The following is a 72,089-nucleotide window of genomic DNA, read 5'->3' on the forward strand; positions in this document are numbered from 1 at the left end:
AGTCTTGAAATATACAACTTTGAGATGAGATTTTAACTTGAATTGCCTTTGAATACCTTAATACCTATAACACCTAACACTCATCTCATCCAGTAAACAAAGAAGATAAAGGGCAAAAATATTAATATTGTATGTATTAACATTTCCCTACACTGATTAATGGAGTCTTCTTTGAATAACAACACAGTGCCCTTATAACCATTTGCTATTATATTTTATTCCATGCCCACATTTTTTGGAAATTGTTTCAAATTTTTAGGGAGGTTACTGAATCATTTCAGTGTAGCTGTTACTTTATTGCTTGTCATAAAGTGTTTCAGTCTCTCCCTACCATTCTTGTCCTTGCCCATGTGGCAATAATTTTATCTTTTGTTTTAAATAATGAAAAAACTAGTGCTCTGTCCTTGTTCATGGGCCAGCATCGCTGATTATTTCAGCTGCAGTATGAACAGCTTAGGGAATAGTGTTTGATAGTTACCTACTGCTGAAGAACCTGGAAATTAAAAAGAATACTTGCTCTTGAACAAATCCTACCATTATAGAGAACCTGACTTTATTCTTTTTTTTCACCCTAAACAGAAAAATTACAGTTCATTAATGAAAGAGATACAGAAAATCCCTAAAATAGTCTCTGACAAGTTGTAACCAATATAATGAATGCTAATTTCAGGTCCTAAATTCTGTCGCTTTCTACTTGTAAACCTTTTGGCACATTGTCCTGGGTTTGAGTGAGTGGTGGAGTTGTTTGGTAGCAGGGGAGGGGGATATAGGGGTGGCCCCCTCTGAGAAGCTTCTAAAAGATCCCTCAGCTTCAAGTCAGCTCCACCTCTGCACCAAAACTGAACCAATCAGCTGCACCTCTGCGATAATGTATTTAAGAAGGGATATGATGACAGGCAGTCAGACTTGTGAGGAGGAGTTGCTGCAGCTGCGTGAACACCAAGGTCAGTGGAGGAACGGAGGAAGAAAGGAGGGGGGAGGTGTGCCAGAGCAGAAACCCCCCCTGTATCCTGTGGGGAGATGGCAGGGCGGCCCCCCCTGCCACCCATGAAGATGTACGGTGGAGCAGACACTGATTTATGGCCTGTGATTCATTTCTCCTGGATGATCAAGGTGCTGTGCCCAAAGAAGGCTGGGGTCTTGTGGGAGGAGGTAGCCCTGCTGCTGTAATTCAGCGCTGGGAGGATTGCAGCATGTGGGGGTGTCCCACGCCGGAGCAGCTTGGGAACGGCTGCAGCTGTGGGAGGGACTCCAGTTGGAGAAAGTTAGTGACCCATGACAGAGCAGTGTAAGGAAACGCTGTGGCCCATGAGAGGGACTCACATTGGAGAAAGTTTGTGGAGGACTGTCTCCTGTGAGAGGGGGACCACGATGGAGCAGGGGGAACAAGTTCCAGAAGCTTCCCCCACTGAAGATGGAAGAAGCAGCAGCACTGACTGCACCCCCCATTCCCTGCCCCTGCGCCACTGGGGGAGGAGGTAGAGATATCGGGAGCAGAGCTGAGCCCAGGAAGAAGGGAGGGGTGGGGGGAAGGTGTTCTCAAGATGTGGCAATGCTTCTCGCTGTCCTACTTTGTTAAGTGTTGTTAGTGTCTGTAATAAATGTATGTTCTTTTTTTTCTTCCCCTAACGAATCTGCCTTTTGCTCATGACCATAATGGGTGATCTGCCCCTCCCAGTTCTATCTCGAACCCCAAACCTGGCTCTCTGTCCCTTCTCATTGCCAAAAGAGAAGGGGGAGTGAGTGGCTGTGTGGAGTTTGGCTGCTGACCAGGATCAAACCACAACACACATGCATTGAAGACATAAGCTTTAAAAAAAAAAATAAATGTATAAATGTATAAAAGAATAAAGAAAAGGTTTCTAAGATACTTGAGAGGTTTTCAGCTCAATTAATTACTTATAAAATAATATTTTTTTGTAATAGGCATCTAACCATAGATTTAAAATTGCCCTCTTAAATGTAGTTTGATTGATACAGAAATGCCCATACTGTATGTTACACTTTGTCCATACTATGTGTTACACTTTTACACATACAAATGTACATTACAATGCATTCATTATCTTAGATGTTAGTAACATCAGGCTTGATCCAACACCACTGAAATGTATAGGAACTTTAATATTGATCCCTACAGAGGCAGAAACACACTAATACTATTGAGCCTATGCCCAGACAGAAATTCTGAAACAAGTTTTGAACATAATGCCACAAAGAAAAAAGTTGAGGTGGAAGAAGTGAGGTTTAGAATGTTCAGAATGAAAAATAAACAGAAGAACATAGGACACAGATGTAAAAAGCAGGGTAAAGACAGGGAAAACTGAGGATGACTATTGGCAGGAACTAATTGTGTTTCCCAGAGTTTTACATTACAGGGTACTCTGCTGTACAGGATGTGTAGCAGCAAAAGCAAGCAAAACACAGATCATGCAGTACTTCAAAAACAAATGTTCTTTTGACAGCACAGGAATGATGCACAAAAAAAAAAAACCAAAAAAAAACCACAGAGGGTTTTCTGTTTCTCTGCTTCATTTTTGTCTCTAATCTCATTTATCGTCTAGATTTAGGACAAAGATTGTTAAGGGATTCAGGATACTCTCTCTTCCACTAGCATAGCTTCCCTTATAAAACAGGCAGTCTCTTCTCACTTTTGCTGCTGGCTGTTTGCTATTATGTTATCCTGTATTTCATTTTTTCCATTTTTCAGACTGAAGGAGCCTCTTTCACTGATAAACTGAAAATTCACCTGAAACCACAGTCAGCCTCATCACTATCAAGTAATCAAAGTCTCCATTTGACTGATTTTTTATTGAGTTACTACCCAGAGAGTTCAAAGATAGAGAAAAAATTTGGTGTGCCTTAAATAGCAGAACTTTTTCATTCAATGCTGCTCCACTGAGCTAGATCTTGACAACCCTGTTGAGGACGATATTACTCCATATTCAGATATTATCATTATTAACCTACATTGCCCTTATCTTTGACTCAAATACTTCAACTTCAGAACATAGACTTTTCTGGGCTTAAAAGAAGTGCCAGAGGTGCAGAAGTGCCCCAGGCTGTTACATAGCTCCATAGCAACACCTACAACAAGCACTGGCAGAAACAGGCATATTCATAACCACTGAGAAGAATTAATTTGCACCTGAGGGGACAGAGCAAAAGAGGACTTGTTTGGTCTCTGTAAGGACAACCAGCATCACTGATCCAGATACTACACAACAGTGGAAACAGATTTGAAAATTTTCACACTAAGCAAAGCCTATTTGAGCTGAGCATATCCATAGCTAGAATCAGTGAATTGTTTTAACTGCTTGTTCTTGTTCTTTATTCCAGTCACAGACTGTATGTGGACAGCTGTTGATTTTATTAATTTTCAAAAAATATTATAACACAAACTTTGGCTAATTGTATTAAGTAAGCTTTTATTTTGAGCTTCATATTTGCTTATAATAGTAATGTGTCCACACGGTGAATGAGAAGCAACAATGAAGAGAGAAGAGAGGCTGCCAAAATAAGAGGCTTAGGCCATATGGAGACATCAAAGGATATATGTGATATGGATGCTGCCAGCATTGCTTCTTCCCCACTGCTTGGCATTTGTGAAAGCCACCTTACACTTCTGAAACTCTCCCAGGCTTTGCTGTGTATCACAGGGGACTATTCTCCAGTAAATGAGACATCACTGAGCTCCATCTCTTCCAAAATGCCTAGAGAGCTCAGTGAATCATAAAAAGCAGACATAGGGTACTCCCACAACTGCCAAACAGCCAATTCTAATGGCAGATCCAGATGCCTGCATAGCTTCTCTGAAATTAATGGGACAGGAGGGAAGGGGGACATATGAGATAGAGTTAAATGGATACAGCAGGGATGAGAAATCAGGGCAGAATTATGATTGGAGCAAGATCTTCCTGTAAGAAAGTCAGTGCTTTTGTCATGCCTGAGGCTGGGCATTTAAATCCTCACTCATTTGGCATCCATGCTCTAATTAAAAGTTACAACCAACTTGTGAACAGCCATAATGCTAAACCAACAAATGGATGTGACTGAGCAACAGAGAAATTGTGTATGGAGGAGAACTGAGTAGTAGAGTTCCAAATAGAAATGTCCAGACAACTACCCATTCCCATCTGATTTCCTGTGGGTAAAGAAACATGCCTCTGCTAATCCAGGTCTTGGAAACATTAGCTTAGAAACATAAAATAGTGTGTCCACAGCTGCAAGACTCTTTTTGTCCTTGCTGAGCTGAGCAGACGGGTGTGGGAAACACCTCCCACACTCATTTTACGTCTGAGTGCTAGTCTCCCACAGAACTGAACAATACCAAGTTATGTACCCCAGATGGCTTTTGGTTTAATTAGTTGGCAAAGAACTGTACAAATTCTGTGGGATTATGTGTTCATGATGGGCACAACATTTTGCTTGAATTGATTTTTGACAACTGATTAAATGCCAAAAGACCAAAAATTCATTTTGCAAAGTATTAGATTTACTTAAAAAAAAAAAAAAAAAAAAAAATCCTTAACCAGGTGCTTGCTACAGAGTCCTGTCTCCTACAGAGGCTGTAAACACTCACTGCTTACATATCTGCTCCTGTATGCATTATTACTTAAAGTAATGCTACTGACATCATTATTTAATGTTCACATTAAAGTACTACTGCTAGGATTCAATTCCTATTGCTAAGTGCTGTATAAATGTACTGGAATGACCCGTCTTCTCTTTGCAAATGGAGCACAGAAAAGGGGGAGTTGGGAGATAGTCTCTCTTTAATTAACCACACAACATTTAGCACCTCACCACCTTTCTATAGCTAGATACAACATGGCTGATAATTTTTCAAGGAGTAACTCACAAACATCTTGGAATAAAGTGAAGAAAGAACATCTAAGGGTCCTCTGACCACTGTTTATTGCAGCAGAAATGTGTATTTGCAGTCAAGCAGTTGGAGACTATTTCAGCACATGAATGCTGTTATTTTCAGCATTGTTGGTGTACAACTAGTTACAGCATCATCTCCAGAAATATCTCTCATATAAATGCTCTCCCCAGTACAAAGGAAATGAAATCAAGGCATTAGGAATAGCCTTTCACATTTTTGCGAAGTAAAACTTTGCTCTTGCATTTTAATAGGGAAATTAAAGTTGTAATAAAAATTACATACACCTCATTTTCAGTAACAGAGGAATATAGAAAACTACCTGAAAGTAGTCTGGCTACTGTAAACTAACCTGAAACCTTAAATGCTCATTTTCTTTAGATTTTCAAAGGCACCTTGCTATTTACTGTAATATTTTTTACCCAATCATGGTCAAAGAATGCCAAGCATGGTTTAATATTTTGTTGTCTGGGATGCAAAAAATAACCTAGAGGAAGGGAAAGAACCCCATAGAAAGTCATCCTATCTCCTCTAGTCACAGAGCATCAGCTCTAAACACCAGAGTAAGTAGCAAACAAAAGTCCAAGTCCTGACTGAGCAAGTAATTTAATACTTCTTCCATTTCATTGTTTCAAACTCAGCAGTTTCAGCTCTTTTAAGGATTAGTTTTTTCCTTAGGTGATCAGCAAGCTTTCAGTTTTGGCCAAGTGCCTGTAGAACAGGAGGATCACCATGAATCAAAACATTTCTTTGGTGAACTTCTGCACACCTGCATGAAAGCAATTAGATTATTTTTTCCTTAGCTCTAGTCTAGATGACACACGCTGCAAGAGACATCTGCACACAATAAGCTGTTCTTCTCAGTGGAGGAAGAGTTTCTCTACGAATCCGCTTTCCAACAAGAATGTAGAAAAGCAGGCAAGACCACGCACATGCTTGTTGGTGTTGTCACTGCAGCCAGCAGACCAAAGAGCCACTAACCTCTCCAAGGTGCATAAGATATAATTCATTGACATTTAAGCACTGTTTTGAGACATGCAAATTGATGCAGAAATGTAAAGTAGTGTATTTTGCTTTACAGTGTTTTGCTTTATATTTTGCTAGGGTGACATTATTTTCTTGGGAGACTCATTCTTCCACATTCAATTGCAAGTCCTGAAGAAAGGAGGAGAGCTTGTTTCTGTGAAACCCCTCAATCCAGGGCTCCTGGCTACCATATATCCCTCAGCAAATTGTAAGAATTATTGCGTAGAATAAACAGGACTGCTCCAAATACCATATCTGAGGAACTTTCCCTGAAAGACTGTGACACTTTGCAATGAGGTATTCAGGGATATACTGTCAGCTGACCGACAGATGAGTCAGTCAGCAATACAAGTGCTTGGTGCACAAACTGTGGAGTTCCTGTTGGTTAGTTAGCTTTTAGATTCGTGTTCCAAAACAAAAATTATACATCTGAATTTCCACACATAATGACATCTCCCCCACATGAGGGACAACATGAGGATATGAAACATTCTCTCAGCTAAAAAATACAGTAGACAAGCACAGAGAAGTAGCAAGTTTCACAATATATTGCTATCATATTTTGATTCAATTCTAAGTATTAATCACTGAAACAGTAATGAGGTGTTAAAGCACTGAAGAGGTGTTATGTAAGGATGCTCATCAGACTTTCAAAGTATTAAGGGCCTCTGGACATTGGAAAGGAGGGAGGTTGAAGGGTGTTACTGATTTTTACTGCTTCTCTGTGGGTTGACTAGTTGTTTCTTTCATTACGCCACAAGTTATGGAGGAAAAAGTAGTCATCACTTCCTGGGCAGAAGTCTGAAGGATCCCAGAAAAGAGTGTGCTGAACTGCAACACAGTCCAAGTATTTATATATTCAGGAAACATTAGTCTTCAGATACACACTAGAGGGTCTGTATAGATGCTTTCTTTGGCAACAGTGTGTTGCATGCTGTAATTTCTCATTAGCGACAAAGTTCTCAACTACAGTCTAGCTCGAAAAAAATGTAAATAAATTTTACATTAGATGTTTTTTTCCTCAATTATTTTCATATGTTTCTAATAAAGCTTCCTGCTGTGAGGACTGTCAGACAGAAAAGTGTCCAAGAAAAGAGAATGTGCTCTTACCTTAATTTTCCATACAAAATGAATGATCATATCTAATTGCAGCTATCATGAGCAGTGATGGTTTAAAAAGAATGTTATGCCACATAATTTGAATAATAGTTTGTCATTATGAGTGAGACAGTTAAATATACTCTTTGACTGTTCAATGAAGCTGAAACTTTAGGTTTTTCTTAATTTGTCAAGTGGTTGCCCTTATGTGTCTCCCCCCAGACAGTCAAGCTAGTCTTTGTTGCTTTCCTGTTTCTTTTTCCATGTATTTTGGGGGGAAAAACAAAACAAAACAAAACAAAAAACAAACACCAAACCTTTAAACCCACAGTTTTACACTATTAAATAATTCTATGAAACCTACTTCTGACACTAAGATTACCAATCACTCCTGTCTGGCAAAGGAACACAAGAAAAGATTTGACACTAAGAGTTTTATGCTGACCTCTCCTTGGTGATTACTTGATTAGATTCTCTTTCTATTCTGTATCAGTTGCCTCTTGTATGTCACGCCTCTCACTATAAACACTGGGTGAAGAATACCTATAATAAACCTCAAGATTACTGCTGTAATTGAAACTAACACTGATGCTTTAGATAAATATATACAGCTAGAATGTCTTCTCTCAGCATATGTTATCAGCAGATCTGAAATTCTTACTTATCACAATTTCTGCCAAGTAACACCGATCTCCAGTATTTCAGCATTCAGAGAAATAACCCTATTTTCTCTGGTTGAGAAGGCAGACTTTATAAGCAATGTCATTTTATCAGGTTTGTTGTTAAATATTAATGTGGAAATTAAGCAATGTTTAAGCACTGCATTTTAAGATTTATTTTTCGTTATGTCTGTTATAACTGTGCTGTGAAATGAGAAATCTATAGCATCACTAATAAAACCTTTTAAGTGGTAATCCTTCAGAATCCTTCCTTGTAATGGTTGAGCATTTGCAGTACTAAACCAATGAAATTCACACATACTGCAATGGAGTAGTGGAGCGATTATTACAACATTTTTTCCAAAGTACCTTAGGCTTTAGATGATTAGAGAGTAGTCTTATGTTTTAAACTTTCTGCCAACAGTGAGGCTTTAAGTTGAGTTGGATTGTGGATAAATTGTAGTATAATGTATGTTGACAGTTTAATAACATGGGTTACTATCCTTAGTTTGCTTTATGATGTAATACATCTTTATAGGAGTCCCCAGAGATTTCTACTATGATTTTCAAGGCAGAAAGAACTCAATAAACTAAAATACTCTGAGCAAGGTTTCTATTTCCTGTATACTTTGGAAATTTTCCTGAAAAATAAATAGGTGCTACAACTTTTAAAAGTTTTTCTGACATGACTTTTTGTTTTTCTTGTCATGTAATAGATTTTAAAGGTACATTTCATATAAAGTTATACATTTTTTTAAAGTTCCTTTCTCTAATAAATGGTTTTATTTTTCAGCTCTCTAGGGGAATTTTCTTTTCTATAAAACACAGTAATTGGTTTCCTTTCCCCCTCTTTCACTTCTCATTATACTTGCATTTAGATCATGAAGTTTGCAAATGTTTGCTGGTAAAGGTCACATACATTTGGAGTAATTATTCTTCATGTTTTGACAAGTACATGCATAGTGGTAAAGTATGAAGCAGCATAAATCCAAATAATAAAATCAAATATAACAAGTATTTAATTCTTCAACTGCTTTCATTTAATTTTTACAGGTAATCAGGAAAAGAAACTAATTAGAATGGAAGGAAACTATTGTTTTTTATTAAATATCATTCTAAGTGAAAATAACTTAAATAAATGCAATTGCTAGTTTAGACAATATTATTGTGACATTAGAATTCAGAAATGACTGAAAGCAAATTCTTCATTTAATATATAACCGTTCAGGTTGTATATAAAAAAATGTTTATTTCTGAAGTGTAATCACTTTTCAGAATGATGCCTATAGATGATGTTGCACAAATGTTTTCAAGTCTACTGCTAACATATGATTTGCTGTGATTATGAGTCCTCAAACATTTGTCTAAACAGATGATTACATAAACAACTTGGTATTCTTCCCTATTCCAGTCTGGCTGACCACACAGAAAGTTTTTCAGGACACTTTTACAAAGTGCTTTCAGTATGAATGATTCATATGAGCTAGGCTGCTATATCCACACCAGTATTTATGACACATTCTTTCCACTCCTATTATGTAAACAAAAATTTGCTCATCTGAATGTTTGCAGTAGTGCATAACTGTAGGCTGAAATAAATCTGTACTGTTTGTCAAATAAACATTAGCAAATACTTTCTTAAAGTATGCACAAACTCTACTTTCCTGCTAAAATAAACCCATTGTAAAATAAGCCTCATTAGGAAATTCCTGAAGGACATGTTGTAAGACCACCAGTACAGAGAAGGTCGAATGGCGTGGTTACAGACACTCCATAAAGACAAAAAGCAGAAGCCAGAGAGTGTGACCTAAAAGGTCTTTTAACTATCATTTAATCCCTTCTCTTTTCATCATCCCTTTGCTGAATCTGCGTAAGTGCTGCAAGCAGTGAGCTCTCTGAAGCCTCTAAAGCCAAAATTGTTTTCATAGTCCCCACAGGAGGAACACTCAGATTTTTCACCATCATTGGCCACGCTGGCCTCCTGCCAAGAGCCTGAGGGCCATGCCTAATTGACATGCTCATCTACATAGATTTTAATCCCTGGGAAATATAAGCATACACACAACCGTGACATTTGCTTAAGCTAGTACCACTGATGAGATAATCCTGTTTGAATTCACTGAAAACCAGTTGTTTAGTTTAGTTGTAAGGTTCGTCTCCACCCCACTGCCACAGTACACCCCCATGGACAGTGTTTGACCATCCTGTGGGCCATATACTGAGCAACAAACCTCCACAGTGTGAGAAACACCCAGGGCCAGACATCTAAAGGTGCTCAGAAAGCCATGAATACACATGGGTACCAAGTGGGGTTGGAAATCCAGATCATTCAACCTTACCAAATGCTGTTGTGGTATTGTTAAAAATTTGGTCCTGTAACCATAATCTTGGAAGCATACTGCAACTTCCTGGTTTTATTCCTATTTTTAACTTTCTATGAAACCAAAAAAATCCTATCTAGCTCCATGCTAGTCATAGATTAGATGGTTCCTAATCATGTCGGTCTGCTTGCTGAATGACTGGCAGAACTTGTTATTATTTCTATGACTGATCATACCTGTTACTCTGCCTGTGGATCCCAAGAGGAATGCCAAAAGGTCATACAATGTTGAAGCCAAATTTAGATGGGACAGAAGGATGACTTTAGTAGAGAAAAAAAAAAAATATTATTATTATTGTTGTTGTTCTTATTAATTCTACTTTTCCTGAAAATTATCTTGTGCATGGCTATACATGCTTGCACACACACACACTCCTTTTATTACTGTGTTAGACGTGGTTTTTATATGTATCACATATGTGATCAGCTCACTCTTGATCAACACATAGGCAACTCCACTGGGACTCTTTGGGGCTAAGACCATAACTTATTACAGCTTCACCTACAAAGGTATCTGAGAAGAGGCAATAACACTTTGAACCCTTTGCAGATCATTATGGTGGAGAAACTGCAGTACTCAGCTGATCAGTCACCACTGGGCTGCAGATTGCAAATCTCATTTGCCCTCTACATTATTATGAATATGTACTCCAACATCAGCTCTCAGTTTCTGGACCATTAAATTAAAAAGCCTTATATTCAATGTAGGTAGAATTAAAAAAAAAAAAAAAAAAAAAAAAGACAGTTAATTAAAAATTAATCTTGGAAACAAGATAGAGCTGCAGCAACTGCTAATTCTATTTCATAATATTTATGAAGATATTAGAGAAAAATAAGTATGAGTTATTAATCTGTGGGTTACATTAAGTTTCAATAGAGATTTTTTTTTAGATGACTTCAAAATACTGTATGAGCTCAAATCTTACAATAGCTCATTTCAAACCTTGTGTGTAGAGAGATTAAATGTTCAGAACCACAGACCAACACAGTTCAAACAGGAAGCGAAACCTTGCCTCCCTGGCATCTTCCTACTCCTTGCCATAAGCACCACCTTTGAAGCTAAAACCATACAGCTACTAATATCAGTATTTGCTGAACCTTCATTTAACAGAGCTTCCTCTGATATACTTGAGTATATGTAATGGAAGCGTCAAGCCCTTCAGTGTGCAATTTCTCTTGGTAAATATGTTCAACCTTGTCCCTGGAGCTAAAACACAGGAGTTTTTTCAGACACAGTGAATCAATGCCAGACACCTGACCCACTGATCTTCACTCTTTGTCTTATACCACTAATAGCTGATAAATTTGCTTTCTTGAGAAGAAGTAAAAAGCAATCAGCACGGGACTCCTTCATTTGAAATATTTATTTGGGCAGCTGAAGCTATCACTGTCACTGAAACTGAGTGACGGCAAACCAGGGCCCTATTCTGGACATTATATGGGACAAGTACGGCAACTAAGGTTTATTTTCACAAGATTGAAACATTCAGTCAATTGCATTGTAAACTGAATCCCCCAAACAGGTTTATATGGGAACCTAGGTGGGAGTTGTTTCAGCCTCAAAAAATTGCTGTAGTTTATATAATAAACTACCCGAAGAAAATATGTCAATACCAAAGAACTGAGTAGCATGGCTACAGAGAAAAAGTGGTCTATAAATACTCGGATCACACAAAACAGTACTGTTTAGAACAAAATGTTGATACATCAAATATGTAAATGATTAGATTACAATTATAAAAGTCATTGCAAAGCATTAAAGACATAATTGGCAGAGTTCCTACCAGTTAAATCTAATCTCCAATACACATCAGCTGTAGCTTGGCTTGTCTTGTTAGGTAAACAAAATGTGTCTTGACTGTCATTGCCATAAAATATTAATGCACTGGAAGTCTCTAAACCTTGCTAAGCATAAGGCCTATTATCACACTTAAGAGCAAAGCAATCTAATAAATCGCTGGCTGTATAAAAACTAAGTCAGCTGGCAGAGACAGTAATCTCCCTAAGGGATAGTAAGAGCCTAATCTTCAACTACTGCAGCTGCAGTTCCATAGAAATTATGTTTCTACTGCTCAGTAGAAATACATTTGTGCTGAATTCTGTTATTTAAACTCTAATGGAATCATTAGGAGTATCCATACATTACCAACAATACAAAATGAACTAACAAAACCATCTACGACATAGGCTTATTATAGGCATCATTTTTTTTATTATTATGTTTGATTTTTGTTGCTTTTAGTTAGGTCCAAACAAAAGCTGAACTGGATCCTCCTAATACACATTTTCTAACACACCAAGCTCATACATAAATAATCTTATGTGTTTACTGAGCACTGAGACGATGTCCTTAATTGAAAACAACTTACTTGTTTGGCACTGGCATGAGGTCCTTGAGGCTGTATTTAACCGTAAACACAATATTGTCATATACTCTGTAACAGAACAGATAACATCATGATTATGTTATTTTTATGGTGTACTTAGGGAACATACTGTGTGATTCCAGAGAAACAAATCACCAGAGACATACAAGATTGCACATACAAAAAGTAGTCAACAGACAAAATACCTTAGTCAGGATATTATCAAAACCATTTATTTGTTACCTTTGAGATTAATAGGAAAATAGTCTGTCATCAAAATGGACCAGAACATCTAAATAGCATGAACTACGCCTTTGGACAATACTAAAAGATTTCACAGGAAAAATGTATGCTGAAATATAAACTTAAAATATGTTATAAACAAACATAGGTTGTTTCTGAAAAAGGTTTTGATAGTTTCTATGACAAAATAGATTACTTTATATTGTATTTGACTGCACATTTTCCATTAAATTATATTTTAAGTAGGTATTAGTAACTTAGTGTGCGAGCAATTTAGACTTTTTAGTATAAAACTTATGCAACCAAAATAATTATTTCTTAAGCACTGAAGACTATTTGGTCCCATACAATATCATGGAATGGTTGAATTTTAAAAGGATGTGGAGAGATCTGTAGTCCAAGCGCTGCTCAAAGCACTGCCAATTAAGCCAGGTTGCTCAGGGCTGCATCAAGTCAGGATTTTAATATCTCCCTGGATACAGATCCCACAACCTCATCAGGCAATCTGTTCCAGTATTTAATTGTCCCCGTGTTGAATATTTTCCTCCCATGTAATCAAAATTTCCTATTTTCCAGCTTTTGACTCTTTTCCTACCACTCTGCACCTCCAATACAAGTCTGACTCCATCTGCTCTATTTCCTCCCATTTGGTAAGTATAAGCTGCAGTAAGGTCTCACCTCAACCTCCTCCCCCTGAAGCTGAACAAACCCAGTTCCCTCAGCCTTTCTCTATACACCATGTGGTCCAGCCCCCTGACCATTCTGGGGGACCTCTGCTAGACTCCTCCCGCTATGTCAACACCTTTCCTGTATCAAGGAGACAAAAATGACACAGCACTCCAGATGTAGTCTCACAAGGGCTGAACAGAAGGGAATAGTCATCTTGCTCAACCTGTTGGCTGCTGTTTTGCTAACACGTCTTCTACACATTAAAAGCTGCAATAGTTGAAGCCATCCAGGACCTATGAGTCTGGAAGCCCTGCAAGATTGTGCCAGCATGAACTCCCACAATAAAGGTGACGGTCATCTAGTTAAAAATTACATGTATGATAATAGTGGGAAAGACGGGTGGAAGGACATGCAGCAAGAACGCTGGAGATGAAGAAAACACAGCAGTTGTGTAGCTAATTATTGACAATTTCCTGGCATTGTTCTGTTACATTTTTCCATTGTAGACCATATCTTTTTTTCCCTATTACAGAAACACATAAAATTGTCCTGCTTTTTCTTCCAGCTGTCTTTTCCCCTTTCTTAGATCTATCATGATATTTTTTTCTGTGACATCCTGACCAGTTCATCAATTTTCTACCTTGAACTTAATTTTAAGCTTCCTGGAAAGGGTCAGAGACTGTAAAAAAGAACTACTTATCTGCTTAAGAATGTCAGCTCATAAAACCACATGAAAAACTGAGAAAGTTGGAGCTGTTTAGATTCAAAATATGATAGATGCATATAAAAGTGTATTTGGAACAGAAAACATACATCAAGCAGCTCTTGCATGGCATTCTTCATAAGAACAAAAGGGTATGAAAAGACAGTGAAAGGCAACAATTTTTAAACTGATAAAAGGAAACACTTCTTTAACAAAACTCTACCTGTAGAAATCATTGGTATAACATGTAGCCTAGAATGAGATCTTAGAAGGATGCCAAGATTAGGCATTAAAGTAATATTAGTTATGATTGCCTACATTTAAAGACCCTTAAGGTTGCAAAAGCCAGTGCTCTGTTCTTAGAAAAAACAAAAAAAAAAACTAAAAAAAACCAAACAACAACAACAACAAAAAACCAAACCAAACCAAAACAAAACAAACAACCAAACAAAAAAAAAAGCAACCAACCAAACAAAAAAAAAAAGTGATGAAAAGTTACTTAAGCAACCTTAATTAGTTCCCTCGTGCATATGCATTATGATACAATCTTCGTGATTACCTACCTACATGGTTACTTGCTGTTGCCTCAAATACTGGTAATTCCTAGCATTGAAGTGCTTGGCTTTTCACCCCTAATAACATTTCTTATTTCTTTCCTTTCTTTTAAACTGAAAAATAAATTTTCAATATGGAAACCAACAGTGATCTTCAGGATGCTGGAACTGTTAATTTCACCAGATGAGCAGCCAACACCTGAACTAAGGACACAACTGGCTGCAATTGAAGGTTCTTACACCATTAAACCAACCAGTAAAGGAGGGACAGAAGGAACTGTCATTGAGTTTTGCAATTGTTCCTAACTCCAGACTAGGTAAAGCCTCTGGTTCTAGAGGTAAATGCATAGCAACAACCAGCCACTTCTCTCTGCTGCAGCAATAATTTTCCTTGTCTTGCAGCTCTGTACCAAGCACTATTCTGTTTCTCTCCCAACCTCACACTTTTATTTTTGCCTATCCTGGTCGTAACGAAATTTTGGATTACTTCCTCTTACTTTCTTCTGACACCCTGACCTTCCACCAACTCTACTGGTCCCCACAGGCCAATAAAAATGTTACTTTTTAGTTAGGAAGAAATTTACAAGATGGATCTCAATCCAGTTCTGAATCTTTTGGGGTTTGCTTATGCTGTAAACTGGATACAGAACAAAGCATCTCCCTGAGGCTGGTAAAGCACGACATTTTTGTTCTCAGGAGAGAGGCAGAGTCGACATGCCTGCACAGGAATGACCACTGGAATTACCACGCAGATCAGGTGTGCTGCCTAACATCACTGTAGCTGAAGCTGGAATGGACACAATGAAGAATGATTCTCTTCTGCCACAATAGCTGTGCTTTTCTTAGGTATCTAGTTAAATACGTGGACCAGACAAAGGTAGTGTAATAGAGGTGAGGCAATAGAATGATTTGTAATAATACTGTGGATCCATGAATAGCCTTCTCTATTACAGTCCAGTCACAAGACTTCATATCTTTCCTGTCAAGTCAGAGCTGTGATTTGCAAGAGATGTTCATTTATTCATATAGATGCCTAGATAGTAAAAAGTGTCAAGTTACTAGGCAGCTTTTTACTGAAGAGTGACCTGGCAACAAATAGGAATTCTGCACTTTCATCACTGAGCAATTTTATCAAGGTTGAGACACACCAAGATAGATCCTGATCTTGTTTAAAGAGGCAAAATAAGCTTAGCAATTTAGCAGATTCAGTCTGGAAAGAAAGATCAGAATCTGGCTCATGAAGTTAAATCACTGAACCAGTGCTTAATTACGTTTGTTTAAAGTAATGGGAAAACAGTAGCACCTGCCTCCATGAAGAAACAGGGAGGCTAAAAGGAGAGATTATTAATGTAACACCCTGCTAAAGCGCTATTTGTGTTAGGCCATCTAAATGGTATCAATTTGTCAGAGACTCTGTCCTACTCATTAATATTTTTTTTCCATCAAAAGGGAGAAACAACTCTTGGTTGCATTTTATTCCCCAGGGTACGAGGGATCTAGTCCTAACACATCACACTCACTGTAATTCAGGCTGTCTTTTGAAAACAGACCAAAATAGTAGTACAGACTTCTTTAGTGCCCTGAGATCACACTTTTGGGAGTAGGTGTTAATGATGCATAGCTGTTTTCTTTAGGATTTACTCATTGACGTATAACTCATAAACAGATATGCTTAGTAAACAAAGAAAATGTCGAAAAGTGGTTATTGTCTTGGTATTTGCTATACTGTCTTGATCACACTGCTGAGTTTGTTACAGTTCAGAGAAGACAAAACAAAACTTCAAGTTTATTAATTCTGGCATTTACTGTCAATGGCACGGCTCAGATCCAGAAGAAATTTTGCTCTTGCCTAAGCTTCACCCATTAACTAAATCAACCAATAATTTTAAAAGCTTCCTAAAGAGCACATTCAAACTCATTTTGCCCATCTTTGTTGTAAGAAAGGAGCATCAGCTGATTATTTTTATACCGTAATCTGATATTTTCTTGGAGAATACTTCTAACATCTTCCAATAGCTTTTCACAAGAAACTGAAAGAGTGTTCAGAATAGTTTATTGTACTATCTTTTCTTTAAAATCAGCAACTGGATTTAGAGGAGGTAATTGTTGCAACTACTGTGATCATCAATCTGCCTTCCAAGTGCATTAGTTCCTCAAAAGTCTTTGTTTATTTGAGACAATTTTATTGATTTTATCTCACCCATATTAGATTTCCTTCAAAGATTCATCTATTCCTGAAAGATTATGTCAACAATGCTAACCCAGGATAATTTAAGTGCAATGATTTCCACTCAAATTCAGATGCTGAAGAGAGATATATCCCTCCTGTGGTGGTATTATATAGGCAAGTGGAGCTATCCATTTTCTGATTTGGACAGTATAGTCATAATCAATTCTTACTAAAGATGTCGAATTACCTTCATTGTATTTATTACTGTATCCACACCCTTTGCCTCTGCAATTCCCTATTGTCTGCCAGATTGAGGAAAAACTCAGCTGTTACTATAGCAGTTAATGTGATGAAACAACTGATAGTGCCCAGCCCCTCACTGTGATAGACAGACATCAACTGCTCAGTAGTAATCATTTGCTCAATGGCTTCAGCTAGCACTTCTGGAGAAAGATTATACATTTAGATAACTACCAGACCTCACTCCCTCTCCCTTGCAGTCAGACGAGGGTCTTGCCAAAAGCACTCACCTGCATTTCTGCTTCTTGATCCAGTGTTCCTTATTTTTGGAAAAGAAATTGGAAAAATATTAGGTTCATTAGAACATCTCCACTAAGATTTGGGCCACATCTCCAAAAAGATCTTTTGAACATAAGCTGCCATATTTGGCTAGTTCATCTGATTTAAAGTATATTACCTTTAAAGAAGGGAGACAGCTTCTTTCTGCCATAAGCCAGGAAAAGTCAGTCTATTCCAGTTGGTATTGCCACACTGAGTATCTATCTGGAAAAGATGTCCCCCAGTGTCCCAGGCATGCAACACCATGATCTGTACCCTTTCCTCAGATTCTTTGCAGATGCTGTTACTGAAAGCCTTCCTCCTGCTTACCAGACTGCCATGGATATTACCTGCTTAGGTGTGGCAGTGAGCATAGATCATTTGTCTAGAAAATCAGAACAGTATTATCAGCCACAGTCACAGGAAATATACTTAGAAATTTCAAAACCACAGCTTTTTTGACTCAAAAAATTAATATTCATTTTCAACCTTCTGCTCAGCTTCTTGCTTCCATGCTCTGAAGAAGACACTCATTCCCACTGGTAAAATCTGCTACACACAACATGAATGACCCTCTGGGAAAAAAAAAAAAAAAAACAAACCAAAACAAAGCAAATATTTTTCTTTTTGTTCACTGAAATGGTATGGTTCCCCAAGAGTTGACTGCTGGTTCTGCATCTGGTTGAAAATTTTAGAAACAAATGTTTTGTTGTAGAAGACATGATTACTTTTAAAACTTTATTAAAAAAAATAATTTATTTGTCTTTTACAGGTAAGCTTTCCATAGATAAGTTATAAAAATAAGTAACTGGTGTTAGTGCTCCAAGCAAGTTCATTCATTAATGGACTGGATGCACTCCAGCAACGTTATCACTGCATCATCTGCTTGAGTAGATGATTGTAATATAAGTCTACAGTTCGATGCAGGAGGATGACTGAAAATATACACCAAGAAATACATTGCTCTATTTTAGCTGTTCAGATGTTCCCCATAGGATTCCAAGGTGTTATCACTTTTAGGAAATATGAATGGATAACAAAAAATCCCAAACTCCATATGCTAAGTGTTGTTACACTTGGAAATTTAGGACAAATTCCAGAGTCACAAGAGAGAGACTTTGCTTAAAGAAAGAGGTCTAGACTCGCAGAAAACCCACTAGGCATTTTGTGTGATTGTGGAATAGGACTAGCAGTTAAAATGCGGAATGTAGCACAATTTACAGAAAGGGCAGCAACCAGCACTTGGTAATGCTGTGATTTCAATGTCAGTTAATACTCCCATATGATTAAGCAGCTGGTATAAATCATGCTTGGTTAGGGCCAATTGTGTAATAACAAATAAAAAAAAGTAGATAAACTGACCTGTTTGATGTGTATCATAACAAGTTAACCTGTACAGTGGCCACATTAGGTGTAAGTAAATTCCATTTTGTGGCATTTACTTCCAGCTACATCATTATTTAGAGCTCGATATTGTGAACATATTATTAATGCCACTCTGTCTGGCAAAGTCAGTGACTTGTCCTGCTTAAAGTAGGATTGCTTACATTTTTATAATGTAGATATTGCGTATACCGTGACTTTATGATGCTTTATTCTATCACTGAAACATTTCATTTTATAAATTCTTTACGTAATACTTACAAAATCTTTGTTATTGAAACTTCTTCCTCAACAGAACATAAGGAATTCATTTGTAGACAGAATATTCAATTTCCTATGTATACTCAAAAGAGATAAATGCGTCACAGGAGCTTTGTGCAGAAAAATCTGTTAAAAATACAGTACACATGTGATATACTTCCTAGCATAAATTCCTGCAAATTTTTTCCTGTAATTTTCCCAATTTGATTAAACATCTTAAGGTGATGGCCTTCTGTCATTTTTCTTGAAAGCTGCTCAGTGACATATATGAATCTTATAAGTGGTCAGGGAATGCAATGCCCTCCTCCCCAAATCCAATTTCAGAGCAAATAGTAGGCAATTTTAGAGCAAACAGCAAGAAAACTGTGTAGATAAAAGATTCTGTCTACACTTTCCAAAACTGTTTAAGGTGATGAGCCCTTTCCAGGATAAAAAACATTTTACTACACTCTTTACAAAGGCCTGTAATCCTGAGTAATTTAATTACTTAGGACCTAATTGCATGAAATATTGAGATTTTGTATCTATTCTGACCAATGAAGTAATTATTTTACAACACTGAAGGTCTGGCCGGAAAAAATACAAAAGCACCATAGCAAAATATCAATGTTGAGATTTTAGCTTTATAATTTTTATTTATTTCAAGTTTTGAATATAATCATGGTAAATACAAACATATTTTGCTGATAAAAGGAGTTTCGCACAGGACTGGAATGGAGAAATGGTAGTAAGCCATTAGATGGCAATTAAAATCCAGTTTTTAAGTCATTAGCATTGAACTGAGAATTGGCACAAAAATTAAACAAAAAGATTCATATAAGAATTTTCAAGTTTTCTGCCCTTCATGCAAAAATCACAGTTTCCTTATAAAATAAAACTAGTTGTCAGTTGCCAAAGAGTTGTCAGAATATCTCATAGTTACCCAGACATTTTTGTCACATAAGTGCTACCTTGGGTGAAAGACCTGGTGAATCATTTTCCCATCTATGAGTCATTGAGAAAATAGCTCAGCACACTTCGTGCATGGTTAAAACACATGCATTATTCTTCTTCTTCGGATAAGAATCTAGACTATGAGTTTCCAGAAAAAAACAGCACAAAGGAAATAAATTATTATCAGCAATTATTCACCTCATATAATTATGAAAGGCACTTTGGTAGTGAAGCAAGCACTGTCAGCACAGACCAATGCAAAGAGTTGTGTACCAAACAGCCTTAAACATGAAGTTTTCTCATTTTAAACCATGAAAAAGGCTAAGCCTATCTTTTGGTGGGGAGGTGATGAGACCACAGAGGACATACTCTGTTGTCAACAAGAGTCTTATGAACCATTGAACTATTTCATCTTCTTTGCTAATCCTTGACTAGCTGAAGACTAGCATAGTCCCCTGTCACAGTATAAAAGCCTCAGATATCGCAGTTGTAAGTATTGCTGGAACCCACTATAACACTGCCATAACCTTGCCACAAGTCCTGTTTAGACTAACATGGGCCTACACCATTGCTTGGGCTGACCTTCACATGTCATCATTGCTCACCCAAGTGCTAAAACTCATATTTTGCTGAGAATTGCAACTGTGGAGAATCTTTTTGCTTATATACTGGATTTTGTTTGTTGAATCTAAACTGCTGTTGATACAAAAATATTTGACACAAAATGAGGGTGTCATGACCTGAAATTAGACTGACTTCATTGCCTTGCCAAACATATATATTCTGACAAGGTCTATCATGCCTTGATTATCTGTGTTCAATGTAGTAGTGTGTGTAATGAAGCCTAATGCATAGATGTCATAGTATTAACATTATAGAAAACAGTAACCTCATCACCACTGACATCATTAAAAAAGGAGAGGGAAGGACCATCCATCATGTTCCTGCCTCTCCCACCCAAAAGAGCAGGATCTGGCTGTGACTTCTGGAGTCACATGACCCAGAGAGTGGGTGTAGTAATCATTGGTGTACAGTGCCATGAACTTAACAGATTAAGATGTTTTGTCATAGTTGTGTACGATAGATGCTTATTAGCAAATACTTCCAGTATTCCTACCCCTGCTTTTTATGTTCATCTTCACATCATCAAACAGCAACTCATGTTGAAATACCTTGTACAACACACTAGCCTACAGCAACACTCAAGTCCATCATTAGCTCTGAAATTCGGGCACTGGGAAGACATTTTGTTTTCCTGTGAGACCAGTCTGTCTTCCAGAAGCAGTAAGGATATGACAGATTACTCCTTCTCATATCTAGGGACTATCCAAGAAACTAATCTTACTTGACCCCAGACACATTTTTGACCGAAGTAAAATCTCAAGCCATGTGATGTACATATAGATGAGATGAACTAAATAGATAGAAATTTAGCTTTGGCGTTCACTGTTTATCTGAGCTGTTCCCTTTGGAATATATTAAGAGTGTTTCTCTGAATGAATGAGTACATGACTGACATACTTAGTGCCATCCAGATAATTGAATCTGGAAGTAGATGTTGGTCTCCTGATTTTACAAGTCAAGTCATCTCAAAAAAAAATCAATGCATGTGGAATAAGAGCTGATCTCTCCTTCTTTAATAAAAGAAAGTCACTGTCCTTTGTAGTACTAATGACTTTATTGCAATACTAAGTCATCTTAATCTATTTCTCTGTATTTTAGTTTGGCTAGCTAAAGCCTTACATTTCTAAAGTCTTGCTGTATTGGACATTTACATCATTCAACACACAGTGTTAAGTAGCACACTTAAGACAGTCCAATTTTCATTTCTTATAGTTATATATTTTAAGTGGAAAATATTCTTTTACTATTACCCAGTTTTATAAAAATAAAATACATAAATGCTTATAAGATAGAGAATTGGAAAATGTTATCTGCAAAGACCAAGCATAAAACAGAAAGAACTTATTTCAAGATGTGATCTGCAAGTTATATGATTAAAATAATAGTATCCTTGGAAACTACTCTATAACTTGAGTAAAAATATTCAGAAATAACAAAAAAAAAAAAAGTATTTTCACTTAATATTTAGGGTGAATAAAGCACAATAGTCAAGAGCTGCTAGATAGAGTCAAAACCACAGCCTGTTAAAATACTTATGTATTACTTGCATTGCAAAGAATCATAATGCAATTGGATTTAAATCTGAAAGAGATCACTTGCAGCAGATCTGAGATTTCTGCCTGTACCCAAAAAAGTTGCCATATGCAATATATATTAAAGCTAATATTTAAGGAAATCAAGTCAATACAAATATATATGTCTTACACAATGACCGGTGCAGAAGACTGCGCCTTTTCAACTTTATTCTTGAAAGCTGCAAAACTGCAGCAGGCCATTAAAGTTTACCACAGGCAAGAAAACAAAAGTATAGTACCACTATACTACAGCAGTCTAAGAGAAACTCCATCAGCTGACTTCAAATTCACTCACTTGAGGGTCCTTTATTTGTAGCTACAGTGATCCTCAGAAGTTTCACAGAAATCGAATGAAACATGAGGAGTGGTGCATGCAGCAATGCAGGAACTGCTAGTCAGGAAACAAGCTCTGGACTCAGCTCTTTCAGAAAATTGTTTTGTGACTCTTGGAAAGATATCTAACCTCTGTGTTGCTTGTCTCCTGCTGTGTTGAAAATACCCCATGTCTGCACATACTTGTAATGTGATTTCACTCTCACACCATGTTTGAGTGTGTATAACTCTACAGTAAGACACTGCTGTTCAGCACTTGCACTTGGGGACACATTCTGCACTCACCCAACTCCATGAACATGAAAGAGCTCTATATATTAATGAAAGTCCAAAAGCACCAGATTTTCCTTTTCCTTTTTTTCCTCTTAAAAAAAAAAAAAAAAATTATACTGAAACAAAAAAATAAATTGCCATTAATATATATTAATCTGTGTTTAAAAACTATAATGATTTTTAAATTTTTCTTCAGGTTTTTTATTGTGCATTTTGTCTTTTTTTTCAGAAGCAGTTTGTCGAACAATCTGTTACATTTCAGTTTGTTACTGCTCTTTACATGCATCAGACCATGCCAACTTCCTCATGAAAAAGGAACTGATCTTAAGAGAGATGCCAGCAGGGCTCAGAGCTGGCCACTTTGCAGGAGTACTACTCTTCTACATGCTGCCTGGGCAGAGAAGCAAAGTATTCAGGTTTTTTAATAGCACCGTTTTCCTCTCCATCTAGCCATGCATATTCCTCCCATCTCTTCTTCATCTTTTTTCTCTAAAATGAAGAGCATGAAAAAAAGAAGGAAAAATATTACCAAGTATTTTCCAGTTGCAGATAATGTGCCTTATTAAAAGCGTTCCTCAAATGAACAGTTCATTAGGTATGTAAGGGCAGGTAAAACCTCTTCTGAGACAGTTTTTACCACTGTTAATCTCAAAATGGGCCCAGTCTTACATTGCCAAAAAGGACTTACTAGTGCTCGGTTATTGATAGTTTCTAGCTAGCTGGAAAAGGTGGATTATTCAATGCAGCCAAAGAGTTAATTTCCTCAAAAAGGGTTCCAGAATAGCTACTTGCTAAAATGGTGTTGCATCCAGCTTAGTCAGCAGAGAGAGGTGAAGAAGGGGAAGAGTCTTAAACCCTTGCACTGCAAGTGCCCCACTTACCGGTGAAGGTAGATCCCTTGTGAGATCAATTACCTAAAGCCCTTCATGACTGTGGGTGTTCATCATCTCACTCACAAAGAATTAAGCAGGGCTTGCTGTTGCACTTTTTCAGGAGGCAGGAGGAAAGGAAATGCTCACCTTTTACAAAACAGTTCCTCAGACACTGGGTTAGAGATGTGACAGTGAAGCAGATGCTCTGTATTCAGTTTCAGCTTTCCAGAAGGGATCCAGGTGGGGTCTGGAACCATTCTTGCAATGCTTACTAGGACCATCTTGCTTCCTGCTTGAAAAGCTACAGATCTACAGAGCTATTATCTTCTACCTCTCTGTACTCACATATAGGTAGTGTTAAGGTGGCAGTTTATCCATGGGGAGTGTAAAAACTAAACAGTGACCACATGTTATGAGCACAGAGATTGCCCTCTTCACCTGTGCTCTTAAAATGTACCTTGTGAAAAAGATTGGGCCAAAGACTCTGACCTAATGCATACAAACCACACCTAGAAAAGGGGAAATCAGAGTTCTGCTCCCTGAAAGAGCATGGGACAGGGCTATGCCTTCCCCGTTATGGAGAATGCAGCAGGTCTTGCCACTAGACACAACGGAAAGGGAGAACTATTGCCTCTTCTAACTTGCTTATGACTCATTTTCTCATTGATGGTGCAATCTGCACAGTGGAACTGGACGTCCTCCAAGAAATCTTATCAGACCAAGACCCATGACAGTCTCAGTTGTAATCAGGCTGTGATGAGATGCCTGATCAGGCAAGTGATAAGCTGCTCAGCCTTGCCAGTATGTAGGCTCTGGAGGCAAACCTAAGCATCCTGTAGGTCAATTCTAGTCTGTATTAGACTGCTGGCATGAAAAATAATTGTTATTTTGTTCTAAAAAATACATGAAAGAGGGATTTTATGCAACTTGGGCAGCTGGGAAGGGTGTCCTTAAGATCCCCAATTAAGTACTTTCTCTATTTTTAAATTATAGTTTTTCAACAGTAAGTCTACTAAATTAGAATTTGGTGTTTAAACATCAAGATCTGATAATTACAAGCGCTGTCAACAATTAGCATGTTCTTTAGTAAAAAAAAAAAAAACATTAACAGCCATGTTTCATTTTTGCAAATGTTTTGACAGATTATGGATGTTAAGATGTTCCCCAAAGTAAATTACTGCTGCTGGTGACCACAGAAAGAGGAATCTATACCAAGGTCACACCTGTACAAAGGTTATATTTAAATGTGAAGTCTCTTTTCGTGCTTCACTTCTGTGTTAGAACACCAGAGACAACAATAGGTGAATGTGCAAAAATAAACAGAGAAATTATGTTTTGATGCTTCAGCTACAAAACTTAGTCACGTAAGTCTACATTTGGAGTGATCTGGTGGATTCTGTGCAACAGTAGTGGTGCAGGTGAGCGCAGCTACAGGCTGACAAGCAGCAGTGGTGCTCCTGCTCTCACTCAGCCACTCCCAAAAGCAAACATTCCCAGGAGACATTTCAATAAAATCATCTGCCCAACTAACACTGAGATGCTGAAAGAACAATAAGACTATATAGATATCATCTGTAGAAGCCTTCAGATTAAGCGCTGTGCTTATAGCACAACATATTTACTGTAGCGAATGTAATTACAAACCATACATTTTTGTAAATCCTTCCATTGGGCTCTAGCTTCCTGGTCAGAAGAGCTATAGCCATATTACCCCTGGTCTACACGCTGCCCAGTGGTTGTGCACAAAGTGGTCCTTTCCCCATGGTGACTACAAAGTCTTCATGGGGCAGATGTTGGCTGTTGCAAATCTTTGTTCTTTCTTGCGTCTCTGATTAGGAGTCTTAGCATTACTAGTTGTGATCATCGTAAGCCAACAAAAAAGTGCACAAAGAGGATGAATATTTGCTAGCGGCCCAATGGGGCTGTGATAATATGTTATCTGGCCCCTGACATCACCACCCCCAGATTTTAGAACATAACTCTTGTATAAACTCAGTATCCAGTCCAACTATAGCATTTTCTCACAGATGCACCCAAACTCAAGCTGAAGGCTTGGGGGCAGAAAGATGGAGAGGGAGAAATCACGACCATTCTAATATTTGTTGCCTTCGCTATTCAAACTTGCTTGATAACCTAGAAAAAAGAAAAATTTTGGAAATGACAGAGAACCTGTCTGGTTTTGAAACTTGAAAAGTACATCAAGAAATAGCTATTTTACATTCTTATGTTTTCCTTTCTCCTCAGGCTGAAAGAGATCCTCAGCATTATTTAAGTACAACTAGTCTATGATTGTTTTTACTAGAAATATATCCTCCATAAAAATATAGTTTATTTACCTATTCCTACAGAAATTTTGTTGTGTTAAAAATGCTCTAACATTCTTTTTGTGTAAAGGCTTACTAAAAATTCTTATGATATCAGTAATATTTTCACATAATAATGACATTGTCCACTAAGTCTTACTGCTTTGTCCCTGCTGTTATACTATGTATAAACCAGATGGGTAGGTTCTATCTGGGCTCTTGTCCAAGAAGTTATCATCTTTGTTTCTCGTTGGCCAAGCATATCACCTTCAATTTATAATCACTATTTGCTAAACCAAGGACATAAAGACTCTTTCTAAATTGTGTCACTGTATTGAATTTCTGCCAATCCCCTGACAAGGATGGGATCCATGTTCCTGAGTACATTATACTTGGGCAATCGTTGTGCTACACTACAGCCACAGGATGCACACTTGTTTCCACATATAAGTAATTTTTAAGAACTGGTAAAGATGGGAACAGTTTACACCTGTATATTTTTTTAAAAAAGTGTAATACAGTACATTTAAAAAGTCTAGGTTTATCAGAAATAAAAGTCCCACAAAACCCCAAACTCCAAACCAATCGTAGAAACCTTGATGGACCGAATAAACAGGACAACACTGAAATGAGTTTTGAAGGAAAGATAAAATAAAATTTAAAAGCTAAACTAAACTAAACTAAACTAAACTAAACTAAACTAAACTAAACTAAACTAAAATAAAATAAAATAAAATAAAATAAAATAAAATAAAATAAAATAAAAATCTTTCTTAGCTGTGCCATTTCTTGGCTATGCAAGTTCAAAGCATGACAGAAAGATCTTGATTCAGATCTCTGATATTTCATACATTTCAAACAACCAGGAGCAAAAGGACTTATGGCAAAAGACCTGTAAACCAGCTCTCTTTCAAGTATAAAAGCTAAGAACAGTGTACATATTTATAAGGCACATATCAGGTGAAAACCTTAAACAAGGAACCACAGCCTAGAGTACCTTTGCTGTGACTAAATCAGTTTAATAATTAATGGTCATTAATCAACATACATATGGGGTGTTTATTTTGTTATTAATTTGCCAGACTGAGATATCCTTCCCTAATTCTTTATTTCACAGCCACATTAAAAATGACTACTAGAGATTGAGAAAGAAACTATAAAGCGCATGGTTTCTTTGAGAGTGTATGGACTCCTTTCCCAGCCAGGCCACCATATACTTTCCGTCTCTTGTTCTTTGCTAGTCCAAATCTCCAAGGGAAATTTTAAAAAAATGTCATGACACAAGTTCAAAATATATATGTTCTTTATTCCATGATACTTCTTTTCCGAGCAAACTGAAGTAACAAAAACTAACTACTATTTTTATACGTTTACTGAGTACTGTGTAAACTCTACAGTGTCCATATTAGCTTATCTCAATGCTTGAGCAATATATTGCTATAAGTGCCAAAGTTTTACAGCATCAGCTTTATATTTGTTCAGTTGTGGTTTGGGATGAGGAGGAGTTAAGCTGTGTTTTACAATACTGGAAGAGATTTTATTACATTTATTGTTTTATTGTTGTAGCTTATTGACTGAAGTATAGCAGAAGAGTATACTATTCTTTTGAGGAAGTATTTCACAGGATAAACATGTATATCATGTGAAAATGCATAGGGATAATATGGCACCAGTGAGACAATAAACTCAGAATCTTGCTGAAAATTCCAAATAATCTTTGCAAAATATTTACAGTGAGCTTTGTACATGTTTACAACGGATATAAAATGAAATTTACAGCCAACAAAATGTACTATTTCAGCTCTAGTATTTGAAGGCCAGGCTGCCGTGTCATTCATTCCAGCACAGGGAGCTATTGCCCTTCAGTTCTGCAGCGTCTCACAGGGGACCATTCTGGTTACTGACTCATGTGAAATGATGTTATTTATGTGCTTCAAGTCTCCCCTGGCTGGCCTCTGCTTTCTTAAATGAACATGTTTACTTTCCATACAAACAAAGGAATGAAACATCCTCCAGTGTGAAAAGAACCAGAAGTGCCGGTACTACCACTGACCTCCTCCCATTCTCCATAAACAGTCTTCCCCAGCCATCTTTATCCCTCTTCCTCCACTCTCCACTGACTCACTGTGTCCTCTCAGAGACAGATGCACTATCCTGCCACTCAGACTTGCAAAGCAATCACATACTGTTGTATATTACTTACAAACAAATCATCCCAGAACCACAGAAAATTAAAGAGAAGAGCCTTCAAGGCACAGGCTACCATTTGTCCATGCTGAGAAGGGGCTCTGAGAACAGGATCTCAAAACTGAAATGGAAAACATTTTCCATTTGGTACCATGGCAACTGAACAAAGAACAGTAATTGCCTGTTCTTCTCACCTCTCAGATTCACTGCACCTGGGCTGACTTGCTTTTGAGGATTGGACCTTTAGCTATCTCTTGGTGCCTGGCAGATATAACAGAAGGGGGGTAAAGAGGAAAGAAAAAAAAAAAAAAAAAAAAAAAAAAAAAGAAAGAAGAAGATACCTTCAAAAAACTCTGAGAAGTCTTAACAAAAAAAAAAGATATTTCCTGGGCAGAAAAAGAGAAGGACAGGAGGTCTCCACCACAACTTAAAAAGCATAAGGAACAAGCAAGGAAATGCAGAGATCATGAGCAGGCAGATTGTTTTACTTTTAAATGTGCAAGAGCCACGGTTGTTCTTCTCTCTAAAACACCCGAGTGTAGAATACTATTCTACAGCTTGTCAGGCAACATGCAAGGCTGAGAGACTGAAGTTATATCCAGTTGTAAACTGATAGTCCAAAAAGGCCTCACACTGCAGTATTGGGAAAGAATAGGGCAGTCATGACTCTGATGATGTGCTTTACAATACTGCCCAACTGTATTGAGGTCTGTTTCTTCACTTTTCTTGTTGTTGATTATAGTACCATGTCACAGCTCAATATATATAAAAAAAAAAAAAAAAAGTGTGAGTAAATGTGACTAATTTAAAATGTGGGAAAAGTGTAAAGAAAAGTGTCACTTCATGAAAAGCACACTTTTTAAATGTGGAAGGACAGGTGCCCAAAATACACTGCAATTTCATAAACATTTCATAAAAACGCTGTAGTATTTCATAAGTTTTTTGAATGTTGTGTGAAATATTGCAGGAGAATTATGTGAGTTGCAATGAAATATTAAATCCTATTTATGTTTAATGTAATTTCTCAAAATATTGTTGGACTGCTGAATGCCTGTGCATAACACCATATACAACTTCCATTAAATTAACTTGATTTTAGTTATATGCACAGAAGCTTTTAGTCTTGAAATAGAAAGACAAAACTAACCTGGGCATATGTCAGCAGAATGCGTTTTTTGATCATGGGGTTTTACCAGCGAGTCTCATTATTCAGAAAATAACTGTACACTTCCCATCTCAGTCAGGTGATTTTAGGTATTATGTGAAATAGCATGTCTTGGTAATATAAAACAGTCCCCAGTCTTAACATAAATCAAAAACATCTTTCTAAGCCCATGTATACTCATCTATGATAAACAAGGACCCCAGAACAAGAAGAAATTCCAGTCCTGCTGAAATTCACATTCAGTCTTTATAAAAGGTAGTGTGTCTCTATCTGCTTAATATTTAAATAGATCTAAATTTCTCAAGTGCCACAGGTATCACAGGCCTTTCAGACCTTCATATCTTACAGATGATGCACCTGCCAATGCTGAAACACTGCACTGAAACTCTTCTTTCCACCCATATAATGGAAGGTCCACTGCAGGACTGAAAAAAGTTCCACAACATTTCACATGAAAATCTACAGCTAACCCTCATCACTTTTAGGCCATGAAACATGATTTTAATAGCAGAGCTAAACTCCAATTAATCATCTGTGTGAAGTGCCTGAGTAAAGAAAACCCCTCTGCTACCAAAATTCTGCCACAAAAGCCAAGCTCTGCACACATCCCCAGAAAAGTGTCACTTGCCATCGTAGTATTTTGCAGCCAGTATTGGTCAGCAAAGGCCTCTAGCTCAATCCTTTCTCATTAGTCAGCATGTGCTGCAAAAGCCCGGAAATGGCTTTACACAGTAAAAATCTGATCCAAGGAAATGTCAATCCACATTGTCCTCTTTCTTCTCCCACTCCTGCTGCTACTGGCAGGGAAGCTGCTTGTGCTACTCTCCAAATTTCAGCAAAAGCTGGCCAGAAGTGCACCTGATGACCTGCAAAGCTGGCATAAGACAATGGCACCTTTGTAAGCCTCCCTATTTCTGATTGCCAGAACAGAGCTCTATCATCATCCTGTCTGGCAACATACTCTGAAATTCTGGTATCTAACCTACAGAAAACAGACGATAGGATATCAGAGGAAGAACTTGTACGCTTCACCCAGATCACAGAACATCTGCTTGCTTTTGGATGACTGTCCCAAGAAAGCCCATGATGCATGAGGGCAAAAATCCCATAGTGGACATGGCCATAAGTGAGACAAACTTGCTGGTACATGTGCAGAGGCAGGTGTAAACAGTATAGAGTGCAATTAGATACATCCGGCCATGTGGACAGACCTCACACATACCAACCCTTCTGCAAATGCCATCTCCTCTGCAATAGCTTGCCAGAGACCACTGAAAAATAAGAGCCCTATGCAAACAAAATTTCAGTTATGTATTTGAGAAAAAATATATTTTTGTCTTGATGCTAACACGTTATTACCTGACAGTTCTCCCTTTCTCTAATTAAAATGTCATTTTTTTTATTTAAACAATAACAAGAGTAATACAACTTTAACAGCAAAAGATTTCCTACAATGCAAATAAAAACATTGCAGACCTATGATTTTGTTATTTTTCATAACTGATATGCTTGACAAAAGCAACATGTTCCTACAAATAACATAGTCTTATCAAGTTTGTTACTGCAAATTTCTGTAAAATCCCATCCTGAAATCTTTTGTGAATTTTGTGTTTTGTTTTCTTGATATGCTCCATATCACAGTTTGATTTGCATACCAGGGAAAATTTGAGAGAAATTTTTAAATTCAATTATTGAAACATCATATAATATATGTACCACAAATAAATTACATCACTGATAGGAAACCTGAATGACACAAGTGACAAAGGTGCTTCTGCATTCATCAACAGACAGAATATTTAGAAAGACAAAAAAGAGCCATATAGAAAGAAGTTTTGACTAGCTTCTACCTTAGATGATAATGTTTTTTGACACTGCCCTTCTTGCATGTCTTTTTCACTCGATTCCTTCTTTACTAATAACTATTCAGCACATTTCCTTCTTCTTGGCATAAGAGTATGGTATTATATATTGTTTACATGGCAGCCAGCACTCACAACTGCAAATGGCCAGGTGTTTGAAAGAAATAGATGATAAACTCTCCAGGGAGGGACAACGCCTCTTCTCCTGCCTATAAAGCAAAAAGATGGGAGAAAAACAGCATTCTCTTCTCCCTTCTACAATAAAGCAAGCTGAAACAGAAAATGATTAAAGTCTGGATTTCAAAGACACTAAATAAAACACAATGGATGCTGAGCTTAGGCTTCTACCAGGCTTTCAGCCAACAAGACCTCTGCAGCTGGGTCTGGAAGTGCAATGCAGGAAATCCTACAGGTGAAACACACATTTCCCAGCTTTAATCACTGTGGATCACATCCTCATCAAGAGCAGAGAAGCAACAGCAGAGAGGAAAGGACTTTTACCTCTAGGGTGGTACCATGTTAGTCCCTTTACACTGGTTTTGGAAGCCAAGCTCAGTTCTCTGTATTGTATCCCACCATGTCATGAGCTACTGTAACTCCTCAGCTTGTGACTGTATTTCAGAGGCAGCTACATCACACTCCATTCCTGCAACATAAAACATTTAGCAAATGTCACCTGACATCAGTGACCTTTTGAAGTCAATAAACCTTTTCCCAGCTCAATGGGAATTGTCCAAAACTTTTCCAGTGAGAAAAAATGTCCCTTGAAGTTAAACAGTTCCTTTGTGTGAGGAACTGTTCACCACACATTTAAAAGCCACCCGATTTGTGTGGAAAAGGAGGGGGTATATTTCCTTGTTTTTCTTTTTTTTTCCTTAAAGGATCTTTAAGAATTGACTATTGTTAATGCAAGGGGCTTTGGAAAATTACTTCTTTCTTGCTTTTCTCCAGTAAGAAATATTTGAGCAATGATGTATATCTTGTTAACACTCCATTCTTTGTAATCTCTGCATGCCTCAACTTCTGGCAATCTGTTAAAAAAATACTGCATTTAGCATATTCTGGTTGCTAATAATTTGAGAAAAAAACCTCTCCTGGGTATTAGCTAAAATGGTGGAAATCTGCATTCTGGTGAACATTAAGCAATCTGTAGTAGAAGTATTTAGTACAATTGTTAGGAATTGCTATTAGGTCTTTCTCAGATTTCTCTCTCAACTTGATTAGTTCCATTAACTGGGTTTTTTCCACCCTCTGCTCTAAGCTGCTTCTTTCTGTTCTTGTTTTGCATTTGTTTGTTTGTTTTACAGTCAGGACAAATGATTTTATCCCAGACGTAGAACTAAGCACTCTCAGAATAACTGAATCATTTAGTAGTGCTTGGCTTCATGTGTTTGTCAGCTGCAGATGACATTTAGCACAGGCTTTATCTCAGTTGTGGTAATTACTATACTGACACGAGCTCTCATACACAGCACAGATTGTTTTCAGCAGATGTAACCAAGCAACTCTCCCTTCTCTGAAATAGTTTATCTGGCTTTCAGAGTGTGACAATATTCAGATACACAGGCACACACACCCTTATATACATAAGGACACACATAAAAAGCAAGCCAGTGCCAGTTTTAAGGCAGTTTCTGCTCCTTTTTTCTTTCTGAGCCAATTCAATTACCCCATGCAAGGATAGTATAGAATCTCTCAGTTGTACACTGTTTCTGCATTACATGCTGCCTGTGCATCTTATTATACATGAAGGTTATTGTTATTGTAATGTATCCCAGTGGTATACCAAATGTTACTTTAATGATGTAATTAATATGCTTGGATTTACCATCTGATGTTCTTAGGCACCACTTGTGTTAGTATGTGATACTACCAATTTCAAAGATACTTGGAAACAGCAGCTTTTTGTTAAAGGAGTTGGCAGAAAAAGAAAAAGGATTAATAACCTAAGTCATGTTCTCCAACAACACTTTAAAAACATTTGTGTCAGATGTGTTCAGCTGACATGACAACTCAGAGTGATACTGCCTCTGAAGTCTGTATAGCATGCATTATTTATATATAGCTGAGATTTTTCTTTATTATTATTGTTATTAGTATAGACTATAATAGGGTTTAGCAGAAACAAATCAGGCCTTGCACAAAATAAAGCTTTTAGTTAAATAATATTTTAATTGGAAAGTATAATACCAAGGATGTTAATTGTCAAATACAGGATTCATGAGTACCATCACACATTGGTTTTCATGGAAAAAGGTGTTTATGGAGGAATCAGTTCCTGTGCAAAAATCTATATGGAGTTAAATGCATTTGCCAATCAATAATAGTACTTGTACAGTACAAGAAGTATACTATAAATTTCTGGATGCCCAATATATCATTTTGATATTTTTCTTCAGCTTCTGAATTCTCCATCACCATGGTCCATTTCTTGTGACCATACCCACTGCTTTGACAGCCAAGTTCCTCTAAACAATTAGTACTGAAATTAGATATCTAGACACTTCAAGTACAGTGTTCTTAGAAATACAAAATGTGTTCAGGACAGGAGGTATTTTTTAATCTCTGCCACTACCGGTATTTGATCTTGAAACCACTGCTGTCTTAAAGTAAAGAGGCAAATACAAATGCATCACACCACAGGAGGGAGGCAGAAATGGCCCTTTGAACTCTTTCCTGTGGTGAATGTTTTGCCTGTGGATTGGTGCCAGTTGACACATTCTCGTGGTGTGAATAACTTGAGACTGAGCCCTTGAAACAAGGGAGTCTTTGGGTGAAGCATCGATAGTGCTGTAGAAACAGATTTCAAATATTAGATTTCAATAGTAAACCTCTCCAAGTGACATTTTAACACCCTTGCTTTCCTCCACCCTCCCCATACACATCTTCATTTAAAAAGTATTTATTAAGAGCTAAATCCTGTGAGAAGCCAAACACCTGGAACTCCAGTTAAAATCAATCTGACTAGCAAGGGTTTGCAGCTGCTTATACAAGTCAGAATTTAAACCAAGACAAAGACTAGTGGTGGGACAGCAGATGTATTTCTTTTCCATAGCTCATCCAGCAAGCCTCTCACATAGTGCAGTACTTCATTTAATCCCTGACATGAAGGGACCACCCCCATGGTGTGAAAAGCCACAGTTTGGCCTGAAAACACATGATAATCAAGATTTTTGTAATATTCAAACACAAGCAAGTTTCTATAACCTTGGTCTGACATAGTCCTGCAAAAGCATCAGCTGTGTGTATTCTTAGTTACACAATTTCCTTAAAAGGACAAATCATTTCAGATGTCATTTCTCAGGTCAAGAAACATTGATATTTCTCCTAGTCACACAGAAACAGAGCCTGCATATTAAAGGGCAAAAGTGTTTACTTCTGAGAAATAAATCATCTTCAGATTTATAGTACGTAGCTATGGAGTCCTGTTTAAATAAAGCAGTCCAACTAACAAACAGCAATGAGATGTGAAACACAAAGACAATAAAATTATAGACCTTATTCAACTTGCTGAAAACACTCAGCACTCTAGAAACTTTTAATTAACACATTCTAATGCTGGCTATAAACTACTCCTTTTCCCCCAACTCATATTTTTATTGTTTAGACAAGTGTTTTAATAGCAGTCGATGAATGTAATAATAATAATCTAAATTTTTTCCTATAGGAATTAAGAAGTAATAAGAAGAATACTGCTATGGTAATAAGATTTAAGATGCTATATTTCCATTATTTTAAATTTTTAAAAAATTACTCAGAGATAGTTATGTTACAATTATTATTCACTAGAGAATAGAGAGAATGCTCTGCATTTCTAATATTAAAGAATATCTAGTACATTGGAAACCATTCTTTCTTTCAAGATACTTTATTTTTAATGCAGAATGAGAAAGCTAGAAAACAAAGCCCAGATACATATTATTACAACTCATGTTTCTGTTTATCCAGAAAGCATCAAGAATAAATTAATAATCTGTAGAAAAACATGGCAGTGAAATTTTATAAGAGGCCAGGAAAAGGAAAGGAAGACACTTAATCATAAATCTAGGTTTTAGTTGGTTATTTGTTTATTTTTCCTTCTTAAGTCCTCTATTTTTCTCTTATAGAAGAGAGTCACTCCTTATAGAAGGTAAGTGTTGGTGATGACTTAATCTCCCTTTCAAAGAGACAGAGCAGCTGAAGCAGCCTAGTTAAGAACTACAAATTTTTCCTTGCTGTCTCCTTTGCCTCAGGAGGGAAATAGTCTGCTTTTGTCAATGTAAATGTAGGCTAGTAGTTGATTATTTCTCTTTATCACTCCTTCCTTATGTGCCAACTCAGCAGTACTGTGAGGTGTGCAAGTAGGCAAGGAGGAGAGAGATATTTTATTCAGAGCATTTTATTCTGAATACAATACAGAAAACTATCATTAAGTGGTAAATTCATTTGGGGACCAGTCCTCTCTCTCCCACAAGGAAATCAATGGCTGTTTTGCTCCTGGCTTCACTAAAAACTAGATTGGATGTTTCATGCTTTGGGAAAGAAATTTTGGGTATATTCTCATAATAAAACACAAACCCCTGAGATCACAATATTCTCAAAGATATGCAAAGTGCTGCTGAGATTCTCAATGTGCTCCAAAACCAGATTTGATTTTTAATTTATTTATGCATGTGCAATGAGAAAAGCAGCTTCACGGATATATTCTTTGTCTCTATTTCCTGCTTTTCTGTTTATCTCTCTTGTCAAGGGCTTCACTGACCTTTAAAATTCGGGGATCATTTTTGCTGTAAAAAAAATGGAATAAGAATTCAGTAGAATAAGTTTGGAGAACTTTCATGTTTTAAAAATAGTTCAATAATGATTTTTTAGGTGGAAAATTTTTACAGAAAGCAAAAAACAATTTTTCTTCCTTAGGAAAGGCATTATTAGAGAGCCACTGAACTTCTTTTTAATTTATAACTTTTAAAAGCATGTACATTGAGGTCCAAAACTGTTGAGATTGGTAGAACAAGTAAGATGATGTAATTTAACCCACAGTAAATGTAACACTGACACATTCACACTAGTGTTAAATTTTTGCATTTACACAAGATGAACTGGGGAAGAAGGAAGCTGAGGACAGATGAACAGCACAGTAAGCACACAAAACTCTGTGCTGAATGGCTTTGATTTAGACTTTGCTGTGATATCAGGGTTCATTTTTCTTTTTCCTCTTTTAATGGAGGAAATCAGAAATAAAAAAGAAGCATGCACAACAGTCTATTGGTGGCGGACATTAAAGGAATTACCTTGCCCATTGAATACCATTTAGCTTGGAATCAGTGCTAGTACTATTAATTTCTACCTTTTAAATGCACACTTTAGCTAGCACATGACCCATACTGTGTAACAGCAGTTACACCCCAGGGACAAGAGATTAACAGCATGTGCTACGAGTGGTTTATTTTACAATTGCTGTGAAATAAAAGCTGATGGAAATGAGCCACTGGTGAATTAGTTTGCCAGCAAAATCAACAATATTTTTCTTGTCATGGAAAAGATCATTTCTTCTGTCTCGATTTTTTTCCTAAGATTGGTTTCATAGAACACAATAGTTAGGGAAAAGTTGGGGGAGGGGAAAAACAGAAAAGCAAGATGTTACACTCAATTCTGCCATTTTCATTGCAGCTCATCTGAATAGATTTTACCAGCTAAATCTCTGTGTCACAGTTAATTAAAACACAATTTCAGCATAAAAAGCAACAGTCAAATGAAATGAAAATTATTTTCCAATAAACTCCAGTCAGTCAGCTTTTCCTTCTCATTAAAGGAACATTAATGCAGCTGCTACGCCCGTATATTTTTGGATGCTAGAGAAGAATAAAATTAATCTCCCAGCAGGGTATCATGGAGCTTTGGTTTTGTTGTTTTTTAATCCATAATGAATGAAAAAGACTGAACCAAAAAAGTTCTGCTTCTCTCCACAACCTGTCTACTGAGCAGTAAATTTATTTCAATTTAAAATAGAAGACTAATATAAAACAGTCCACATTGTTAACAAGCACATAGAAACTGTGTGTGCTTTGGCCATTAGGGACAACCTGCACTTAACTACATTAGTTTCCAGTTGCACAAGCAGGTTTCCCCCTGCCCCAACATGCTTCCCTCAACAAGAAATTTATATCATTGATTGGATAAATCTCAACAGCTATTACTCCTCTAGTGATAAAACATACTGAATTCTCCCTTTAAAACTCCATCTTCTTAAAAGGAGTATCTGGAAGAGTAGTGAAGAAGCCTAATATTAAAGGTAGGCACCAAAAGAAGGGGCAAACATACCAGTCAGTCATATACATATTTTGACTACAATTGACTGGATTTTTTCCCCCCTTATTGACATTTTTTTCGCTTTTTACACTTTTGTCTGCATTTAACCTCAAGCAAACCATCATTCATCTTTGGTATTACTCCAAGTTTTGAAGCAAATTTGAAATTTTTATTTATTGCCTGGCTGTTGGTCCGTAACACACAGCAGTTATTACTAAGAGATACAGCTGACTGCCTTACCCAATCCTTTAGCGCCCCAGCAACCATGCATACCTTACTCAAGGCTATCAGATAATGGTATGTGGAATGATTTACATGTGCAGAATTGAGAATTCATTGTGAACCTATTTATAACTACAGCACAGTCAAGAGAGAAAGATGATTTAAAAGATACTATAAGGATCCTTTGACAAGGCGCGTTAATACTACAGCCTTTTCCAAACTCTTCCAAGCAGCGGTTAGAAGACATATCTCCACATGCTTATTTGCATTTGGAAATAGTCTTTTATCTGTAAATTCGTATGTAGTGAGTATACTTAATCTTAGACATTGCTTCATCACTGAGGACCTGACATTTAAGTCTTCATCCACAATTTTGCTGATACCTTTAGTTGTTGGAATGGAGCTGAATGGAGCACACACAAATTGGACCTGAAATGGAATAAAAAGGAATCAGATCTGGACAATGTTTTTCAGAGAGCATTTTCTGGTTAAGTGCCTTAACATTCACTAAAAGCATTTTAAAAAATACAGTTCCAGTTTTTCTACCTCTATTCCTGATCATATGGAAAAATTTTGTCAATATCATAACTCAAAACAGCCAACGCCCTCTTGCCCCAAAAGCAGGGTTTTCCCTAGTCACTCACCTGCAAAGCATGTTTTAATATCACCCTGTGGAACTTGGCTGTGCATTCATCAGACTGCTGAATTTTCTTATATAGCCATTTCACTGTAAATCTTTCCAAAAAATTTTTAGTTGCAAATAGAATGAGAATTGCAATATAATTTGACACGGTGATCATCTGAATTAACTGCAGTATGGACAAGAGCTTAACAGAGTACATCACCAAGAATGGCTGCCTCTCAATAAAGCTTCTGGTTCATAAAGAATTTTTTTAAAAAATTAACACCTGGAAGATGAATACATAGGCTGTTTCCTATTGGTTTTACACAGATGACCATGCTGGCCCCATATAGGTAAGCCTCATATGTCATTTCCTGATGAATAACTATATTGGGAGGTTGTGCTTACATTGTCTATTACTTCAGTATGGCTGTACACCTTAGTACAGGCAAATCTAGCTAAAAACACTTACAGAAATATCCAACTAGGATAGTGTAGGTTTTTCTTTTACACCATGAGTTTACACAGTGGGATCTCAAATGCTATGATGAAAGCTTGGCATACAAGATAGGTGGTGTAGATAAAACAGTCAGATTTCAGGACCAGTGACTTCAATCTGTGGTACTGAGGACAGGCGTATGCGATAAACAAAGAGAAAGATAGATCAGGATCTCAATGATGAAACAAAAGTGATGGGTAAGCATGCATTTGCCCAAGTACTACAGTCCTTGATATGAGGCACACAAAAGCTCAAACCACAGACCGTTAATAACTCAAATAAGCTATTCCTTTTCCAAAGAAATCAGGTGTTTAAACTGAAGGGGATGAGGGCAGTAAGATAATATGCAAAGTAAGCAATAAAAAGAGTGTAGTATCTGGGTGCACCACTCAGCCTTGTTAAAACACACAACACTGTGATTTTGCAGTTGTCTGTTTCTCATTATGTTCTGCTTGTATACATCTGAATGTCATTATTTAATTTCAGAAATGCTGTGGGGACATGGATAAACCCAAAAGCACTCAGGGTCATGCTAATTTTATTCGCTACAGTCACCAAGAAGGTAAAGCCAAGCTTATTCATGTTGCTTCTTAGTGTATTCCATAAACGGTGTGACTTTTTGAAAAAGAGACACATATGTTTCTACTAAAGGCAGATAATTCCAGCTTTTCTAAGTGGCTGAGTGAAGCAACAATCTGTCTGGAGAATTTCTGAAAACTCAGGCAAACTGCATGTCGTAGCATAAGAGACAAAACTTTTACAGTGTCCGATACTGGTGATGGTTGAAAGGTGTCCAGTTATCTTCCATCACATTGAGAATGCACTGGATGAAGAGCAAGATGATATTATTTCAGTAGAGGGTAGGGCAAAAGAATCCACATATATTTTAATATACTATCTTCAGATAAGAAGACATTTGAAACTGGTACGATTTGAATTTTGAGGAACACTTTAGGAATCCAAGTTCAATGGCTTCTACCACATTTAATGAAAAGTGTACTCAGTGAAACAAAGTGAAATTTTAACTACAAAAATATCAAAATTCACAGAACCAGAGAAGGAGACTTAAATTATTCGATCCCTCTGAAAAAGTATAACACAACAAGGTAAGGTATATTCCAGAGGGAAAAACAGCTAAGGTATAAAAGATTACAGGTTTCACAGTTTCATTCACTGGTGACTCAATTTTATGCTCAGTTAATTAATGCTAGTATTGATAAAAGTCGTCAAATACCAGTTTTAGTACTGTGATTGTCAAAAAACGCATATAAGAGAGATACACAAGAATTTACGCTTCTTTACACAACACAGTTGATGCTGATAATAATGGCTGAAATTATAGTCCCTTTTCCTTCTTGGCATTCTATTATTGATACATTTGTACTTTGCCTCATTTTCTGATGTGGTGAATTCACTGGGCAGGAAACATGAATAAAATTCACAGTGATGTTGCCCACAGACAATAATTGTGAAATATCATTTACAAAGTAAAGAGTCTGGAAGTTAAAAATTTAAAAAATAGTCATAGATGATCCTATCACCTTTAAAATGTTGTTGTAAGCTTACACATTGATCAGCTCCAGGAAGCAGCTAGAGATGAAAAACTTTGAGAAACAAAGAAATCTTCAGCTTTGTTGCACCAACAAAGGTGCTTAAGATGAATTCCTTATTGATGTAAATGAGCTATATAATCAGTTGCATGACAGAGACTTAACTACATACAGTCCTCACTTATCTGCTTTATAGCCAATACTATTCAATAATTGTTAATGCCTATGTGGTCACCACTCAGAATTCCTTTTCCCTTGCAAATTTCATTCTATAAAGTATGTAATCATACCAAATTACAATAAATTTCTAGACACTTAAAAGTAATTCTGAAAACTACGGGAATTCCTCTTACTTGGAGAGGTACGTACTGCACAAATGTTATACAGGTACTTTTGTACAAGGACTGATTTCAGGGGGAACAGATAAAAGGTGTTTCTTGGAAAGCAGTACGTTTTGCAAAAGCCTGTTTTATACCCATTCTACCTTAACATCAGGACCAAAATTTATCCCTCAAGAGTAAAGAATGTTGTCACAAAAATCTTATTAGCTAGCAATTAGCAGTTTTATAGTGACTAACATAAAATATATGCAAGGAACATTACAGCTAAACAAATATTTACAGATGTCCTGTCAAAGTAATTTACACAAGTCAGTTATTAAATATAAACTGCTCTGTAAATCAAAATATCAAAACGTGGAAAATTGTCACTCTCACCTCATATTAAAACCTCTACTGATTTACAGGATTACATTTCTCAATATATATATTATGAGTAATTGTATAATACATGCAGTTCTTGACAAGTATATATTACACATCTTCTAATGGAAGACTTTATAAATGCATTTTGTAGTTCTGATTCAAAGAGGAAACTGATATATAATGAATATTTAAACATAATTGCTGCAACAAACAATGTACAAACTAAGGTTCATAGGATGCTCATATAAATTACGTTCAGCATTACTGCAATTTTGTAAGTGAGCCTGGATTCTCTCTATCACTGACCCTCCTCCTTATTCCCTCCCTTTTTCTTCCCCTTCTCTATCTTGCAGGGGCAGGTACAGTTAATGTTCTTTTTTTCTCCCTGCTCCCTGACTTATATTAAGGTCTATCTAACAGACCTGTGACTGAGTCTAAACATAGAAAAACTTACATTGCCTTTCCACTCCTACCTTCACCATGTTAGCATCTATTTTCTACTTTTCTGGCTTCAGGTTTGCCACTGTTTATTAACATATGTTCTCTGGTAAGGTTTGAGAACAAAATGAGGATAAGATTCCTGATAGACCCTCTGTTATATTCATGCAACCAATATATAAAGCAAGGCTTGAACCCATCACTTCTAACTCCCAACATACATAGCTGATTGGAGCTTTCTCTTATATGACTGATGTAATAACCAGTAAATAAAATATCCACAAAAAAAAAAAAAAAAAGTAAAATATAAAAGGAGATGGACCAGATTCTCCTAAAATCACAGATAAGCTTGTATTTTCATCTGTGATTAAACAGAGAAGATAATTTCTTAGGGCTAAGAGAGTATTGGAAAAGGATTAATTTTAACTGACCTCAATACACTGAAACTAAATTTCGTTTGAATCACACAGACCTAAAGTAGTCTTTTGATGATCCAGGACCAATAATGGAAATTAATTACAGTTCCTTGACACAATGTATATTTTAGAGATCTGATGAAAACAGTGTTCTGCCTGCCACAAGCAAATGGTCTTGTTAAACTTGTGCAGCACAATAATCCTAAATTAAATAGCACCATCAAACTTGTTACATCACATGAGTTGGAGAGGAAAACAGTCATGCTCTTGCAGAAACACTGAGGTTCTGTTTCATAATAAATTACCTTCTAGACAAAATTACTCGGTGAGTATTCTTCACAGAGAAATCAAAACAAACATTTAAATTGTTTCAAATATCTTTATTTTCACTAAAAAATAATTTAGGAAAAAAAAAAAAAAAAAAAAAAAACAACACACAAAGCACATCAGAAAACTCCTTAGTGACTTTTCAAATTTAGCACCTTTTCCAACAATGACATGATAATACATTCTTTCTTCAAAATATTTACATTGGCTTTCTGAAGGAGCTTTCACTGAAAGGCAGTGGCTATCACAATACTGTTTTGCATGCCAGAACCCTGGAGACAAAATCCAATTAAAACTTGTTTTCAAATGCCACTTGCAAGGAACCGATCCTGTTCTAAAGTAGTTAAACATTCCCTGTTTCCAGTAAAACTTTGGACCAACTTCCCTCTGTCAAGAATGTTGGTTTTGGATTTGAATCTGCAATCATAAAACTAACAAGTCTTGAACTGACAGAAACATCACACAAAAACATTTCTTGCTAAGTATCTTCCTACTATTCATCATCATCCTTTTCATTCTCTTCTTTCTGTTTTCCACCCAATTTCAATAATTTAAGATCTGCAATCATTTTCTGAATGTTGTTAGGACCTTTTATATACTCTGATTTCTGTAAGACGTTGATGGGACCACTAAATACTTTCCCTTCACCTGTCTAAAGTCCAGGCCCCTGCCTTTAGATTTCTCTGAAGGACAGGGAACTAAAAGTCATGGTCCCAAAGGGGTTGGAAAATGGTAGATTTTCATAGACAGAAGTCCATCTAGATTTGAGGACTTTGTTCATTTCTTCAGCTCATTTCAAGTCTGGTAGGCCAAGGAGGAAAAGTTTCAGGTATATGAACAAAATTCAAACCCATAAATTCATACCAAGTATCTGGGACAGAAATTGTGAATATTTACACAAATAGATTAATTCTTTTGTGCTTTAGTATCACTCATAAAAATAGGATTCCTCCTATCTAGTTGACTTGCATACAAATTCTTTAGGACATGGGCTGTCACCTTTGGTGAAAGCACCAAGCACAAAGTAGAATGAATTTAAATTTAGCCCAAGTTTGCAGGAAAGAATCAAATACTACATCAGTATTTTAAGTAAAACACAAATTAAGCTTGTAGACAACTCCACAAACTGTTAGTTGGATAATATTAACTGAAAGTTCAACTTTTTCCTATCTTCTTCACAACACAAAAATAATTAGATTTAATAAGCGATGAGTTTTTAAGCTCAGCAATGACTCCCTTGATTTTTATTAGCCCTTTTAAAAGATGCCATAGTAAGCATACAGTCACAAACTTCCCCCGTGTTTCCCTGCTTGTGGGTAGCTCTATTGTTCTCAGAATCCTCAGGAATTTCCATCTTGCCACTCATGTCTTATTTAACTGTACCACCCCAGACATTTCAATAGCAGCTATAGTTCCTCACATGGATCAGATCCCTTTTGTTACTGCTTATTATTAAATATTTACTACAGTGTTGTCCTGGGTTGAGTGAGTGGTGGAGTTTTTTGGTGGCAGAGGAGGGTGCTATAGGGGCGGCCCCTGTGAGAAGCTTCTCAAAGCTCCCCCAGCTCCAAGTCAGCTCCACTTCTGTTTGGAAAACTGAGCCGATCAGCTGCGCCTCTGCGATAACGTATTTAAGAAGGGACGTGGTGACGGGCAGTGGGACTTGTGAGGAGGAGATGCTGCAGCTGCGTGAACACCAAGGTCAGTGGAGGAACGGAGGAAGAAAGGAGGGGGGAGGTGTGCCAGAGCAGAGACCCCCCTGTATCCTGTGGGGAGATGGCAGGGCGGCCCCCCCCTGACACCCATGGAGATCTACGGTGGAGCAGACACTGATTTATGGCCTGTGTTTCATTTCTCCTGGATGATCAAGGTTCTGTGCCCGAAGAAGGCCGGAGTCTTGTGGGAAAAGGTAGCCCCACTGCTGTAATTCAGCACTGGGAGAATTGCAGCATGCGGGGGTGTCCCACGCCGGAGCAGTTTGGGAAGGGCTGCAGCCGTGGGAGAGAATCCAGTTGGAGGAAGTTAGTGACCCACGAAGGAGCAGTGTGGGGAACGCTGTGGCCTGTGGGAAGAATTCATGTTGGAGAAAGTTTGTGGAGGACCGTCTCCTGTGAGAGGGGGACCACGATGGAGCAGGGGGAACAAGTTCCAGAAGCTCCCCCCACCAAAGATAAAGGAAGTGGCAGCACTGACTGCACCCCCCATTCCCTGCCCCTGCGCCACTGGGGGAGGAGGTAGAGATATCGGGAGCAGAGCTGAGCCCAGGAAAAAGGGAGGGGTGGGGGGAAGGTGTTCTCAAGATGTGGCAATGCTTCTCACTGTCCTACTCTGTTAAGTGTTGTTAGTGTCTGTAATAAATGTATGTTCTTTTTTTTCTTCCCCTAACGAGTCTGCCTTTTGCTCGTGATCATAAAGGGGTATTTTTCCCCATCCCAGTCCTATCTCGAACCCCAAGCCTGGCTCTCTGTCTCTTCTCATTGCCGGAGGAGAAGGGAGAGAGAGCTGCTGCATTGTGGTTGGCTGCCGACCAGGCCCAAACCACGACAGATTACACATTGTAAATACATCATTGTAAATTGTACACAATTACACATTGTAAATACATCATTACATTCATGGACCTAATTGGGAGAGTGGATCCTTCAACTGTCCATGGAAAGAAAACAATACTATTCTGACACCTAGATTAGGTGGTAAATTCTAAACATAGGTATTCTAAGCACTCGCCTAAAGATACTACCTCTCTGCACTGACCATATTGTGAGTCTTTGATCCTAGATAAGGTGTTTGAGGCAGCAAAAAATCTCTCTTGCGTGTCAGACTGTGTCCATACTTTGGTTATGAAGCATAATGATGGATAATAACTGTATAATCCAGAGAAAGCCTTCCCATCTTCATACTTGTCTGTGAAAGTATTCTAACTTCCATAAAATCACTGACCACTTCATCAGAAAATCAAAAGAAGCACACTAATGTAGATTTAAAAAATTTTACTGTCCATTTGGGAAAAATCCTACAGAAAATAGTTACTTTTCTTCCAAAATACTTTATGTAGAAGAAACATAGAAGCTATAAAAAATGTAGAAAAGTGTTCTTTCAGTTTTATCCAAGAAACAGAAATAAAAGCATGCCTGTTTGAAGGTTTTCATAAAAGCTTACAAGCTTCTTGCAGTACTTTTCAATAATCACACCACTTCAAGAAACTTAATCTCATCCTCTTTGTCTCTGATTTACTTTTTTTGTTTAAATTACTTTGACAAGTAAAACAGCAGCTAGATAAATAGACCTTCATTTGTCATAGACCTATACAGCTGTTCATGAGATGTGGAATAACAGAAAAATGTGTCAGCATACATCCACTTGGAAAAGAAAATAAAAAGCATTGAATTTTTTTCATTGAAACTTTTCACAGGGACTCTGGAGAGGCTTACACCAGCTATATTTCTCATCCTTCTGCCCAGAACACCCACTCTCAACACTGCCAACTCATTTCAGTAATCATCATTAAGCACAAGAAAAAAGGTGACACAATTTTCTTTTCAGGTTGTTGAACTATTTATTGTTCATGAAAATAAAATCTGGCCTTGCTATTTGGAGATCATAGCAGACATGAATCTGAGAGAGTACTTCATATGGCTGCAAAAGAACAAACAAGGATTCATGTAATAGGGAATGTAACAAGTAATCACACAGGCCTCCAATGCAAAAACGCTATGGAGCTTGTAATATATATTCTAACATACTACATGCAGCACAGTGACAGATGGTGCTAATGTATAACTAGAAACATGAAAGTAATCTCATTCTGAAGACAAAAAATATCTTACTTGTAGGAATTTTTAAGGTATGTTCCCAATATGTCTATTAAATAAACTTAATGAGGTAACTTGTTAAAAAACATGATACTTGACTCCTACAGACTGCTGTTTTGCAGTACTGCCCTTAAATTCATTGGTGTGCTATTGATCTAAACTAACTGTTCATTCATTCATGTGTGCAGCTGTAAAGTGAAATTGTAACCTTCTGTTCAGTTCTAAGAGTTATTTCCAAGACATTTCAATTTGTTACAAGATTTCCCAGTTGTTGAAAAGTCTATGATTTCAGAGTACAGTTTCATTACTTAGCCCATGCTTTAAAATTCAAGGATAGTTTTCAAAGAGAAAAAATATGTAGAAAAAACTACTAAAGCAATCTTTGTTCTCTCCCAGGCCAGAGCTATTCAGCCAGCCATTGTATTCATTGCTGCCTAGTGACAGCAACAATGGATAAAACACAACCTGAAATGCTATTCCTTTTCTTCATCTCTGTCATGCTGAGAGAAGGAAGCAGCGTATTCCCTGTGCTACCTCCATGCATACACACAAACAGCAGAGAAACCCATGAAAAGCAAAAGAGCATGCAGTTCTTCCCAGTTGCTTCTGTCAGTGGTATGGGGATTGGGAGATAATTCTCACAACCTGATGATGCCTTCTACAGCCTGGTTTCATCAGATCTGCACTCAAGCTAAAAACAAAACAAAACAAAACAAAACAAAACAAAACAAAACAAAACAAAACAAAACAAAAAACCACTACAGTAACATGTAGAACATGAACACACAGTAGGTCATGAATGCAACCATAGAAACCCATAGACATAATAGAGTGGACCTTCCTGGGAAGAATCATACTGTTCGTATACTTTCAACAAAAGTTAAAAGAGCATCATTTATCTATGTTTGCTATCTATTATTTTCTACAAGAGGCTGACATAACAGTAGGCACAAATTTTTTCATTCAACCAAATAAACATTCATTTCAGCTGCATATTTTGACCTGATTTAAGAATGCATTTAAATGATAAATTATCACATCATATACCATATCATATGATAGTGATGCTAAGAACATTGGATAGTTTCTTTGTTATCAGAATGCTTTTTAAAGCCGTTAGGACTCCAGAAGAATAAAATAATGGTGAAGATTTTGTGTGGATGATGATATTGAAAATTTTAATAGATGTAACTAGACCTATTTTGATTGACATAATATAGTATCCCAAAGGTATTTTGGAATGTATATAATCCATTGGTCAAAAAACCCCACCATAAACAGCAAATGAGAGTGGTAGGAATTATTTACACTGAAGTTCAGCATTTAGTGTTATTCCAAATAAAAGATCTGCAGATCTCAGATCACACACAAAAATTTCTTCAAATGTAGAATAAGGCTGTACCCTTGGAGGAGCTGGCAGAGGAGGAATATAACTTCCTCACACTTAAAGGAGCCTTTACCATGAAATAATATTGAACAACATTTAACAAGTTTCACAGAAATCCTTTTTTTCAGAGACTTCAACACTTTGGTGAATGTTTATAGAGTAATAATTCTCCAACATACAGGTATGCTAGCAACTCTGAGCTGTGTTTTTTGACTGCTCAATACAGAGATAAATATTGTACAAAATACTACAGGGCTTGAACCAATGATTTTCTGAAACTCCACAGAATAATAGAACCATAAGATGGTTTGGGTTGGAAGGGACATTAAAGCTCATCTAGTTCCAACCCCCCTGCCATGGGCAGGGACACCTTCCACTAGAACAGGTTGCTCAAAGCCCCGTCCAACCTGGCCTTGAACACTGCCAGAACACACACTTACTTTACTTATTCTCAAGGCACTCACCAGATTGGTGTTATAATATTAATAATAAAACTTTTACAATAATATTTAAAAGTAATTTTAAAATACTAAGAATAGTAATTTCATTTGTCCTCCATAACAATTGCAGTACATAAGGACAAATGAGTGGAAATGTAAGTGATGTTTATCTTATGCTGACAATAACCTTTTCAGCAGTCACCTGTTTGAAAATTCATGAGTTAGAGCCAGTTTAAACCCTTTGAATGGACCTTTCTTTCACAGTTTTTTTTCTAATGATCTTTTAAATCTGTTTATATACCTTTATTTAGCAATTAAGTCCACACTTCAGTAACAAATTTTTATGAAAAAGTATTCACTTTCATTTGTTTTGTATCTCTTGGAAAGTAACTTCACTGGATGCTTGTTGCGGAAATTCCCAAACCAATTAACACAAAAAAAAAAAGCAAAATGTATTTTTATACACAATTAATCAACATGCCGCAAATGTACAAACAACAAGTTCAAATGTCTGTGAGAGGAGAACAAACTATCACCACACAAACTTCTGGGGTTTAACAACCACCCAAAACACCAACCAGGGGTTTAACGACAACCCAAAACGCTCAATCACTCCCCTAATAAAAGGTGAGGACTCTCAACCTCGGGGAACATCTCCGGGCAGCGTCCCAACCCGTAGGAACCCCGAGGAGTCTCCTTGGGGGGAGTCCCAACCCAAGGGGAGAGTCCTTACCTGCAGCACACGGCTCCGGGCGGGACGAGCTCCAAATGGCTCCCCCCGGGACTCCATTGATACCCCAGCTGAATCTGACCTGCGGTCAATACCAGCCCCTGTTGGCCAAAGGCCCCAAATACCGTAAAGCCCTGAGAACAAGGGCACAGGAAAGGTTCAACAGCCAGGGAGCCACAATTTCATTGGGCAGGTGCGTCTGCCACAATATTGTATACCTGCTGTAATGTGAAAAACAGTGAACAATAATTCCTCATTTATTCTGACCGTACCATTTGTGATTGCATGGACATCTATCAAAACCACCTTCAGACATCTCTTTTCTATAGTGAGAAGTCATAGACTATTTTCCCTTCTTTGAAAAGTAACTATCTGATTGCCCTTAATCATTCTCATTTCCTTCTCTGTACTGTCTCTAGTTCTGTTAATCCCTTTTTTAAATGGAATTTCTTGCAGTCATGGTCATTTTAAAATGTCTGAAAACTACAGGCTACTTCTGTGGTGCCACAATGTTTTGTTCTCTATTCCTGTTCCACAGTTTAAGATCTTACTTACCTTTTTCACTACTTCCAGGGACTGAGATGAACATTTCAGCACGTTGTTCAGAGTGACTCCAGATACTGAATCAGGAAGAGTCACCACTAATTTCAAGCCAGTTATTGTGTCTACAGTCAAGACTGTCTTGCCATCTGCATTGCTTCCTATTTATTGATGTTAAATATTAGCTGGCACTTCATTACTCACTTGCTCGTTGACAACCTTCTGCAACTCTTTCCCACCTTGAGTAATTTTCTATTGTCAAAGACTTGTCATCTCACTGTTCACTCCATTTCTAGATGTTTTTTGAAGATTAGCATCAAATAGGATTGTTGCCTGCAGAGGCAATCAAGGAATGCCACTGACAGTGTACAGTCATTGTGAAAACTTACTACTGTTTTCCTTATTTTAGTCAGTAATTAATCACCATTTTTCTGCAAATCCAATGGTCTGTCAGCCAGTTGCCCTCAACTGTGTTTGCTGGCATGACTTTCAGCACTTCAACAGTAACATAAGATGTGACTAACTGTGTTTATTTCCCAGTTGACTAACTAACTATATTCTTTCTTATGGTTTCTGCCAATATGACTGATATTGAAGTATAGTGTAATGGCCTGTAGATCCCAAGATATCCTTTGGAGCCTTTTTTTGAAAACTTGTTCTCATTTCCTTCCTTACTCTCTTCTAGATTCAAGCAACAGGTTTTACACCTTACATTTGGTAGCAATTCACTTTAGACTTCTTGGGTGAAACCTTTTGATCTGACAGGTCATTACTCTTATTTTGGCTCTAAAATCTTTTCCAGTGATGTGTCTATTTAAGACTAATGAACACAAATATAAAGAAATCATTTAGATTTTACTGTTCTTGACCTGAGTGTTCATTTTTATATGTCAGCCATCTATCAACCCGATGGAATCAAGTACAAGTTTCTAGTTTTGAAACCATTTTCATTACTCATTTTTATGCTTGAAACAATTTATTCTTCAAAAATCTTAATTGCATGCCTGATTAGATATTATTTCAAATTTAACTTACCACAATTTATTTTCTTTTTATTGTATTTGGACAGAATTTTCAATTTTCTGAAAGACTTCACTTCTTATGATCAATTTACTCTGCTGCTACAACTATGACACTATAAATCAACTATATCAGAACATGTCTACACACCTCCCCCTGCTTCAATATTAAATTAAAACATAAGTGGGTTTTTTTTCAAATAGTATGAGCAGTTTCCAAATGTTTGTGGGGTTAACCTCCCCAATAAATTTGCAAGATTCATATTCAAATGTTTACTTTTGGCCCAAAAGCAGACATTCAAACACCAATTTAAGCTGTACTTTAACAAAAATCAGACAAAACCTTGAGAATTTCCAAGGTGAAATAAACATCTCCATAATGACATTTATGGTCAGAATTTATATATTCAAGGCAAACAAATGCGGAAGATAAATATAATAGGGAAAGACCCCTTCCTTTTGTTCAGATCTTGAAAAATCCTTTGGCCACACCATAGGGAGCCTTATTCCTATTATTTATCCAGAAGATCAGATGACAAGCAATCAAAATGTCAGCTAATGTGGAGGACTAGAAATAAGCTATGTTTTTTATCCCGACACCTTTTAGAATTCTAACATCTAGTGTCATTTTGTACTGTCCTGGGACAGAAAACACATAATAAACACATGCTCATGAGGTAGGGCAGCAAGAAATGTGCCCCTCACTAATGCAGTCCAAGGACTATAGCACTGAAGTAGGTACACGTTATAGGAGTTATCAAAAAAAAAAAAGTGTCAAGACTTAAAACATAGTGAAATACATTGATATTTTTTATACATGCTTCAGTGTTGATGCAGGATTGTTATTTATGCAAAGTTCCTAGTAGACAGTGAGGTAGTGTGATGACTAAAAAAACAGCTTACATTCATCTAAGCCATTTGACCATGTATCTTCAACTAATTTGATTTATAAATATGCCAGGTGATAAACACACTCTTAATATCTTATGTTTTGACAAAAGAAACATTCACATATATATGTAAGGATCAATACACAGAAGTAATCAAAAGTAATATTTATGTTATTTATTAGATTTATAACAACTCAAATCAGGGAAGCTGAATTGACTTTCAGTTACTTTACAGAACTGTATTTGGAGACATGGAATTCATTATTCTCCACCTAAAGTCAGTGACCCAATTCCAAGTGATTTCCATGATAGAATAAAAAAGGATTCTTAAAAGTGAGAAATAGCAGTCTTGAAAAACTGAAACATGAACTATTTCACATATGAAACTAATTTTATAGCTGAATAACAGGAAAAAAAAATACCTAACTCAGATAAAATAAAAAACCTGAGAAAGTCTTACCATTCTGCAGTCATTCCATATCCTGGACTTATGATCTACATGTTCTTCAAGGAATACATTTCAGAACCAGAGGGCAGTTTTCTAGTTGAAATACATCCCATGTCACGGAGCCTCTCTTAGTAAACATCACTGGCTCTCAGTCTATATGAAGTAACCACAGTCATGTAGTGTGCACACAAAAGGGCACAAGTTAATGACAGATATATGAAAGAAGACTTCTGCTTTATCATTTGTATAGATCCTGCTCAATCAGCAACTTTTTTTTTGACTCAGTGTCTCAATTTGGTTTGTCCTAACTTCCATGCACAGCCCACGGAGACAATAGAAAGCATCTCCAGATGTCATTTTTCATCCTAGAAAACAGAGTCCTTTCTACTGACTACAGAAAAAGGCTCAGGTAGGCTTGATCTTAATTTGGGAGCCTTAGTGAAAAATTTCAAGTCAGGTAAGATGAACTCAACATTTCATTTGCAGTAACTACAAAGCACTGACTTCTTTATTTTGTAAGATTATGGCTAAAGTTGTCCTGAAACACAGAAGTAACTGAATAAATCCCTGTTCAAATGATTTTTTATTTGAAATGTGATTTGCATTTTTTCTTTCACAATTGCCAGCAATTACTAAGAATTGGACACTTGCTGCCAAAAACCAGCACAACTGTAACTTATACTGTGGTCTCTACAAAGCAAGTCTCACCCAAATGATCTTGTTTAGATAATGCTTTTTATAAGGCTTGGAACATGGTTTTAAAAAACACTTGTTAACAACATGAATAGAGAAATATACAACTTTATCTCACTTATAACGCTTTCCTTGGTGTTTCTCCTTAACCTACTGCAATATAACAGCTATTTTTATAAGCAACTAATTCCAGTTCTTTTTAAACAATGACTAGGAACGCTATACTTCCCAGAGACCCTCTGTACATTTCTGCATGGAAATATTTGAAAAACCTTTATCAAAGAAAATACATGTTTCAAAAAAGCTTTCAAAACTGGTCTCCCAATAGTAGAAAAACATACTCTAAGAAGTAAACTATGAAAAAAATACTCAAGAATAATTTGAAACCAAAGAATAGCCTGGATTTTCAGTCTAACTTTGGTAAGGAAAATACCATTTTAACTGTAACATCCAATAACTAAGACCTTAAAATAGGAAGAACTCAGAGATTTGACAGATGATGTAGAAAGCAAAGAAAACAGTAAAAGAATACTTGATAGTAGCATGAGTAAGAGACTCATTTGACTGTAAGTTCCCCGGTGGTCCTAAAGTTTTAAGGTTGGCGATGGTAAGTATCAATAACCTGTGGCAAGAATGAGTTTGTTACTACAGTTTTTCCTTTTGTAACAAAATTAATTATGAAAGCACCAGCAAAGTCTTTTTCAAAAAACATATTACATTTCAGCAAACACCTGTCAGTCAAATACAAAGGCAAACAAGACAATTTGCAAGTGGAAAGTTTTCATTAGGCAATGCCTTCAAAGTTAAGACTAGTTCAATGTGCAGAAGCAAAATAAATGGAGAGCCATCAGATGAAACAGGATTCAAAGGTTCAGTTCTGGTAGGAGTTTTGTACCTTCAGAAGACCTGCTGAGTCACACATTCTTGTATGGAGTTTTGTGGGGTGGCTGAATGCTTTATTTATTATATAAAACAAAACAAAAAAATAAGTCTTATTAACAGCACAATACCTGGGTGGACATATATCTGTGTTTACTTCCTAAAATGACTCTATAAACCAGGTCTGGTTAGTCAAACCCGTTGGCAAGAAAGAAGAAAAATTATAATGTTCTTGTAAATTACTTGGAGTATAGACATGAAGCATTACAAAAATCCCCATATTCTGTGAGTTTCCATTCATAGTCAGCCTATGAATTTCAGAAGAAATTTAGCTGACACCAAAAAGAAGGTTGTTGGGAAAAAAAATAGTGAAATCCTGCATTCATTGCATTCAACTTCAACAGTCATACTGAGTTCATCACAGAACATATTTTCTCACATGGTATATCTTTAAGATTCATTCACGTACAACAGATGGGAAGAAAAACTGCCTTAAGTTCTTAGCACTGGATTCCATATGGTATCAGGGGAAGGTATTGGTTTACTTACTAAATAAAATATTGCCAAAGTGAGTAGTTAAGGGAAGTTCTACTCTTTCAGATGATAGTTCAATATTGAAAAGTCACAGTTTGTCTTGAATTCAATACTACCACAATGTCTAACAGACTGAGGACTCAGATGCAGGGACACGTCGATAGAGAATCACAAAAACTCTTAAACTTAAATCAGTCACTAATAAGACCAGGTCACTCAAGAAAGTGGTACTTTGTGGTATTTGCAGAAGAGAATGTAAAATTTGTCCAGCAGGGAATGAAAGGGCAAGCAGATTATAGCTCATGTTGAGAGCATGTATATGGATACATGCTTCCTGTCCACAGTCTAAGGACTATTGATGCATCTTAAATTAAATTGCCAGAGAAGGTGTCTTTGTCTGCTATAAATTATGATGTTTATGCAGGTTTCTATTCCAAGGCACCTTCATGACCTTTTTTCTTACCTGTTTTACTGTTAGAAATCCTAATCTTACTTTAAGAGTCAACAATATTCACAATCCATGACTTTTATTCTTAATTTATTTGCATGACTGTGTTGTAACACCATAGAGAGAGTCTGAATTAGAATGAAATTCAGTTCTGTAGAGAGTGAAATCTGCCTGAAAATCCTAGATTAATATTCCAGTGACTTCCTATTTTGAGACATGAAAAAGATTTCAGGGCTCATGGACCTTTGCCTTCAGGCAGAAAATCCTTAGTAGTTACATGTTCAGTTTCTAAAACTATTTTGCAGCTGACAATAAGTATTTCACCATGAATCAACTTCTAATACATTCAGATAAGCAGAGCTAACAAGAATATCTCTAGAAAAAGGCCTTGTCATTGCCAGCAAAGGTTACATTTGCAGTGTATATTGCAAGCCAATACAATATTGTTCTAGCTCAAATGCTGGGCAGAACCAAGCTTTATCTGTCTAAATGAAGGCTGGAGAGAAAAAGTCAAATGACTATGCTCATCTGACGTTAAGCCTAAAGTAATCAGTAAAATATCCTGCTGATATGTAGGAAATTTTAGTGGATCTAATTTAACACTACATTAGCACTCCTTAACCTATTCCTGCCCTTAACACTTTTGACTACTATAGATCCCAGGAGACTATGAATCTGAGTTGAACGTCAAACTGCTGCTCAGTTAAAGTCAGGTAATGTTCTGGGCCCTTATCATTACACATTTTCCCAAAATATATATACATTATTCTAAAGAAATAATAAAATATATTTTAATAATTCTTCTTATTAGAAAAGAAGAATCATCAGTTTCCAGTAGGTAGTTTTCAAAACAAGACCTCTGCAAAAAGATTAAGGTCAAAGGAGGAAAGGAACCATAGTTTCTAACACTCCCCCTAATATAGACAATTTCCACAGGTCACTCTTGAAAAGAAGATTGGGTATGGGTAAGATTCAGGAGCTTTGTTTCTCACCTCCATGGCACAGGCACTTTTCTTCCCACAGTGATCTCCAAAGATGCATAGCTAGTTCTGGATGGGTAAAAAAGTGTGCCAAATTTTTTACTGTCATCTAAACTTGTAGATTTTCTGTCGATTAAAACATTAAAATAAATAGGCAAGACACTAGGTGAATAACAGCTTAGATGTGAAGACCCATTTTAAATCAAAAACATAGGTGATCAGTGCTATTTGAGATGTACCAATATAATTTTATCAGCCTTCAGCTGCCAAGCAGAAAAGCATTCTTCTCCATATGTCCTATGCATCATCCCTGTGCTGATGTCTCAGATAATTATGGACATCTCAAACGGTATTAGACATGTACAAGCGAGTAAGGAGTAAACAGAATTCAGCATGTCAGAATACCAATTTTCAGAACTTATCATGCTCATATGCTTCCATTTAAAGACATTATTTACATGGAGGCTCATCATGAAAACTTTATCTTCATACCCTTGAGTCTGGAAAACACCTTCTTGAGTCAATCTCTATTCTTTTCCTTCTCAATAATATAGATCTGTTTTACACAACAGGTATTCTGAGGGGGAAATGGTGATTACTGAAAAAGGACAATCCTTAGTTTACAAATAAATGTACATTCTTTGCCCTTTGAACTTCACCAAAATATCATTGCGAAAAAGTCACAGTAACAAAAAAAATTTCAGAAGGCTGCCTTTACCCAGCCAATCACCCTCTCCCTGTTACCAGTCTCGTACAGTTGGAAGATTTTTATATCAAATCCCTGCAATTCTAAAACATTCAGTACTTCAGTCCATTAAAATTTTCAAAAATAGATGAGCTAAAATTAAAGCTGTCTGAAGTGCTTAAATGATGATGTGCAGGGCAGGTACACTACATAAGCTACAAGGGAATCATGGGGAACTTTCCACTCTAGTACCAAGCAAAACTGAAAATGCAAGAATGGGTGAAACAGAAAAAGTAGAGGGTTTGTAAATTACAGGAAAATTAGGTATACTCATTGTTATCACCACACTCTTAATATTACATAACTATTTACACCCTAAGTTAAAAAATGTAAGCATTAGATATCATACAAAAAAAATGTCTACCTCACATATTGCATTACAGTCAGTCATTTCCCACTAGCCACATTCCTAGATGTCAGCCAGCCTAACTTAGAGACCTTCACAAACCAGAAATCCTAAGTTATTAGGATCCCACTGCCTTCTAATTGACCAAGCAGTGTCAATAACAATTTAATCTATCCACATATACTAAATATCAGAAGACTGAAAGAATTTGTAATGGACCCTTAAGTGTCAATACAATCTTCCCTTCTGAATACTCAGACACCAATGTCAAGAAAAAAGCCCATGCTCCAGGTCAGCTGTTTTTAAATCCAGGTTGGTAAAAGTGTTCAGGAAAGAGTCATGTAATTTTCTACTTCAGAAACACGTTACTTTGTCTAAAATAAAATATTTGTGTGAAAGTGTCCAGCTGTGAGAGCATCGTTATTGGGAAAGCTTAATTCAGATGCAAAATTACACTTCAGAACAGAAAGGTCAGGTATCTTGAGAAAGGAATGGCCTTGCTATCAGGACAACTATTCCAAAAGTTGTTTCATCCATTTCTAATCCATGCTACTGAGTATATCCGTAATTAGTGAATTTTGACATTTATCTTTCCTTCTTTCATTCCCTCTCCTACTTTCACCCCTTTTTATTTCCAACATCTCAGTTTCCTCAGCTGCCCAGATTTTATAATTGTTTCATATGAAAATATGTGGAAGGAGCATAAAGATAGATTTTAACACTGGTACACCCACTCAGAAAAATTATACTTTTAGTATGACTTATATAGCAAAACACATAACAATCTGATCAGATTTAGAAGAATGTTTCTGCCAAAAGGTCTGTTGATTCATTATGCTGCTTTCTTTAAGAGAATATTCTTGTTATCAAAAGAATTTTTGGATGAGAGATACATTTGTTCAGTATCATATCCATGGATGAGTTTGATGTATGGATGTAAAATACAGTTTACAAGACAGAGTGATAACACTGTTCACCACCACTCAGCTTCCTTGCTGATGACAGAAGGATTTTCTCGATAAAATAATGAGCTTCTAGTAAAAGCTGGGCAAAGTCAAGTTATTCTGTCTACATCTGAAAAAAAAACTCTTCTGAGAGGAAAACTCGGCCGGCAAACACAGGGAACTTCCTATAAAAGAAGTGGCCTCTCTCTTGTTTGTAATAGCTCAACTATATTTACATTGACACTTAGACACTACTATTCTGAAGCAGAAAAGAACATATCACAGCCCCTTTAGAAGACTTACTCTTAGTCAATAATAGTTGCCACTATTTCAAGAGGGCCACATTCTTTATAAAGCAACTGCTTGTGCACAGTTTAACACATCTATGAAAGCATTTCATTTCAGTTCCCATCAGCAGTGTGGATTTTACCCTGAAACAGAAATGTGATGCCTTGTACCCTGAAGACAGACTTGTCTACTGGAAAGCTAGCAACAGAGAATTGGAAAGGTATCTATTTCACTGAATGACATTAGACAGCAGTCACTTATTTATTCTAAATTATGGGCAAGTAACTTTTTGCTCCAACAAGACATAGTTTGAAAGCAAAGAAACCAATTAACATTGTATAGGAAGAAAAAATATTTTTCACATCTCCTTGTAAGTGAACACTTTCATTATTGATTCTCTGTGCACCCCAGACAAGAAGTTTGCTGAACTCTGCTCTACCCACTTCCCTGCATCACAAGTTATTAACCTCTAACTTCTGAATTAGAGAAAATAATTATAAAAATACCCCTGTTCCTAACAGCACTTTGCTATGAAAGACACTCAGGAGAACTTCCTTTACTCAATAGTAAAGAGGAAGAAAAAAATCAGGTGGCATTCTCCTCCTAAGTCCTTGAGTCCTTTCAAAATCCTTATTACAAACCTATCCCTTGAAAGCAATCTTTCCATACTGTAGAGGTACCCAAGAAACTGCTAATGTTAAAAAAAATGCTTGAGTAATACCATATACCTAGTTTAGAGAGGATCCTAGATAATCCCAGAAAAATCAAATATGTACATAACCCTTTTGAGATAAAAGTAAAGAAGTAAAAGAAAGTAAAACATCTCTGAAGTGAAGTTCCTAACTTGGGATTTTGGAGACCTTACATTCAGAAGTCTTGCTTTTACATTTCACACGTGGAAATAGTATTTGTCAATCTCATAACAGTATTTCTGAAAATGGTCATTGAAAGCACTGAGCAGCTCAAGCATCATGGCAATAGAGGTCTCAAAGAAGAAACTTCAGGAAGAGAAGAATGATAAACAGAGACATAAGGAATTTTTAACAAATAGCATTTATTCTGGTAATAATTTTATTGAGCACAGAAGAAAACATACCTTTCAAAAAGGATTACAATGTTACAAGGAGAATGAAAGCCAGAAGACTAAATTAAGAGCACACAGGAAAAAAAGTGCTTGCTGTGGGGTTCCTAATAGTTCAGCAAACAAAAAACTGCTAGGAGAACTGCTTCTAGAGGGAGGATTACTAAATTTTGGAGACACGTGAAAAGCTAGGAGGTTTTGTGTGTTAATGCTCACTGATTTAAGATTATTTTTCCACTCTGCTGTATTAAATTAACACTTGTATTGCAGCGACTTTAGAAAAAAACTTCAAAGAACAGAAAACCTCAAAGATCAAAGACTATCATTTCCCGTTTACATGCTACCTCCAAAAATGTGTACATAGCAAGTTTCAACAGCCTGATGACAAAACATTTGCACAAAATCGTATTTAATTAAACAGCCAAAGATTGTAATCGCCTAATTATATCACTAACATTAGTCTTCTGCTGATTCATTGAAAAGGGACTCAGACAGCAGCTGATAGGGAGTTACTGGCTGTGTCCTGAGAAATGTGAACACTTACTCCATTATTTGTTTCTCTTAGCAAATTGATTTGTAGAGATCAATCACTGCATGTAGTACTTGCTAGTTAGCAAAACTGTAAGCTCCTAAAGAGGCAGAGCTACACTTACATTTAAAACTACATTCATGTATTTAAACATTTCATCAGCTGGCTCTTAAAGCCATATGAATCTTATTTGTTTTGGTTCATTTTAAGTTCAGTGAGCTTTGCTTTATTCATTTTCTCCCGTCTGTTTTGAATTTCAGATATGAACAAATCAAACCAGTTATCCTTCCATCCTGTGTGACTTCATTCCATTCCTCCTTGAATTAATACTCCTACTTTCATATATGTAGTCTCAATATAGGCACATTCTGTCTCCATATGACTCGGGTTGTTTCTCCTCTGCTGTTATAAGGCTCTGTGAATCCCAGGAAAATCAGGGTCAAGATAAAACTGCATATTTTTGACTATTTTACTAAAAATTAGCCAAGTTCTTTAAAGTTATCTTCTTGCTTCACCTTTACAACATCTACGACAGATGTTCTGATCCACATGAGTGAGTGCAGCAGCTGGTGCTAAGACCCCAGCAACTACACTATATCCTCTTTAAGATTTTTAGTTCAGATTAGATTTACTCTGGTCCCATAAATTGACAGTCCCTACATCACACATGCTTCAAAGCTGTGCAAAGGGCCAATTACTGCTTTTTAATCTCACTAGATGCTGAGGTCCCCTCAGTAAGTATCTGGCCCAGAGCTCCCACTTTAACAGAGAAACCTAGTGTGACCATGGGCCAGATGACTCTGGCACCTAAAACATCCCCAATGTGGTGACTCACTACAAAAAGTCTGCTGCCATCTCAGCCTTACTAACACAATAACAAGAAGTAAGAAATAAATCTGGACCAAACATTGATTATACAGTGAATCCTACATCCAGGCATCTCAGTGACAGAGATCACAACAAAAATTTTGTACAACAACTGAATTGAGCACAAAAGAAGCAACCTTTTCATTAATGTCACAGATCTATCAGTGAAGCAGCCCACAAATCCAGGTTCTGTAAAAAAACAGTCAACAAACTACCTTGTCCTCACAAAATACTTTTCAGGAATGTGTATCAGTTATTCTACAACATCAATGAAGATTTATCAGAACACCTATTCAACCATGAGGGGTTTTTGGCATTGAAATTGCAACACTGTTGTTAAAATAATTTCTCTGAAGTTTCCCAAACTATATTTTTTAGTTTTCATTTAATGCTGAAATTTCAACTTTTTTTTTTTTTTTAAATTCAATACAATTGCCACGTTTTCTCAATAGAGATAATCTCTCTTTACATACTTTATCTTAGAAACCAAATATGAACCGTACTGTTGGTGAGCATTTTTTTCCTTAAAAGATTCTGATGTTTACTCCTCAGGGTCACCCTAACATAGGTTTTTATAAGGTTTATTGAACAAAATCATCCCAGCTGTTCACAGTGGAAAAATATTGTTCAGAGGAATACTATTTGTAGTGTAGAGCAGAACCCATTCCAGGCTGCACCTTTCATTGCCAGCACCATGAAACACAAGGTACAGAGCTCCAGTTTGTTTTTAAGCCTGCAGCACAGCTGTTGTAGGAAACCTGCCTAAGTATTCACCAGTCAGTTGTCAGGATAAGTCAACCATTTGTTCAAGGTACCTGATACCCTCAGAAAATGAAAGTAATGAAAGTAAACTAAGTGTGCACTGCTGGTAGGCTTTTTAATGACTTGAGGTCATAGGACTTCCCCATCTATACAGAGCAGTCAGCAGGAGAAAAATCCAAATTCAAATGGTAATTCAGAACTCTAATTTCCCAGACTGCAACCAATGACTTTCTAATGGAAGCAGACAGGCTTGGTTTCCTGGGTTGGTTGCAATTGTAATTATACACATTCTCACCCATACTGGCAAACCTACAATGCAGGAGCACAGCTGAAGGAATGAAGATCCTTCACCCTCTACTGCCAAGGAGATATATTGCTATGAGGTAGTCTGAGTAAAAGGGGATTATGATGCTGTCAATCAAAAGAATAATGTGTAATAGATGAGGAACTGAACTTACTGAGCAAACACTGCTGCTGTAACAGTAGTAGATTTTAATTGAGCATACACAAGACCAACCAGAAAAACAGGAGATAGCCAAGGGTTTGATGCAATTTGGGTTATAGAGTTATTCTGAGGACAAAGGAAGTGTTCACTGCTTAATGGTTGTAGTTTTCTAAATGGATTCTAGGCACACACCTTGAAGATACTAGCATGTGGTTTTTTCCTTACAACTAATAGAATTTGCTATTGCCAAGAACACATGTAAAATAAGAAATACTGGTAAGACAAGTTTTGTAACATTATCGATAAAACACAGATCTTTGGGGCACAGAAGTAATGCTAAATATATAGAGGGAGGAACTTGTGTTTAAAGACTATTAGCAGAAGCTCTAAATTTTTAATTTGTGCAATTATAATGGGAATTTTCATTTAAACATTCTAAGTGATTTAGGAAACCAGAAAGTCTGGATGGGATATAATGCAAACCTTCAAGTATAAGAAAAATCACAGTTTAAAAATATTCTATTTTTATATAAGAAAATACATACATTACCTTTTTTAGTAGAAAGCCTTTCTTGGTTTGAGTGAAAGTATTCTTATTTCTGACAACTTCTGACAAGAATCATGATCTGTTCTTTCCCTGTTCCCCACACTTACACATCTTTTTTTTTTTTTTTTTTCAATATAGTTAGGCACTGTAAATATGAGTACGAGTTAGAGAAAGAAGTCATTAAAAAGGAAGTATAAACCATAAAGGTTTTGTGAACACAGTCTGCATATATTACCTGGAAAATCTGGCCCTAATTTGTTACTAAAAATACATAGTTTGTTCTGTATGTGAAGACATTCTACCAGCTTGCAATCATCAAAATAAGCTTCCATCTTTTCATGTTCATGACAGAAGTTCTGAGAATAGTGTAAGATTTTATTTGCCCTCCCACTGAAATCCAAACTTGTTTGTTTTACTTCTGTGAGCAGTGGAGTTAGGCATGTAACTCCAGGCTACAGAGCTGAATTATATTATTGCATCCTTAACAATGGACTGCATGGGGGAACTGTCAAATCAGGAATATTACTTCCTACCAACTGGGAAACACTGTTAATGATGTTCAGTCAATTAAACAGAGCATACTTATTACTGTATTGTGTTGGTATGGAAAATATTCAGTAACTATTTCGTTGGTATAAAAGGAATACATGAGCTAACTTTTATACTGTGCTTACACACAAAAGTACACCATTTTATTCCCCACAGAAGCTACAGAATGCTAAATCATCTATGTCACATTTGTTTTCAGTTTTCTTGAAATAATATGCAGATTACTAGCATTGCAAACACATGTTCTCTAATACAGAAAGCATCTTGAAAAATGTAAGATAGCAGAAAGGAAGTATATCTTTGAGAAGGTGTAGTTGAATTTCTTTAAATACTTTAAGCAAATAGAGCTATTGTAAAATGTACAGGTGGAGTTGTTTTGCGTGATTCACCAAAAGAATTCTTTCTGCCACTGAAAAGAAAATTATATGACCCAAAGGCATGTATTTAAGTTTTATATCTTTGGGTAGAAGGAGGGGAAAAAAAAAAAAAAAAAAAAAGAGTCTGAAAAGAAAGTAGGAAATAAGATTAGCTTGCTAAATTTCATATGAGAGGACATGATCAAGTTGGAATCAGAAATAACCTGGTGATGTATGAATAAAGAGGCATTAACCAGATGATTTCTCAAGAAAACATTAACTAGATAACTACCTTGCGAATGAATGAGAGAAAAACAGGATGAGCCCACCATTGTCCTTGAAGATAAGGAAAGAACTATTGAGTCACCAAGAGAAAGGAACTGCAAGTTAGCAACAAACTGCATCCAGCAAGGTCTGAAGGACGAGATGTGCCTAACTACAGAACTGAGTCTGCGCGAAAGCAAGGGTCAACTAGCAAACACAGTGAAGACTACGAGCCTTCATCAGAAGACCCCTGCCCACAACCACCAAGAGATATTGCGCAGGCGTGATGGGGAGGGACTTGGGGCGGGGAATATGTTAATGATTTCTCAGAAGTAATTGTAATATTCCCTCCCTATTCCTGGAATTATAACGCATATGTATTAGGACTGATGAATATGTAACTTCAGCATCATAAAAGGGGGCCGCTTTTGGCTCCAAGGCACGCACGCTGTGGAGGAGCAATCTCCCCTGCGTCCAGCGCTGAATAAACATACCTACTTTATAACCTTACTGGTTGTAAAGTCGTCTTTCCGCACGTCACTGGGAAAAAAAGAGTGCACTCATTTAACACCTGAACTCAAAAAGCTGTTTTCTAGTTGTTACTGTGGCAAATACACTCAAAGTGAACCATATAAACCACTAATTGGGTCTGACTCATTCAAGTGTGCATCTGCTTGGGCAACAGAATTCCCTTCGCAGAGAATTCATGTTTTTATAAAAGGGCCGAAAATTAACATTTCCTGCTTTTGTCAAATGGAAGCATGTTTCAACAGGATGTTGAAAACATCTGAAGAATTGTTGCATCCTAAGATTACCTATTACGTATGGAAGTGTTGTTTCTTCATGAACTGAGAGATAAGAATACAATAAGGAATTGCAGATTCTTTACAATATAATAAAATGTTCATGAAAAATTGATTGTCATAATTGATTATTTCTGTCAAATATCAGTGGCACCAATTGTCCACTGACATATTTGCTGTGAGGTGCATATTACCATCACACCCATTATTCACACAACCCTATCTGCTTAGGTTGTCACCACAATTTTAACCAAGGAAAGGTAACAGCCAGAAATAACATTAAGTGTTCTCTGCTGCTTAAACATAAAAAAGGTGTACTACCAACCTCTGTTCTCTTCCTCTTCAATGTGTCTCCGGCCACTTGTGAAGGAATCATCTGTCGGAACAAGTGTTCACCTTGACTGCTTATTCAGTATTTGGCCTTCAGGTTGAAATTGCCATCAAATTCGTCAACTGTGGCTGTACCAGGATATAAAACAATTCCTTGGATCTAGAAAGTGAATTACCAACTTGTTTCACGTTGGCCATAAAACTACTAAATCTTCAATGAAAAAAAAAAAAAAAAAAAAGAAGGATTCACCAGAAACAATTAGTTAAGTTTCCCATAATGGACAGGTTACATTTTATCCAGTTATATTTCATCTCCTATTACCAAATCAGAAATGTCAAACATAGCAGCTTATTTATTTGTTCGTCAAGGAACATCTTTTCAGGTTTGACTCAGTACCACAAAATCAAAAACCAGGAGTCTGAGCAAGCATTATTCTAAAATTACAGTGAAACAGAAATATCAGAATGAGAAGATTCAGTAGGCTGAAGATGGAGGAGTGGAGTAAATCAGACTCAGGAGAGTCACACATCAAAGGCTAATACATGGCACATAGTATATGGTGGGAAGTCCAAAGGCACCCTTGCCTTTAAGCATTGACTTTTTGGGCTTTTCATTTCACACAACCCAAAACCAAAAGACCCCATCCCTCAGTTCCCAAACCGCAGCTTTTAGAATCACTTTACGTGATGATATGTCATTTTCTCTTCTCTGTCAATGCTTTTGCAACAAATAGATGTTAAGTATAGCTTAAAAGATGCCCTTCTGTTGTGCAAGATACAAACTGTAGAAAATTAGTGGAGTGAAAATGTGTGATCTATCATCCACTCTGTTCAAGAACAGCATCATAGGAGGAATTCCATTATCCAGGAGAAATGCTCACCACCAACACCTAAAGAGAAAACACAGTAAGTACTATACATTAATTAAGGAAGGATGGGAATGGATGCTTTTTAATGTTGATCTTTCCTCAAGAAGGGATTTTAACAAAGGCAAATGAAATGAAAATATTTCCTCTGTATGAAAGCAAGTAAAACCACTATGACTTATACTGAGCTTCAGGGTACACACTTTACAGTTAAGTGAGCTACATGATGATGATGAAGAAAAAGATGTGTTTATGTTGGGTTTTTTTAAACATCAGCACAACTACTATGGTTCTGGATCTATCTGATATTTTTTTTTTAACAAAATAAACATTAATAATATTATTCATTTACTAAGGAATCATTTTTTTTTCCATAAGAGAATTATGAAAACATAGTTACAGGCCTATAAAATTTCTGTGGAAGAAAAGCAATAAGAATTTGTATGGGTAGTACTGTTGTCCATATTCATGTATACTCTCACATAAATCAAATCCTCTGTTATTTTCTGCATATATTAGTATTTTCTTATTCATTCTATTTGGTAGCCCTTTCCCATAAGAAAAGAGTAAAGAAGAAACTCAGTATTCAGTATTTATATGTATGTGTATACGCAGAATTATGATCCAGTCTTAAATTAAAATATCTAAGTCATGTTACAGGTATACATTCAATATTTTATACACAGAGATCATACTATATTAACTATTGAAGGGGAGACCTTTTGCCTTATGGACAGTAGAGGGAATGGAGTTATGAGAAACTTGAGCTTTCTTCCAGATTTTGTTACTGACACATTGGCTTGGAGAAATAGTTAATCTGTCTGTTTCACAATCAATAAAACAGAGAAATTATGATTAAACATATTTATAAAATATTTCAAAAATTACAGGCAAAAAGTGCTACAGTAACTACAACTCTAATTGTACACTTTATACTGAGTGATTAAGCCATGAAATTCAGTAAGAAAAGTCATAAGAAACACACCTGCTAACATGAATGGATGTTTCAGATCTGGAACTTCAAAACTGATAGATTTCTTTCTTATCTCCTGAAAAATGAAAATCTAGAAACTAATTCTAGCAAACACTTTGAATTTTAACTGTTAATCTTAACGTATTAGAAAACACAAAAGAAATTACATTTTAAAATATGCTAATTTATTCATGTTCAGCAGAACACTTTCTTCCATGGTGGTAACACACCATTCAAAGTAAGGAACCACTACAAAGAGCATTTATCTAATTTCAGCCATAATAGATACAAGAAAATATTTTTTAATTCTTACAAGTAAAGTTAAAGCAAAAGTATAATTAAAAAATCACATCTCTGGCATTAGAACATAAATGAAAATAGCTCTACTGACTTCAGATAAGCCACTCTGATTTATGTCAATAAGGAATACGTATTCCCAGCCCTGGCTTATAGACCTGTACCTAACAAAATTTCGCAGCAAAAAAATTCCTGTTTTGGAACATAGAGATCGTTTATGGAGATTTCAGTCAGGAGGCCTAGTTAACCAAAGAAAAAAACAAATTTTTTTTGAGCAACTGTTTATTTGTGTGCAATTTCTTTTTCTAGGTACAAAATACGTTGTGACTAATGCTGACTGAAAATGCAGTCCTAATTTATTTTCATACAGCACAAGTAATTATTTCTAGGAAAGTTACTTTGACTAGGCACAGTGTGAGGCTTTGCATAATTTAGGAAAAATATTACCTGCAAGTCTTCAGAATCTTACTTGGTAAGAAAATTCATACAAAATATTCTTTATCAAACTACTTAATAATTTATACTAGCCTACAGTTCACGAGCATTTGCCAGCCTGTCTTTTTCCAATATAAATTATCTCACTAAACCTAAGAAATAAAAAAAATTAATTACTTATCACAGTACCCATACAGTACATACAATACTCATTGGGTGATGGATGTTGTTTTAGAGGAGCTTTTATTCACAAATACACCAAGAATTTTAATTGATTCTTTAAAAGCTGATATGTTTGTCATTGCTATAGTTTCCTTGAATTACTTCATGATTCACAGAATTTTCCACTTTGTAAGGAAAATGTGTTGACTTTTATCTCTGTTGCAGGACACATGCACACTACAAACACACCACAGTGTTCATAGAAACATAGTATCACAGAATGGTTTGGGTTGGAAGGGACGTCAAAGCTCATCTAGTTCCAACCCCTCCTGCCATGGACAGAGGCATCTTCCACCAGACCAGGGTGCTCCCAGCCCCGTCCAACCTGGCCTTGAACCGTTTCAGGGAGGGGGCAGACACAGCTGCTCTGGGCAACCTGTGCCAGGGTCTCACTGTCCTCACAGTAAAGAATTTCTTGCATATATGTAATCTAAATCTACTCTCTTTCAGTTTAAAATTGTTACCCGTCATCCTATCACTATACTCCCCAATAAAAATTCCCTCCTCACCTTTCTTGTAGCCCCTTTTAAGTACTGGAAGGTCACTATAAGGTCTCTCTGGAGTATTCTCTTCTCTAGGCAGAACAGTCCAAACTCTCTCAGCCTGTCCCCATAAGGGAGGTGCTCCAGCCCCCTGATCATCTTCATGGCTTCCTCTGGATCTGTTTGAACAGGTCTATGTCCTTCCTATATTGGGGGTTCCGGAGCTGAAGACAGTACTGCAGATGGGTTCTCACAAGAGTAGAGTAGAGTAGAGTAGAGTAGAGTAGAGTAGAGTAGAGTAGAGTAGAGTAGAGTAGAGTAGAGTAGAGTAGAGTAGAGTAGAGTAGAGTAGAGTAGAGGGGAAGAATCACCTATCTCAACCTGCTGGGCACACTTCTCCAGATGCAGCCCAGGATACAGTTGAATTTCTGGGCTGAGAGTTCATGTTACTGGTTTATATTCAGTTTTCCATCCACTAATACCCCCAAGTCCTTCTTTGCAGCACTGCTCTCCGCCCACTCTTGAATCAGTCTGTATTTGTGCTTGGGATTGTCTTGACCCATGTGCAGGACCTTGCACTTGGCCTTGTTGAACTTCATGAGGTTCATGATCTTCATAAGGGCCCACCTCTCAAGCCTGTCAAGGTCCCTTTGAAAGGCATGCCTTCCCTCCAGCATGTCAATCACACCACACAGCTGGGTTTTAAGTGTAGTGCTGTAGCAGAACCTTGCAAATAAAATACTAAATTGCAATTATCTCACCAAATGCACAGTCTCTGCTTTAAGTATGTTGCTCTGCACTACATATGGTTACAAGACTTTTCTACTTCATCCTTCTTAGTAATTTCAACTTGTTAAGTTTTAATTTAGTTAAAATATTTAATGATTCTATTATGTTACTGGTACATAAACACAGTACTCCAACTAAATGTTTATAGCTGAATAATGATGTTTTATGAATATAAACATGCAAAAGAAATTACCTAGGCACCATGACATATTGTCATTCCATTTTCTATATCAAACCAAATTTACAACCCTTTTGTACACAAACCATGCAGTTTAGTTCAGAGATGAATGAAAATACACAGTAGAAAAGCATGTAGAATTTAGTCTTTACTTTTAGAAGAAATATAATAATGAAATACTACTCATGGTAACATCCCATTCCATTTGCAAATAATCAGGCTTCTATTAAAATTATGTCACTCACTCTTCTTTCTTCATGTCAATCCTAATATTAAATGATAGCCTTACTAATACATCAGTGTAAGTAATCAGGCATTGCAAACATTAGTAGCAATTAGCTGTGTTTTTTTTTTCCCTCTGGGCATAATTATAGGTAAAACTGTTTGAAATTGGTAAATGGATGCTATTAAAAATGAAAGCATAAATAGAGAGCAAAATATCTTCTGTCTACAAGCAGAAGTATGCTACTGAATGGAAAACCAATTAAACTAAACAGGGTCATCACCTTTCAAGAAAATTAAAGCACAAAAGTATCTTGCCTGGTTTAAACAGGTTCAGATATAGAGGTGGTTTGTGCTGCAGTATTATGTTTATCATGATCAAACTGTTTCTTTTTACAACTTAACCACCTGATCTTGAACGGTAAGGATGTAGAGTAAATTGTACATATATTCTGTTTTGGTACTGCTCCAAGCTGAAACTCACAAAAGTAGTAGTACTTCAAGATGCTGAGCACTGAGAAGCTTAACTCCTAAATGCCCTGATTTTAGATATGACAAATCCCATCTCTCCTATTTATCATAAAAAGGTTTGGCAGGCACTAAAGCCAGGAACCCTGAAAAGCAGTATGCTCAGCAAGGTCTGGATGGAGATAACCACAGCAAAGCACTACAGAATGGGGGAGCTGCATCTGAAATGCACGCCATGCAGCTCTTCAGTACTTTTCTCAAGCTTTCAGGAAGAACCTTTCTCTGCCTTAGATTCACAGTAACATTCTTCCCATTAGGCAGCCATCTGCAATACAACCAAAAGAGGATGGGTATGTTTATGCAATAACTCGATGATTCAGACAAATTCATTAAGAGATGAGGAGACATGCATACACTATCTATCAGTGGATATGTAATTTACTGAGATGGTGCCAGGCAGCTAGAACTATCATGAAATACTATGGAGTTGCATTATAATACTCTGTTTGATTGCTATTTTCACTGATGATACGGAAGAAATCATTACTTTCAGCTATGTTACTGAGCAAACATATTTAACTAAGTCACTAGTATATTTTGTGCCTAGCTCACATCTCCCTGTTTGGTCTCAACCTGGTAATGTATTTATTTTCTTTTTTAGTATCTTCCTCTAAAATGCACTCTTTTAAAAATAGTTCTCTGTTAAAGAAAAAACAGGTGAAATACTGACCTCAGAGGGGTCATTGGAAGCTTTTTCTCACTCTCTGACATAGTGTCCTAAACTTACAATATAAATAATTCAAACATTGCTTAATGAGTCTGTTTTTCTTGCAGCATGAAGGGGACATTTTTATATCATTGCTGTGGATACAAATAATCACAGAAAGTTACTTCCATGTAATACATGCGATAAGGGCATGTATTTATTTAAGAAACTAAATCCCCCAAACTCCAGGAAAAAAAGACTGTAAACGTGGATAGAACTTAAGAGAGTGAGGTGAAACAGCTTGTGATCAAATTCTGCATGTTCCTCTCCATCCATTAGTAACACTTTTTGTCCTATGACCACTTTCAGGGAACACAGAGAATGCTCTTTTCTTCTCCAGATAAAACATCTTAGGAACAAAGAAGGATAAAACCTGTTCACTTAGAGGATTTACTTGACTATTGGAAAAGATTCTTTCAGCAAGAAAGGGATGAGATCTTATGGAATATTTTTCCTTGATTAACTGAAGAAAGGCGAAGAGGGAAGAGGCAGAGGGAATGGCCTCATGAAAGTCACTCTATAAAACCCAATACTATCAGTGACACCATGAAACATGATGTGGTTCCAAGCAGAAAAAAACTGTTGTGCATGCTAACTTCATTTCAGGAGAAAGCCTAACCTGTTACTGTGGCAGCATGCTTTGACTATGACATTTATAGAGGATAAATCATTTCAATTTAATCTGTCCACTGCTTTGTTATTAAAGCTGACAAGGAAGCAACAGTGAGCATCACTAGAGAAATCACGGCAATATACATCTGTCGTATCATAATACGTCAGGATCACAGATCATCTAGGGGTGTCATAATCGTAATTTCAGAAAACCAAATTCTGTTTATGTGATAAAACACACCTGTATCTCTTTAGCTTGTATTTCCAATTTGTTGTCTGTTTGCATCTATTCAGAAATGAGGTATTGCATGTCATTAAATACATGGTAAATAAGTTAGGTTTGACTCTGTGAAATAAGAAACTACAAGCTAAGCTGCAGTTACTACAATAGAGAGTCCTTTGATGTGTGTGGTCTGTGAAGCTTAGCTATAATACAGTATAATTTGAGTGTATGCACTGCATAGAGGTTTTGAGGATGGGATTTCTTCTCTCTCTTTTTCTAGTTCCCCACAAAAGAACCCACTACCAATAGAACAACAACACAGAAGACCCAATAAACCAAGCCTTCAATAAAAGGATACACGTCCCAAAATTAAGCAATGAGTGCTTAGTTTATCTTCCAGATCATAATCAAGCTCTAGTCTGACCTCCAGACCTTCAAGCAGGAAAGAAGAGTAAATCACAACTTGCTTACTAAATGTCTTACTATGGAGAGGGCTACTTCCATAGCAATTTACACATTAGCAAGCAAGATGGAGACAAAAGATATGCTTTACACAGGACTTAATTTTTAACACAGTTTCCTACAAAATATTTCTATCAACATTGCATATTTCTAGTCAACATTTCTGCTGAACAAATTCCTGCAGCACTTAACAAAAGTGTTAGACAAGCTCTGCAGTTTTTTACTGCTTTGCTTTATTTCTCTATTTCTCAAGTTGTATCTTTTTGTTCGGAGGTCTTGAGTTAAAGACATTATTAGATCTTCTTTTGGGGTACTCAGCACCCCCTCCTGGATGCATGGTGTAGATTATCATGGCAAACTATTTGCAAAGAGATTTCATAGACAAGGCATAAATTTACCCCACATTAGCGATGCACTGGAACAAAATATTCTAATTCACCTACGTATTCTTCACCTATATCCTTGTGTAAAGTTAAGATACATGAAAACTCTTTTCTAAGTGGACACACAGAGGAGCCTTAATATCCTTTCAGATTTGGGGAAGAAATCATAAAAAGTGCAAAGCTTCATTTAGTCTAATTAAGCTGCAAGAAAGCCCTGGTTGCCTTTCAGATGTGTGCGGCAGACAGCTAATAGACAGCAGTCAGTAAGCGATTTCTGTGAGACAGCTATCAGCAAAATGCAAAGCTGAGATAAAGACCAGAGCAAAAATGTGGTCACCACCTCTATCTGATAAAAAGTCTCCCAGCCAGTGCTGCCTCAGCATGAGCTTCAGAACACAGCTAAGAATTAGGAGGTCTTCCTCTGCAATTTTTATTTATTTCTACAAAATATTTCTGCTCCCTGGTTGTTTTATAATAATACGCTTAGTCTCAGGATACTTACATATGGCTGTTGAAAAGTTTCCATTGTCATACATACATACTTTTTTAAATAATTAAAGCCAGCTTTGTGTATAGAGCATAACAACAAATAGTTCAGAGTGGAATGCAATGATTTTCCTAGAAAAAAGCCAATCAGTACTCAGTATTGTGAAAAAAAGCAGAAGACACATGAAGTTACAGAAATTGCAGTAAGAAATTCCAAGAGCATGAAGTAGCATTTATATTATTCTGGTAACCAAGCTTGGATGCAGTTCTTCTAACAGAGCTCTGAAATTAGGGAAACCAACATGACACCTTTGCAAGAAAAGGAGATTGCAAGGTTAATATATTCCAAATGTTGGAAATGCAAGATGTTTTCACTGCAGCAATATCCTGCCTTGCATTGTGTTATTTTTAGCCAGCCCTAA

This window comes from Tyto alba, unplaced genomic scaffold (assembly GCF_018691265.1).
Source record: "Tyto alba isolate M040663 unplaced genomic scaffold, T.alba_DEE_v4.0 Super-Scaffold_13, whole genome shotgun sequence".
In the NCBI taxonomy this organism is placed as follows: domain Eukaryota; kingdom Metazoa; phylum Chordata; class Aves; order Strigiformes; family Tytonidae; genus Tyto; species Tyto alba.